At 40.3% G+C, this 72089-nt stretch overlaps 2 protein-coding genes and 1 pseudogene across 2 annotated transcripts; 1 reads left to right on the top strand and 2 right to left on the bottom strand.

The window, feature by feature from the left end:
- Positions 1-19555: 19555 nt before the first annotated feature.
- LOC118993690 (eukaryotic translation initiation factor 6-like) lies at positions 19556-22060 on the top strand (annotated as a pseudogene).
- A 2306-nt stretch (positions 22061-24366) lies between these two features.
- Positions 24367-47670, bottom strand: PTPDC1 (protein tyrosine phosphatase domain containing 1). Its single transcript, XM_037056220.1, is given in 10 exon segments — positions 24367-26318; positions 28380-28490; positions 30525-30710; positions 39487-40715; positions 42693-42830; positions 44233-44351; positions 44587-44667; positions 46705-46876; positions 47350-47580; positions 47583-47670. Coding segments are annotated over 10 exon segments (2472 nt in total). The 3' UTR covers positions 24367-26201.
- Positions 36146-38486, bottom strand: LOC118993721 (diphthine--ammonia ligase-like). Its single transcript, XM_037056221.1, is given in 3 exon segments — positions 36146-36654; positions 36656-36682; positions 36684-38486. Coding segments are annotated over 3 exon segments (858 nt in total). The 5' UTR covers positions 37016-38486; the 3' UTR covers positions 36146-36155.
- Positions 47671-72089: the final 24419 nt, after the last annotated feature.

Genomic DNA, 72089 nt, shown 5'->3' with positions numbered 1-72089 from the left:
TCACTGAAAGTGATCAGGGGATGCATTTCACTGGTGCCTTGGTACAACAGTGGGCATGGGACTTGCAGATTGACTGGAAACTTCACACAGCCTCTCATCCCCAAGCTGCTGGAGTGATTGAATGGCACAATAGTCTCTTAAAGCAGGGCCTGTGAGCTGCAGCTGCCACCCCTATGCTGAGGGGTTGGATGAAACACTTCTGGGCTGTGCTCCAGACTCTAAATGAGAGGAGTCAGAGTAAGGGCCCAGCTCCCGGGGGAAGTGTTACTCCACCAGACTGCAGCTCCAATTTAGCTGCAGGTACAGACTAAGGCTGCCTTGCTGGAACCAGGCACAGGAAAACAGGGCAATGTTCTCTTGCCTGCTCTGGAGGGCCTAGAGCAAGGGCAAACAGCCATTTGAATGTGGCCTTAGGAAATCAAAGCCCACCACATGAGTTGGGTGGCTCTTGTTGCCCCTTGGGGTCAAGGGGTGGAAAGAAACTTGCAAATACTGCCCTGGGTGATTGGGACATGGGCTCCTGTTTTAAAGGTGACATATCCAGGGCCAGAAGACCACAAAATGCTTTCTCGTGGCACCTTTGTAACTTCCCTGTGGCCCATTATGAGTTCTCTCCTGTTGTTGCGAATAGCTGCTGAGCCCCAGTTGAGGCACAAAATGTCTGGTATTCACACCCAGGAAGACACCCTCTGCCAGCCACTGTCTTATCAGCTCACCAGAGCTTGTTTGTATATTGCCAAAGGGTTCTAACTTGCCTTTACTGGTGCCTTTAACTTCTCTGTCTTTTCACCCTTAGAGTGCAAGGTAACACCTTAGTGGACTGGGTTCATACCTATGCCTTAGTGGCTGACCAATCAGCATGCTGAGTTTGCACTGAACTCCCCCTGAGCATGTTGGCTGGCCTCCCATGGTGCATCTCTCCTGCTCTTGTCTCAAACTGGACTTGCCTTCAGAACCAGTGGAACAGTGAACATCCCTTGTGGAATGCTGCCTGGACTGACATCTACGCTGAGGCAAAGCTGCCGCGTGAATGGACCCTGCTGTTAAGCAGCTGCTCTGTATGAAATGGCTAAGGGTGGCTCACAGCTGAGGCTGTGGAGCTGGCTAGACCAGTGCCCTTTTGCATTGAGAATTCCAAAGCACAAGCCCAGGTGGGCCGGACTCTGACAGGTCAGTGTCACACCCATATTCTTGGACATGCTGGGAGGCACAGAAGAGTGTGTGGGCTGCTGTGGCAGTGCTTATATTTTGCTTGCTTGTTGCTGTAACCTGTATGTACTGCTCTTGTGGGTTATGGGTGTGGGGCTCTGGCCTCCTCATTGAGGGAACTTTGTGGAAGACATCCTCGCGTAGATTGTAAGGTGAGGAACCTGAAGGGGTGGGTTGTAGGGTAAGTGGAGGCAGTCTGGCTTTCTCACCCAGGTGTCTGGGTAGCTAAGGGAAACAGCATTCCCATAGCCTTGGAGGGGCCTGATGAGCAGTGTTCTCATAGCCTTGAGACTGGGTCTGATAAACTCTTTCCACAACATGAGATGGACTCTCATGTGCACAATTATGTTACGTTATATAATTTCTGGCATCTTGTTGGCTTTGTTCCCCTCTAGGTTTAAACAGGTAGGGATTCTCCGCCAAGGGCAATTATGGTAAGAGACACACAAAGGGACAGGTGCCATGTTAGGTGCCACACTAGGGAGCAGGGGCCACAATAAGAGACATGCAGATAGACAAGCAGCTTGCAGTGTGTGTGCCTTGCCCACCCATAAATAAAGGCATGCCAGACATCCCAATGGCTCTGAATATTTTTCTGTCTACGTGAATACTATGAACCTGCCTGGCCTTGAAGGGTGGCAATGCAAATCTCAAAAGGACTTAACTAAGAAAAAGAAGAGGATTAAGGATATGAACAGTACAATGACAACCAACTCACAACTATCAATGACCGAATGTAAAAAAAAAAAACAACAACACAAAGAAACTAAGGAAACAGCTAGAACAGGAACAGAATCACAGAAATGGAGATCACATAGAGGGTTATCAGTGGGGAGCTGGAGGGGAGAATGGGTGAAAAGGTACAGGGAATAAGAAGTATAAATGGTTGGTACAAAATAGACAGGGGAAGGTTAAGAATAGTATAGGAAATGGAGAAGCCAAAGAACTTATATGTACAACCTTTGGACATGAACTAATTGGGGGGAGTGCTGTTGGGAGGGGGAGTGCAGAGCAGAGAGGAATAAAGGCGAGAAAAAAATGGGACAAATGTAATAGCATAATCATAAAATATAGTTAAAAAATAATTTTTCCATAATGTTAATTTTCTAATGAAGAATCTCAACACTTAAAAAAGAAGCAAGCAGGTATGTGTGTGCGCATGCATATGTATGTGTGCATGTTTATTTGTGTATTCTCATATGTGCATATGTCTGTGTGTCTGTGTGTGCAGCAAAATACCACAGCAATAATAAAAAGATAAACTATTGGTACACACAACAGCATACATGAATCACAAAGAAATTTTAATAGTAGAAGAAACTAGTCATAAATAATATATACAACATGATTTATATAATTTAGGCAAAACTAACCCATGGTGAAAGAAGTCAAAATTGTCTCTTGTGTTTTTGGGAGGAGTCACTGACTGGGAAGTGCAGAGGGTGTAGGAAATGTTTCAGATCTCGGTCTTGGCGGGCTTCTGTGGAGATATGCATGTGTAATCTGTTGAGATTAAGTGTACCTCACAGTATGTATTCTATGCTCTGAGGGAAAAAACACTGTTGAACCTGAACATGGTGGCTATAGTTTGAACTCTTTGTTTCCTGGAAGATGGAGACCCCAGACCCTTGTCTGTAACTCCATAGACTGCTGTATGGGAATCTCCTCAACAACAAAAAATGCTATACAGATTTAAAAGAGTTACTGTCATTGTTATTCTTAAAGTGAATTTGCTTTACTTTTTTGAAAAAAGTACCTACTTAAACTATCCAGAAGGCCCCATAATGTGAGCAGGTTGAGATTTAAAGATTATCTTGCTTGTGATCCCCATAGCAAATGTTAGCATATCTTTTTAGATTGTCCCTCTCTCTGGACTGAGGAGCTGGGAAGCATGCCATTTCAGTACAGGCTGCCTCCACACAGAATTTCCCAGGTTCCTCCCAGATAAGAACATACACTCCTGGGAGGGAGTGGACCTAGATTTGAACAACAGCCTAGCATTCACTACAAAATGCCATATTCCTTCCTTCAGAATTCAGAATCATGAATGTTCCATGGAAAATAAATTGGCCAGAACCCCAGCACCTGGGATCTGGCCTTTTTTTTTTTCATTTCAAACAAAATTGAAGAGCATCGAAATGTTGTGGGTGCCCGATCCTCTTCCACCTGCTTTCCCTGCTCACTGCCCCTGCTCCATCATTCTGAAGCTCTTTCCCTTCCTTCTCCCACTACACAGGGCTGATGGGAATACTTACCCCTCAGGCTGTGTGTCCTTCTCAATGTCAGCCTTCTCTGGGGACTGCACCTGCACAACCCACCCCACACAAATCCAAGTTCAATAAAGTTTCTAGTGAACTCCCTGTACCCTGAGCATTTTTCCATGGGCTCTTAGAGTCTACAGGGCTCTGTGTCTGCCTTTGGGAGGAGGAGGGAAGGGGAGAGGCAGCTCATTCCACAGACTGGGTAGTCAGAGGGTTCTGTTGTCTCTAGTTGCTGGAACAAGAAGCAGAAGTTTAAGTGTGTTACTTAAAATCAGGCTGAAAAGACTTTAGTCTTTTCACTTAAAGTGAAGACTCCACCTATGGTAGGGGGTGGGGGGAAAAGGCCTTTGAGAGCAATGCTCAAGTATCAGAAGAGTGAAAGTCAGTAATGCCCACAAAAGAAATGTAGAATGAGCACATTATTTTGAGCTGTGGAGGTAAATTCAGGAAGAACTATCTAGAGAAAATTAAAGAGGATGCCTCTGAGAAGTGGGACTGGGAGGAGATGGAGTAAAGAGCAGAGATTTTCTCTATAAACTCTTTCTAGGGTTTACCATTTAACCTGTGTGTTACTTTGATATATATTTTTTAAAATGCACAAGTAAGTGAAAGTTTCAAGTTGAAAAATGAAAAGCATAAATAATTCCAAGCGCCTGGTGGTTTTGAATTCCTGACCCCCCCTCCCATATTCAACTGACACAGATCCTGAGATGGTATCCTTCTTCTGCAATCCATTCATTCTCTATTTGTTTCCATCTGTCCTTCACAGGTACCCAAATGACCTGGAGAAACACTGGTCATGGGTAGTACATCCATCCGTGGAAAGAGATGCTACACAAGTAACTAAACAAAAAGGTTCCATGAGAATATGTCATGTACATAATGGTGCACTTTCAAGGCCAATGCTATTATGATATTTCCAGGTTGACATTTATCTGGCTCTCCATTGCTTATAGGACAAAATGCAAAACCTTTACATCATATGTAATGTTGGGAACCACTCTGGCTGTTTTCAGAAGCTGTAACCCCACACACGCATGGCTAAGGCTGAGTAAAAAGGCCTTAGGGACATAAGCTGATAAAGAGACAAAAACTTATCCCCTCTTTCATATCCCCCTGCTTGGTCCAGGTGGGTGACTGGTTAGCCAATGATGGGTAAGATTCCTCAAGGGAGGAGGGACAACCTAAGACAGGCACAGTCATGAAGGGACCATCAGGGAAGGACTTAGGGGACTATAGAAAAGGGGTGATGGACCCTCACCCCTTGGCTTTGTCATAGCCTGAGTACTCATTTTGTCTGTAAGAAGTCTCCTAATCTCTTGGACGTCTGCACCCCCAACCTGATTCAGGCCTGAAACAATGCTGAAGGGGGAGGCAGCCCTGTGCTGGAAAGGGTGGTTCCCCAGGGCAATAAGGCCTAAGAAAGAGTGCACAAAATACTGTGAAACCTGCTTTGCTAAGAATGCCCTAAGTATAAATGGTAAGGGTCCAAACACATAAGTTTATTTCCCAAAGTTTTATGGCCTTTTGGCATCAATCTATCTGACCCTGACTCAGAATAAGATTTTATAGTTCTTTTAATGTTATCTATTCCTTGATCATTACTGCCTGACAATGATTGATGAGATTTACGTATACACCCTGTATTCCCATGCAAACTAAACTCAATAAAAGCTGATTGAGATAGAGGCTCAAGATCTTTCTCCTCTGAGAGATTGCTCAGCCTTTCCTCCCCAAGAAGATCATGTTTTGGTAGACTTATTCTCATCTGTGGTGGCTGGGGAAAGTCTGATGGACAAAGCTCCCCCAACAATGTAACACTTCCTTCCATATGTCTTAACCTGACTCCTGGTGGCTCCCCTAGAGCCCTGGCATCTCACATAGCCCTGCACTGAAGCCTCTATGTCCACTGACCAGTCCTAAGTGTCTCCAGTTGCAGGCCCCTTTCCTGAGCGTTGGCATTACTGTCCACTCTTCCCAGAATGCCCTCTCCATCCGCAGCTTCCCTGCTCTGCACGCTGTCATTTCCTCTGTAGTCTTCCAGCTGTTGCCTTCTTTGTAGTCTTCTGTATCTGCACTGTGGGACCTCTCACTGTATTCAGGGCCACCCTCTCCTGTGAGGACAAGCTCTTACTCTTCTCTGCATCTCTGGGGTCCTGACACAGCAACAAGGCTAGTAAATTAAAAACTAACCCTTAGCAAGGGCTAGTAAATGCTCCCCTACCCCAGCACAGAACCTTCTTTCTCACATTAAGCCACAAGCATGTCCTCTGTAGCTCCTACCCTTGGTCCCACTGTGCCTTTGAAGCCTGCTTCCCACCTGCCCAACAGTCCTTCTGAGATGGCCAGCCTGTCTTCCTTTTTCAGGCCAACCATCCCCACTTCTTTCATGGAACAGAGTCCCAGAGTGCTGACCAGAAAGAAGTCTGCAGCCTCAGGAGTACAAGGGTCCAAAACTCCTCTCACCTTCCTACACACTGGACAGCAGAACTGCCCATCAATGTGGGTGTAGTGCTGGCACAGCAAGATTAGTTCCAGGCACTGTTTGCAGAAGTTGTGGGAGCAGGAGAGGAGCAGCACAGAGGGTGCAAGCAACTCCAAGCACAGAGGGCAGAACAGTGAAGCGTTCAGTGTCTCCATGGTGGCTGAAGGCTCTCCTGTCCCCATCCCCCACCCAAGGCACAGAACACAGCTGTGAGACACAGGTCACAGTGGACACAGAAAGGCTTTACTCAGAGGACAGCAGAAACAAGGGAGTTCCACTGATGCCCAAGACACTAGGGCATATCAGGAGAGGTGACTGATATGCCAGCTGGACATATCAAGCCTACAGCTGCTTTCTGCACATCTTACAAGCTACAAGTAATTTTTTTCACATTTTAAGGAGTAGTAAAAAAACAAAAACAAGCAAAAACATCAAAAAAAAAAAAAAAAAAAGGAAAGATAGACCATACTTGTCCTGCAAATCCTAAAATATTTACTTTCCAGGTCTTAAAGAGCTTGCTGTCTTAGCATATAAATGTAACTGAAATCCAGCCCACCTCTCATATGCACATTCCACTCATTTCAACTACAGGAGTTGGTGGGGAGTGAATGAGGAGCAGAGGCCTTGGCTCCAGCCTCCAACCCACAGTCCTGTGCAATCGTAGGGCAGTGACTTGCAGCTTCTCTCCTCCTGTTTCTCCATTTACAATCTGTTGAAATGGGTGATTCTGGATACCTGTAGTCTCTGGCATGTCACTTAGCATTCCCTAACCTCCACCTCTTTCATAAAGAGGATGATTGCAGAGACTGGCCTAGCCCTTGGGTTCCTTGGCAGATCAAGTAGTCTCAACAAGAAGCACTGATATGCACCTAGGCCAAGCAGTTGTCACATTATCTCTCATTTAACCTCCACAACCCTAAGAGGCTCAAGTGATTAGTTTTCACCTGAGTCAGGGAAACAGAGGTATGGAGAGGTGAAATGACTTGCCCATGGCCACAGTTCATGAAAACATGTCACATCCCATTTGATTCTTCCTTTGCTTTTAACAGGTTATGTTGCCTCTCAGATGAGGTCCTCTGTTGATGGGAAAATGTGTGGTTTCTTTATGCTCCTAAATGTGCACACAAGACTGTGATAGCAGGGAGAAATGAGTAAAAAACCACCCACTCTCAGTCTCCATTCTATAAACATGAATTGAACAGTCAGCTGAGACACATGATGGGCTGTGATATGTCGGGGCTGAGATGTTCTTGTTATTCATGACAGTGACAGTCACTCTGCGGCTCAGTGCATACCATGGCATTTACTCACCACATCGCTCCTGTGTGATACATATTAATTTATGGATACAGAAAAGGCAAGTGTCTGCTCACAGAAAGCTGTCAATCCAAAGGAGAAGCAAGTCAGAGGGAAAGGTACAGATGTCCAGCCAGTGCACCAGCCATTCCTCTTCTGGCTATCTTCCAGGATGGAGCCACAAATGCCAACTCTCCTTGTCAGACTATCTGACACTGGGGGCAGTCTCGTTGTGTGATCTTGGCCAATGAGAGTTACATTAAAGTGTGCTGAGAGGTTTGGGGAAACTTTCTTGCTCTCCTGACGAGAGACAAATGTGCATTTCACCACACCTCCATTCATCTTTTGCCTTGTATGAAGATTCAGAACTTGGTGTTGTGGCAACCACTTTGCAGCCATGAAGATCACACACATGGAGTCCAGTGTCCATGAACTGCTATACTGATGTCAGCACTTACCCCGCTCAGCTCGCTGTGAGAAACGAAGTCATCAGGTCTGTGTCTACAATTCTAACTGATAAAACAAGTCCAGAAGTATTATAAACCATGAGAGACAAGAAGCTGGAAACATTTAGATATTACAAGATTATTCACAAATGGGAACAGAAAGAATTGTGGAAGGTATGGCAGCTGCTCTTGCTGCTCCGTCTGTGTAGAGCTTGGCAGTAACATTCCAGAGACACTCAGGATTCCTAAGTGTCTCATGCTGAGATGAGTCCTGCCTGTGACAACACCATAACAACAATGTCATCCTCCCAACCAGACAGTAACTATCCCAGTCACCTGGATATTTAGGACAAGCTTGGCTACCTGGCCCAATTCTTTCCAGTGAGACATCAGGGGAACTTTGCTGGAAAGTTACCAGGAAAATTTCTCTCCATAATAAAAGGGGAATCTCCCTCTCCCTTTCTTGCTGCCTTGGGTTCAGTTGTGTGAAGACACAACCTTGGAGCTACGGTAAGAGCTTTATGATCAAGAAGTAAAGTTCTGAATATCAGTGGCAATGCCAACCCAGACCATTCATCAGTGAGTTGCTAAAGAATCTTGGAACTACCTCGCTCCAAACCTCTTGTAAGTAGAGTAGCCATCTTCACTGTTTGTGCCCTGTCAGTTGGACATGCTGTATCTCATTCTTGGCTGGTGTGCAGAACTTCTGAAAGACAGGGCATTTGGGTCATGTTTGGATGTGCAGACACAAAAAGGAGAGGAGGCTATTATGCAAAAGGACCCACTGGGAGTCAATGTGTGGAGCTTGGAATATGATGGAGACAGTGACTAGCTTGGCTTAACTAGGGCTGTTTTTTTAATTATTATTACATGTGCCCATGAATCTGTAAACAAACTGAATGGTGGGCATGGTGGGGGAGGGGGAAGGCAGAGGTGATGAGAGGGGAGCAGGGTCCAAGCTGTCTGCGGAGGTTGCCTATGGCCTCACCTAGCCAGTCCTCTCCTAGGCTTGTAACCAAGAGAATCAACACTGAATTCACAGCAAAACCTGCCAAGCTTGCAAATCATGTCTTTCCTCAAAATCGACTGAAACTAGAACAGCCCAAGTATCCTTGGGTGAACACTGTGATCTGTCCACACATGGAAATGTCCTCAGCCATGGAAATGACCAAATGGCTGATACACATGACAGCCTGGATGAATTGCAAAGTGAGAGAAGCCAGACCTCAAGGGCTGCATAGAGAGTGACAATCTGGAAAATTTTAAACCAGAGGGACAGAAAACAGATGGATGGGTGTAGGGCCATGGTAGGGGCTGCCAAGGGATACTGGGGACCATCTGTGTAGATGGAGGGATTCTGAATACGGACAGTGGTGGTGGTCACAATGTTTGTCAGTACCAAGCACAAAGAGCAGAGAATTTAGCTATGGATTAAGCATATTTCAATATACCTAACTTTAAAAATAAGTGGCCACTGGGGTGACAGCCTTCCTGAGGGAGGTGGCTGAGCCTTGGTGTCTAATGCTGCTGTGGTTCCTGAGAAGGGCCTGAAATGTGGGACCAGGCATTGAGGGGATGATGTGGGAAAAAGCTACTCCAGGTAAGTCTGGTCCCTGGAGCTGGGGGTAGGGAGAGATCCTGGAGGTCCCCGTTTCTTTTTTTTAAGATTTTATTTATTTATCTTTAGAGGGGAAGGGAAGGAGAGAAATATCAATGTATGGTTGCCTCTGGTGTGTCCCCTGCCAGGAACTGGCCTGCAACCCAGGCATGTGCCCTGACTGGGAATCAAACCGCAATCGTGTGGTTCGCAGGCCTGCGCTCAATCCACTGAGCTACACCAGCCAGGGCTCCCCATTTCTGGTCTCCCTGAGAAAGCCTCAGCCAAGAAGCCCCCTCTGTCATGCAGCCAGTGCACTGTGGGCATGCTGGAGCTGAGCTAGTTCCTTCATCACCTTTTCTCTGAGTTTTAAGAGCTCCTGCAAGAGTGATCTCCTTAGCCAACCCACGACTAAGGGACAGGAAAGAGTGATTTCCCCAGGGTCAAGAGAGGACCCCAAATTAGAAGATGGGTCTCTGAGTTCCTGTAGCCCTGTTCATCAGCACATCTATGTGCATGAACAGTACACACAGCATCACTCTTTGTCATGGAATGGGGACTCCCCCTGGCTCTCTGGAGAGGCTAGTTTCCAGGACACAATTCTAAATTTTCAGGAAAAACTGTGTACATGTTCTAGCCTTGCTGAAGGTCTTTGGGCCTCAGGCCCAGTGTAGCAGCTGGGAAGAGGAGCAGAAGACCCAGGCCCAAGAGGCTTATCCACATTTCAGGGCCACAAGTGGTCCCTGAACCTCGGTACAACCATAGGGCTCACAATCACTGAGATCAGATATTTCACCAACAAGGGAAGAGAGGGTGATGAAGCAAATGGGAATTTAGAGTGAACACTGAGTTGATTTGAAGAAAGAAATGTGGTATTTCTTGCCCACCTATGTTTGTGGATTCAAAAAATTAGGGGGAGGTCTCTTTGAAATTCGGCACTAGAATGCCTCTTGACTTTCTCCCTCAACTTTCTTCTCTCCAGTAGTCCAAGGACAAAACATAACTTGGTCTTCCCAGAACAAAAGACTAGAAATCCCTCCAGACATTGCTTTTTTTATTCAGAATTCCCATCCCTATATTTTCTAACATGAAACTGTAGGCCAAGTCCAAGTGAGTGCCCCTCTCCTACTGTGGAGCCTCCTGCATCTTCCCAAAGGAATGTGGCTTCAAGGATCTGCTCCATGGGAGAGACTGTCCTGCCTGAGGCTGCTACGTGTTCCCAAGGCCACCTGTCTCTTTAGTAGTGAGCCAGCCATATGTCTTGTGTCCCAAGACTGGGGACTCTGAAGATACCTGAGTGAGGACTGAGTAAATGACACCAGAGAAAAAGGATTAATTAATTTAGTTTTCTATTCTGTAATTTGGAAGCAGTACTTTCTGAAGTACTATTTCTCATTTGCCTGAGGTTTATTTTACACACAGGGTTTTTTGATGACTCAGAGTCCTGGGTGGTGGCCAGGAAGTGCGCTGTCAGAATTTCTCAGGTGATGACTTCAGGGCATACCGATAGCACCACATGGGGAGGTGACAGGCAGAAACCTTTCTGAGGCTCTTTAATTAAATTGAGATTTCTGTGCCTTCTAATTTGTTTGTGAACAATGGTTGTCAAAATTTTTAGTTGTTGAAAAAATATAAAAATGTGGCTGTAATGGCTACATCTCCTCTGAAATCTTTAACTATAGAAAGCAGGGAGACAAACATCTGGTAATAGAGGTGTGCTCTGAATAGGCAGTGGCCCCCAAATTCATGCATTGGTCAGGATCTAGAAAAATAGTATTTTACTTTTACACGTTTATTGACAGAACTGGGGAGGAAATGTAAAATATCTGTTAAAAAGCAGATTTTTTCCAATCTTAGTCCTTCAGAAATTCTCAAGGAAAGCTTTCTAAATGAGAAATAAATTGCAGAAAGTCCATACTGTTTTCCACAGTGCCTGTACCAATCTTCATTCCCACCAGTGGTGCACTAGGGTTCCCTTTTTCCACATCCTCTCCAAAATTTGTCTGTTAATTTGTTTATGATGTCCGTAATAGTATGAACTTTCCTCAGAAAACTAAAAATGGAACTGCCTTTTGACCTGTCAATCCCACTGCTGGGATTATATCCTAAGAACCCTGAAACACCAATCCATAAGAACTTATGCACCCCAATGTTCATAGCAGCACAATTCACAATAGCGGAGTGCTGGAAGCAACGTAAGTGCCCATCAGTAATGAATGGATCAAAAAACTTTGGTACATTTACTCACTGGAATACTATGCAGCAGAAAGAAAGAAGGAGCCCCTACCCTTTGTGACAGAATGGATGGAACTGAAGAGCATTATGCTAAGTGAAATAACCAGGCAGTAAAAGACAAATGCCACATAATCTCACATTTAAGTGGAACCTACCTAATCAACAAAACAAACAAGCAAGTAAAATATAACCAGAGACACTGAAATTAAGAACAATCTGACACTAACCAGAGGGGAGCTAGGAAGGGATAAGGGAGGGGGAGAAGGGTTTTCAGGAACAACTAAAATGTACACACATACAAAACCAAGTGGGGGTGGAATCAGAGGAGGGATGTGGGGATGGCTGGGGTTAGGGAGAGTGATAGGTGGGAAATACAGAAAACTGTTCTTGAACAACAATAAAATAATAACAACAAAAAAGAAAGAAATTGCGTTTCACTGAAACATATTTTAGATTATAAAAACAAAGCTCCTACTGTAAAGATATTGCAACTCAAAGGTTCCCTGAAGAATCAGAATCAACAAACACCAGATCCCATTTGTAAGCTAGCCATTTATTTTTAACTTAAAAATAACAAATTGATATGTGGGCATATTCGTATTATAAAAATCTAAGTAGTAAGTCAGAGTTCCAGTCCTCCTTGAACATAATGGCCCATTTCAATCCCCTCCACAGAGAAAACGATGACCAGTTTAACAATCCTTCCAAAACACTTTTCTTCATTTGCAAATATATTTTATTTTCTCTTTCTTTATTTGGGGAAAGGAGGGAGGAAGACAGGGAGAAAAACATCAACATGTGCAAGATATACATTGGTCAGTTCCTTCTTGCACGCCCCGAACTGGGGATCTGGCCTGCAACCCAGGCATGTGCCTTGACTGAGAACCAAACCAATGGCCTTTCAGTTCGCAGGCCAGTGCTCAATCCACTGAGCCACATGAGCCAGAGCTGAGAGGTTTTTTATAGTCTGTACGTAAGTCCTTTATCAGATACATGTTTGCAAAGATTCCCTCCTACTTTGTGGCTGTCTTTTCATTTTCTTAACAGTGTCTTTTGAAGAGTGAATGTCTTTACTTTTGATGGTGTCCTATTTATTAGCTTGTTCTTTTATGGATGGTGTCATATCTAACAAATCCCTGGCCAGCCCAATGCTCCACATATTTTCTCCTAGAAATTTTATACTTTCAGATTTTACATTTAGATCTATGATCTACTTTATTTTAATTTTTTATAAAGATTTTATTCATTTATTTTTAGAGGGGAAGGGAAGAAAAGAGGGAGAGAAATATCAACGTATGGTTGCCTCTCCTGCGTCCCCTGCTGGGAACTGGCCTGCAACCCAGGCATGTGCCCTGACTGGGAATCGAACCGTGGTTGTTTGGTTAGCAGGCCCATGCTCAATCCACTGAGCTGCACCAGCCAGGGCCTATGATCCACTTTAGTTTGTAGATGATGCAAGATATGAATCCAAGTTTGTTTGGTTTTTGTAAGTAAACATCCAATTGTTCTAGCACTGTTTGTTGAAATACTATCCTCTCTCCACTGCATTGCCTTCACTCCTTTGCCAAAAATCAGATGCCCAGGTATGGGTCTATTTCTAGACTCCTTACTTTGTTGATCTAATTGTCTATCTTTCCACCAATTTTGATTATTATGGCTTTTATAATAATTATTAAAATCAGGCAGCATTAGCCCCCTAACTCTTTTTTCAAAGTTGTGTTGGTTGTTTTTGGTCCTTTGCCTTTCTATATGAATTTTAGAATTAGTTTATCTATTTATATGAGAAAACCCTAATGGATTTTGATCAGGATTGTATGGAATCTATAGGTCAGTTTGGAGGGAATTGACATCTTAACAATCTTGAGTCCTTTGACTCACTGACACTTATTTAGGCCTGCTTAATATTTTGTAGTTTTCATTGCACAGGTATAATGAGTTGAACCATGTCCCTCCCAAAGATATCTATAACATTTCCCCAGAGTCTGAGAACATGGCTTTATTAGAAAAAAGTCTTTGCAGATATAATTAGAGGTCTTGAGATGAGAAGCTCATCTTGGATTATCCAGATAGCCTCTAAACCCAATTATAAGTATACTTATAAGAGACACACAGAAGACAAACAGGAAGAGAAGAGAAGGTGATGTGAAAAGGCAGTCAGAGACTGGAGTGATGTGGCTACAAGCTAAGACAGACAATAAGGAACTTCTGGGACCACCAGTCCTGGAAGAGACAGGAAGGAGCCTTCCCAAGAGCCTTTGGAGGGAGTGGAGTCTGCTGACACATTTTCAGACATCTGGCCCCCAGAACCAGGAGAAAATAAATGTTCGTTTTTGTAAGCTACCAAGTGTGTGGTAATCTGTCTTGGTGGCCCTGGGAAACTAATACAACAGGTAATTTACATTTTCTGTCAGATTTATTCTTTAGTATTTCATCTTTTTGATGCTGTGATAAATGATATTGTTTTTCAATGTCAATTTCAGGTTGTTCATTGCTAGTATTTAGACACACAACTAATTTTTGTATATTGATATTTTATCTCCCCACTTTGCTAAACTCACTTATTAGTTCTCATAACTTTTTCTGTAGATTACACCAGATTTTCCAAATCAATACATGATCATATCTAAGAATAAAAATGGTTTTCCTTTCTACTCTTGATATTTTTTTTCTTGCATGATTGCAATAGCTAGAACCTCCAGAACAATGTTGAATTGGTGTGGCTGGTGCAACCCTCCCTGATTTTACTCCTGACAGTGCTCATTACATATGTCAGCCGTAGGCTTTTTGAAGATGCCCTTTACCAGGTTGAGAAAGTTCCTTCCTATTATTTGTTTGCTGAGAGTTTTAAAATCAGGAATGGATGTTAAATTTTGTCGAGTGCTTTTAATGTGTCTTTGAAGATGATTGTTTTTTTTTCTTTTCTAAGTGTTATTTGGTAATTTCCTCATCCATGTAATGAGCCCCACTCAACTAGGCACATGAAGGGTCCTTTACAGAGCTCTGCACTGCTGTGCCTGCAGCTCCCTCTTCAGTGGCCCTCTGGAAGCTCTGGCTGTGTGATTTCCCAACTCTTAGCTCCTTCTCCTCAATCAGGAAACTGCCAGTCTGGAAACTGTCTCGAGGCAGTAAGCTGTGGCAATTTTGCAGCTCACAGCCTTTGTTTCCCATCTGTCAAAAATCAGTCTTTCATTGCCTGAGGTTCAGTTTCTTAAATACTGGTGGTGGTAAGTGGTGGTATGTATTTGGTTGTTTCAGGAGGAAGGCAAATATGGTCCCTATTACTCCATCTTGGCTGCAAGGGGAGGTCATATATAAAGTGTTATGTACATTTAAAAAATAGGTTGTACATATTTCTTTTCTTTTCTAAACTTTTTATTATGGAAAATTTCAAAAGTATACAAACTTAGAGAAAGTGGAATAACAAATTTCCATGTAGCCAACTAAGCCAGCTTTAACAAAATTAATTTATGGCCAATTTTGTTTCATCTATTACTCCCTGATCTTATGAAGATTCTTTTCCTCTATTAGGTAATTTTGAAACTAATTGCACACATTGCATAATTTTATTTGTAAATAGTTGTTTGTGTTTCTAAGATACGTGAATTTTTAATTTTTATTTTAAAAGTATTTTTATTGATTATGCTATTACAATTTTCCCAACTTTTCCCCATATATCCTCCCTCCTCCCTGTACCTCAACCCTCCAGCATTCCCCCAGCCCCCCTTAGTTCATGTTCATGAGTTGTACATACAAGTTTTTGAGTCCTCTGTTTCCTATAACATTTTTATCTCTCCCATCTATTTCATGCCTACTAGTTATGCTTCTTCTTCCCTGTACCTTTTCTTCCCTATTCCTCCCTCCCCCCTCCCCACTGAACTCCCTCTGTGTGATGTCCATTTCTCTGATTCTGTTCCTGTTTGGGCTGTTTGCTTAGTTTTTGTTTTTGTTGTTTTTCTTTTCTTTGAGGTTCATTTGTTGATAGTTATGAGTTTATTGTCATTTTTTTCTTTTTCTAAATGTTATTATATTTTTAAATGTAAATTATTTTATTTTTGTTCAATTACAGTTGTCTGTATTTTCTTCCCACCTTCCCCAAACACACCTCCCTCCCTTGTTTCCATCCTCCCCCTTGGTTTTGTCTATGTGTCCTTTACAGTTGTTTCTGAAAACCCTTCTCCCCTCTCTCTCCGTCCCCCACTCCCCTCTGGCTATTGTTAGATTGTTCTTAATTTCAATGTCTCTGGTGATATTTTGTCTGTTTTTTCTTTTGTTAATTATGTTCCAGTTAAAGGTGAGATCATATGGTATTTGTCCCTCACCACCTGGCTTATTTCACTTTAATGCTCTCCAGTTTCATCTGTGCTGTCGCAAAGGGTATAAGTTCCTTCTATCTCTCTGCTACATAGAATTCCGTTGTGTAAATGTACCATATTTTTTTTTGATCCATTCATTTGCTGATGGGCACTTAGGTAGCTTCCAGCACTTGGCTATTGTAAATTGTGCTGTTCTAAATTGAACATTGGGGTGCATAGGTTCTTTTGGATTGGTGTTTCAGGGCTCTTAGGGTATAATCCCATTAGTGAAATAGCCAGGTCAAAATGCAATTCCATTTTTAGTTTTCTGAGAAAATTTCATACTGTGAAGCACTTTATATATATTCATTTTTCATATCTGGGAAGCACTTTATCTTCCCTTCCATTCTAAATGAAAGCTTTGCTGGATGAAGTAATCCTGGATGTAAGTCTTTGCCTTTCATGACTTGGAATACTTCTTTCAGACCCTTCTTGCCTGTAAGGTTTCTTTTGAGAAATCACATGATAATCTAATGGGAACTCCTTTGTAGGTAACTGTCTCCTTATCTCTTGCTGCTTTTAGGATTTTCTCTTTGTCTTTAATCTTGGGTAACTTAATGCTGTTGTGCTTTGGTGTGTTTCTCTTTGGGTCCGACTCTCTGGGCTTCCTAGACTTCCTGGACGTCTATTTCCTTCACCAGATTGGGGAAGTTTTCTTTCATTATTTGTTCAAATAAATTTTTTATTTCTGGTCTTCCTCTTCTCCTTCTGGCACCCCTATAATTTGGATATTGGAATGTTTCAGGTTGTCCCAGAGAATCCTCAGCCTTTCTTCATTTTTTTTTGGATTCTTGTTTCTTCATTTTGATCCAGTTGGATGTTTATTTCTTCCTTTTGTTCCAAATCATTGGTTTCAATCCTGGTTTCCTTCTTGTCACTGTTGGTTCCCTGAATATTTTGCTTTACTTCATTTTGGTTGTCTTTCATTTGTTCTTTCATTTTTCGACCAAGCTCAATCAGTTCTGTGAGCATTTTGATTACCAGGGGTTTAAATTCTCCATCAGATAGGTTGGCAATCTCCCCATCACTTCTCTTTCTGAGGTTTTGCTGTGTTCTTTAATTTGGGCCACATTTCTTTGCCTTGGCACAGCTGATAGGTTGTAAAGGGGCAGGGCCTTAGATATTTGCCCAGGCCAGCACTGCCTGTGTGGGAAGGGCCAGAGAGGGAACAAACAAAGCAGCTTCCCTGCTTGTCTCTAGTGCACTTTCCAACAGACTCTGGTGTCAGACTGGAGGTATTGCTTGCTGCAGCAAGCCACAGTCAGAGTCAGCCACAGTCCAGCCACAGTCAGCTGTGAGTCTCAGTTTTCCCCTTGAGGGTTTCTACCTTCACCTCCATCTTGGCCGGAACTCTAGATATGTGACTATTAAAAAACAAATGACAGAAAATCCTTATTATCCCCAACTGTCTAGTTGTCATCACTGTTTTCTAAACAGTTTGTTCATATCGGAATCCTAACAAGGTCCACCCTTGGTGGATAGGCCTTTTTTTTTTTAACCTACAGAATTTGTGCCTAAGTTTTCTTTCTGACTTACTTATTATGAAGGAACCCGGTCGTTTGTCCCATATGGTTTCCCAAAGACAATATTCTGGTTGCAGCCCCATGTTGTCTTCAGCATGATTCTCTGTCTCTTAATAAGCTTATAGTTAGCTGTGATTCAAGTTCCCTTTTTTTTTGGTAAATATTTCACAAGTTGTACTGTATAGTACTATGAGGCATTCATAATCTGAATTCCTCTTTTGTAGTGTTCTAGTAGCATCCTGTGTACACCCCTACCATAGTACAATCATACATCTTAGATTAGTCTGCTGAGGCTGCCTTAACAGTGGAAGCATCATACACTGGGTGACTTAAACAACAGAAATTTATTTCTCACAGTTCTAGAGGCTGGAAATCTGAGACCAAGGCCTGGCGGTGTTGGTGAAAGTCCTCTTCCTAGCTTGTAGACAGCTGCCTTCTTGTTGCATCCTTACAGAGAGGAGAGAATGAATCTAGTGTCTCTTCCTCTTCATGTAAGAGGACCAGATCTGGGATCCACCACTGTGATCTAATTTAACCTTTATGACCTCCTCACTAGCCCCATCTCCAAATAGTCACATTGGAGTCTGGGCTTCAACATATGAATCTGGGGTGGGGGGACACAAACATTTAGTCTATAACACATCTTAAAATTATATTTTTAAAATGGTATTTTTAAAAAGAGAAGTTTCAGGTTAACAGAAAAGTTTCAAAGATAGTAGAAAAAATTCTTGCATACTCCTGACTCAATTCCTTATTGATAATATTCTACACCACCATGGTACATTTGCTGCAATTAAGAAACCAACACTAGGCCCTGACTGGGTGGCTCAGTGAGTTTGGGCATCATACTGCAAAGCAAAAGGTTGCCTGAGTTGCAGGTTCAGTCACTGGTCAGAGCATGTATAAGAGGCAACCAATTGATGGTTCTCACATCACGTTTCTCTCTGTCTCTTTCTCCTTCCCCTCCCCTCTCTCTAAAATAAATAAATAAGAAACAAACAAACATTGGTACCGTGCTGTTCACTAAACCTAACACGTTGTTTTCATTAATTTTCTTTTTTATTAATTTTAATTAATTTTATTTTTAATTTTTAATTCTTGTTCAAGTACAGTTTTCTGTCTTGTATTCCCAGCCCTGCCCCCCCAACCCAGTGCTCCCCACCTCCCTCCCATCTCCGCCCCCCTACTTAGTTATTGTCCATGTGTCCTTTATACTTGTTCATGTGAGTCCATCCCCTTTTCCCCTATGATTCTCTCCTCTCTCCCCTCTGGACCCTGTCAGCCTGTTCCATATTTGAGTGTCATTGGTCATATTTTGCTTGCTTGTTTGTTTTGTTGTTTAGATTCCTGTTAGCGGTGATATCATATGGTATTTGTCTTCCACTGCCTGGCTTATTTCACTCAGCATAATGCTTCCCAGTTCCCTCCATGATGTTGCAAAGGGTAGGAGCTCCTTCTTCCTTTCTGCAGCATAGAATTCCACTGTGTAAATGTACCATAGTTTTTGATCCAGTCATTGACCAATGGGCATCTAGGCTGCTTCCAACTCTTGGCTATCGTAAATTGTGCTGCTATGAACATCGGGGTGCATAGGTTCTTTTGGATCAGTGCTTCAGGGTTCTTAGGATATACTCCTAACAGTGAAATTGCTGGGTCAAAAGGCACGTTCATTTTTAGTTTTCTTAGAAAATTCCATACTGTTTTCCAGTTTTCATTAATTTTCTAATGTCCTTTTTGTCGTCACAGGATCCGATCCACAAATTAAAATTAAAAAAAAAAATTCTATCCTGAGTTATCCTGGTTTTTGAGTATGTCACTTTCATGGGTTTTTTATTGCTTCCTTAGGTATTATGTGTGTGACTTGACACAATCTGTTGGCAATATTTTATTTATTATTTTGAAGTGCAGAACCATCACTGCCATTATGTCACTATTCACTGCATCCCTCATTTTATTTATTTTTTAAAGATTTCATTTATTTATTTTTAGAGAGATGGGAAAGAAGGGAGAAAGAGCAGGAGAGAAACACTGATAGGGAAGATACATGAGAGAAACATCAATTGGCTGCCTCCTGCACACACCCCAATAGGAGACAGGGCTGCAACCCAGGAATGTACCCTGACCAGGAACTGAACCTTTCACTGTGTGACAATGACCAACCGAGCCATGCTGGTCAGGGAACACTCCCTCATTTGAAATGTAATTGCCCCAGGTACCTTCCCTATGTATGCTGAACACTACACCAGATGGTGTTATAATTTTTGTTGCACCCATGAAGTAGGAATTAATAAACTTAATGATAGTCCATTATGTTGACTCATTCCAATGTTGTCTTTTCCTTCCTGAAATTTTAAGCCCCTTCTTTCCATAGCAGTTGCTTTCTTCAGAGGATACCCTTTGGCCATCTTTGATCAGGCAGTCACTTGGGGTGTAGATTCAGGCTGGGTGGGTGTGTCATTAGGCCTGCTCCCACCCCAACAGTGCTGATTCACACTGCCTCCTTGATAATGGGTGGGGGCAGTGTAGCTCCACCCCCCAATTCCTCCCACCCCCGCCCCAAGCTTCTAACACCTCCTATAGCCCTTTTCTTTTGAGTGGTATAAGCTCATTGTCCTAGAGGAGAGGAGGGTAAGACGGCAGCAAGTCAGCTACTAAATGGGCCTCAACACCATGCTCTGCTTCCTCGGTGCTGGCGGGAATGCTGATCAACCCTTCTTCATGCCACTTAGTTCCATTGGTGCTGGGTGGGAAGTGGTGCTATAGGAGTGTGATCAGCCACCTCCACTGCTCAACTCATTGAGGATCCCCTCTGCGCCCCCATTATAGTGGGGGAATTGTGTCCTAATCTCCTTTTCTTATAAGGACACCAGTCATATTGGATTAGGGTTGACTCTAATGACCTAATTTTAACTTAATTTTCTTTTTAAAGGCTCTATTTCCAAATTTAGTCACATTCTGAGGTATCAGGGGTTAAGGACTTCAACAGAGAAATTTTAGGAGGGCGTAATCCAGCCCACAGTACCTCCCCACCTCCCTGGGCTATGAGGTAATTAGGTAGTTGAATGTAATTACATTTAACAAGGAGTTAATTAGCACATATTCTATTCCAAGGAATCAGGGCCAAGTTTTGAGGGACATTCTGGATTAATGGAATGATTAAGTGATGAGAATGAACCATCCAGCATTGTATAGGAAGAATGGAAATGGGGACCGAAGGACATAGCTATGTGGCAGACATTGCAGAATTCAATTAGAGTGCTGACAGAGGGAGAAGACAGCACAAAAAAGGGATGTGGTAGGTGTGGAAACGCACTAGATGTGGCTATGGATGGAGGTATGACTGGATAAATGATCCTGTGTGTTCCCAGCATCGGCAGAGGGCCAAGCACAGAGTAGGTACGATCCTGTTGCTAAAAGAATGAGTCCCATATTGGTCTCTCCTACTTGTATTGGGACTCTACTGTCAGCATACAGGATATTCTTAGAAAATTATTGATCATCTATTCTAATTAACTTTGCTATAATTATTCAGGAAATATCACCTAGTGGTCCCAGAAATACTGCATTTAATATTTGGTTGAATCAAACAGAAACCTACTTGGGATGGAGAAGGGCCTCTTGTGTCTTGTGGAGTCTGAGGTTACCTGGAGAGTCCATGTGGAGGGCGATCACAAAGGCCTCGTGGTGGTCTGAGTGTTGTTCGAGAACGACTTTGAGATCGGCTGCTTTGCCAAACTTACCAATACTTACTGCTTGGTGGCCATTGGAGGGTCAGAGAACTTTTATCCTATGTTTGAGGACAAGCCTGCTGAGACCATCCCAGTGGTGCATGTGTCCATTGCTAGCTGCTGCATCTTTGGGTGCATGTGTGTGGGGAACAGACATGATCTGCTGGTACCCAGCAACACTACTGACCAGAAGCTGCAACATATTTGAAACTCTCTCCCAGACTCAGTGCAGGTCTGGCTCTCAGCCCTGGGCAATGTCACTACCTGCAATGACTATGTGGCCTTTGTCCACAAAGACCTGGACAGGGAGACAGAAGAAATTTTGGCTGATGTACTCCAGGTGGAAGTCTTTAGACAGACAGTGGCTGAGCAGGTGTTAGTAGGAAGATACTGTGCCTTCAGCAATCAGAGAGGGCTGGTACATCCCAAGACTTCGATTGAAGACCAACCAGGATGAGCTGTCCTCTCTTCTTCAGGCCCACCTCGTGACGGGCACTGTGAACCAAGGCAGTGAAGTAATTGCTGCTGGGATGGTGGTGAATGACGGGTGTGCCTTCTGTGGCCAGGAGACAACCAGAACAGAGCTTTCAGTGGTCAAGAGGGTCTTCAAGCTGAATGAATCCCAGCCTAACATGACTGCTACCATCATGTGGAATTCCCTCATTGACAGCCTAACCTGAATCACCTTCCTTGCTGTTTTGCAGGCTCCTGGATCTGAACTTTGGCTCTCTCTCACCAACCCACCCAATCCTGGATGCTGGCAGAAGGGTGCCAGAGAGCTCATTGGTATCGAGTAGCTGGATGCCCAACCCTATTTCTTCTGTGTCCATCTCCTGAATCTATAGTTACTGTAAAAATCTGCCATGTGCTGGCTGTCAGGCCCTATGGCTCTTGGCAGAGAGCTGTGCTATCCTGTCCCACCCAATTAAAGGCACATTCTTCTGCCTATTAAAAAATATTGGGTTGAATTATATGAAATGGCTAATATTTGGTCATTTAGACCTAAAGAAATGGCCATTCCATGTGGTTCAACCTAATTCAATGTTTGAGTCATTTATTTACATTTTTTTACTTTTAAAAGGAGAAAGAAAATGATCAAGCAATCCATTAAATCAAAACCAAAGAGTATTTGAATACTGTGATCAAATGGTCACATAAGTAGGAATCTTTTCCAAAAACACACCTACTTCTCCAAATAGACAATCTTAAGAGATTATAATATCTTTTTATTATAATCAAGAAAGCTGGGCAGCAAGGGCCTAATAAACTTCTGCTGTGATATTAGTTGCAGTGGATACATGAAACGTATTTTCTGTGCAAAAGGAAGTATGATATGAAAGTCTTATTGTGACATTATTTTCAGTGACTACAGGTTTTATTGGCTGGCTTGGAACGAAGGTTTACCACAGCTCCAGTAATGAATATCCTCATTGTGACTGCTTATAAATCAGTTTTATTGCCAGTGTTGGGCTAATCAAGATCAGCTCCTGCCTAAGAGCATGAGTAAAAAAATAATACACTACAGCATAACAGGATTTATGGCACTTTTCTCGTGCCATTTTATTTGTGCACAATGTTCAACCATCTAAAATTGAGAACTCCTTGACATAAGGTCCTAATCCTGGGCCACATTTAATAAAAAGCATCAAAGGGAATGTTGTTCTTGATTTACTTGCATTGAAAACACATCAATGCAGAAGGAAAGAAGGAGCTCCTACCCTTTTCAACAGCATGGACAGAACTGGAAAGCATTATGCTAAGTGAAATAAGGCAGTGAAAGACAAATACCATATGATCTCACCTTTAACAGGAACCTAAACAACAAAACAAACAAACAAACAAAATATAACCAGACACTGAAATAGAGAACAGGCTGAGAGTGACCAGAGGGGAGAGGGGAGGCAATTTCAGGGGAAAAGGGTAAGGGTCTACAGGGACAAATATAAAGGACACATGGACAAAAACTAGGGCCGGTAGAAATGGGAGGGAGGTGGGGAAGGCTTGGGGGATGGGCTGGGATGGGAGTAAAAGAAAGAAAACTGTAGTTGAACAATTAAAATAATAATAATAATAATAATAAAGTATCAATGCTTGTTAACTTGGGACAACAATGAAGATCTTATAAGTAAGCTGTCACTTTCAATCAAGGCCCAAAATAATTTGGAGGACTTCAAAAATCAAGAACTTGAGGCATACATTTTGTCTATAACACACTGTTCATGAAAAAATTTTTTCAGGCATCTAAAAAATAGCCTGAAACAGCACCCAAGTGTATGAGTAAGCATTCTCCATTTAAGAGAAAATAGAAAAACTTTATTATGACATATGGCTATTTAATGGAACCAAAGTTATGAAAGCACATACTCTTTCTCAGATAATAGTGGGAAGCTGGTTGAAGATATGACTAAATCGATCAGCACAGTACTTCTGAGTTATGCAAATACTCACAGCAATCTCTGAACCAACAGTACCTTATCTCAAAGAACATCAGCAAATGTTAACAAGACAGAAAAAAAAACCAGGGTAAGAAATCATGCACTTCCTCTGTGTGATATGCTAGAAATCTTATGAGTAACACAGCCAGTTCAGCCTTTTCCAGAGGAACCAAAAACATGGTCTATTTTCATAGCACTTATAGACAAAATGATGTTCTGTAACACTATCGTGGAGTCTAGTGTAAGAGAGCCTCAAGGTTCCTGATGGGGCGCTCCATGCTGGGCAGCTCTACCTGGTTAGGAGCTCCATACGTAGGTGATTTCAGGTGAGAGGAGAGCATGGTCCAGAATCAGTCAAACTAAGATTCCACCCTCAGTCAATTATGAATAATACTTCTCTCTCAGACTGGTAAGACAAGCCTCTCTGAGGTGGTGTATGTGTGTGCTCTTAGCCCTTCCTACTTATGTTGAGCTGAGTTTTGCAAGCCTATAATTTATTCCTATAGGTAGATTTCTATTCTTGGAGCAGGAAAGACCTACTCATCCATTCAAATATAGGAAGTTTGGAATCCTGTCAGCCTTGAGTTTTCCCTCACCCATTCCTCTTAGAATTCTTCAATGCTAGTTCCCCAATTTACCTGGTCATTCTGAACCAATGATGTTGGGACTGACCAGAGCTCGGCCACTTGACTATTCAGCCTACAACTCAGCCTGCCCATCAGGATAATCTAACCACAAACTGCATCTTTATCATCGGGATGTGCATGACCCTCTAGCTAAAGAAGCACAAGATGAGGGCTTAGGTTGTCCTTTTCACTTTTATTCAAATAAATACAATAACTGTAGACAGCTTGATTAATTCTCCAACACACTCTCCTTTCAGGTTGGTGCACTTAAAATTTTAGGTGTGCACTGCCATGGTACATTGTGGCTGGTAGGATCTGTCCTTTACTTTGAAATGATTCCTTCAGAATCAGGCCAATAGCTCTCATCAAATGAGTCATGGTGCTACTTGCCCACATAAGACCAAATGAGAAGAGAACAGACATCTTTTTGGGTAAAACACATTTTTATAAGGTACCTTTGAATAAAATGTAATTGTTTTCCCCCCTACTTACCCATATCAGGCACTTGAAAATGAGAAATATCAGCAATGGGCAACCCAGTTCATTAAAAACATTGGATTTGATATCCTAAGAAAATTCAAACAATGTGAAAGAAAATGGCATTTAGTGTTTTCCACCAAAGTTAGTAAGACTAATAATAAAATATTTTTAATGTGCTAGAGCTTGATTCACAAATGCAGAGATTAGAGAAACTTCATTTGCTATAAATTAGTTTTCCCTGATATTCTGTCTTTATGATTAACTAGTAACTTCTTCAGTTTGAAATTGGTTTCATTAATATCATCTTTATAGGGAAAAACTTCAGTCCTCTCTGGCTTGGTCTATGGTACCCCATGTGTTTATCTGAATAATAGTTACGGCTTCGATAGCTGACTGACAGTTTGGTTCTACAAGGAACTAGTTTAGGAAGTTAATTTTTCTTATCTAAAGCCAGTAGGGCGAATGTAACCTAAGTGGGTTAAATTCATTTAAAAAAATCTTACTTGTCCTACTCAAAGGCAGTCAAAGGCAACTGGGTCAATGGAATGGCAGACTGGGAGGCATGGGCCACATCTCACACTATCACACTACCAGCATGAACAGACATGGCTCTGGGGAGCAGAAACAGCACCTGGAGAGAGAGAGCAGGGCTGCAGTGCCCCAGCCCTGTGACGGGCCTTCCCAAGGAGTCCTGCTCCAGGGAGAGTCCCACAGGGACCACAGCGCCCACAGCTGACCCCAATTCTTCTGTAAAGATGTGATTTGGCTCAGCAGCCACCCAGGGGAGTTAGAATAAGGCCTAATGTGTGAGAGCCACTCTTGCCTCCTGTGGCATTAGAAGTTGGCAAAGTCATCTAAAAGCCTGAGCAAATCTACTTTCTAGAAGTAAAAAATCCTGACCATCTCACAGTCATTCCTTTAATGTAAAACTAAACCACCCTGAAAAATAATATACTTTGAAACCCTCTGCCACATTTATAAAAAACATTCAAACAATTTTAAAAAATCCTTTAAAAATGTTGTATCAACAGCCTTCTTATTAATAAATATAAAACACTTGGTTTAAGACACTTGGTGACTTCCTTACATCATGCATCAGGGATGAATAAACAGTGAGGTTTTATCACTGACATCTATTTGGTAAAAACTCTAGAAAGAGTTCTGTCAATAAGAAAATTGTTTTGGAAAGAAGAGTTACAACTTTTCCCCAAAATGCCAAAAAGAATAAGGATGTAAACACTACATATTTAAAATATTAACACAACAATATTAATTCAGTTAAGTAAATAAAAGAAAGTGGCACCAACTTTATGGCAATTTTTTAAACACAAAAATGTAGCTCATTGACATTTTAAAAGAAATAATTACTCCAAAGAGAAATGGTTATTCTTAGCACAAACCAAGAGCATCTGAAATAAAGTGCTAGGAGTCAACACAGCACCACACTTTAACTTGTTCACCTATGAACAGAAACGCCATCTGGATCTTCTGGTACGAAACATGCTCCGTGAGGGGAAGGTCAGCTTCATTACACACAAGGTTTAGGGCTGTCATTTGTCCTTTTTCTTTTTTCTTCCAGTGTGTGCTTAAATATTTTCTTTAGGGTATTGTAAACTATTGGTCCATTTTCAGAATCAAAATTAACCTGGTGACAAAGAATATTTATTTTCAGGACACTGTAACAAGAATTTTAACCAATCTATTTTGGGAGAAAAGATATATGGTGAAAAAATAGAACTAATATTTATATACAAAATTATATATAAATTTAAAAGTACACACATTTCACACATTAATTTTAATTGAAAGACTATATTATAATTGCCAATTATATAAATGCCAACCATGTCAATGAAAAAACAAAGAGTTAAATTGAGCACCTGGATATGTAGTATACTCATACCCTGCCAGGAAACAAGTCAATAGTGAGTATGAAGTGAGTTTCAAATCCAGAGACGGATCACTGATGATACGAGGAAAAGATCTCCATGAAAACAATGCGCACTAACTGTCAGGGCTGCACTGGGGCAAGCTGCACAGGAGCCTGCCTCTCCACCTGCTATCCATGCAACCTCCAGGCACACCTGACCTCTCTGTAAAAAGAACAGCACAATTCCCATCTCCTTAGGGTTCTGTGAGTACTAACTATGAGAGCCCAACATGTGTGTGACACATATAAAAACCTACATAGCAGTTTCCTATCCCCTTTGTGGGAAGGCACCGTGTACACATATGTGGGCTGCCTGCTCAAGTTCATCACACCGCAAGATTAGGAGTGATGCAGGACAGAGAACCAGAGCACGCCTTCACTCCAACCCCAAAGAAATGTGTGACTCCTCAGGACAGGGTCAGATCTTGGCCAGTGACTCCCTCCTCCTGCAAGTGGAGGGAGGGCTATCCCTTTGTGAAGGGCTGGGAAGGGTATGGGATTTCACTCTGTTCACAAGCCAACAAGCTCATTTGCCAGCTTGAGGTCACTGGCAGGAGACACTAGACTGCTAGGTCAGAGACAACCCACCTTCTAACTTGAACAACATAATCACAGGTGGAGGCTGCACAAGCAGGGTGCTTGCATCATGGCTGATGATCTCAAGGTAGGGGCAGCCAGCAAGCCTGCTAAGCTCTGGCCTGAAGGGAGACATTCTCTTTACTACATAGGAAACAGATGCCACACAGGATTCCTTGAAGAGCCCAGGATTTTTGCAGACCAATATTAAGGATTTTGTTTTCAGTTAATTCAGACATTTTTATCTTAACCATTATATTTTCTATCTTATTTGCAGAAGCTTCTTACTAATATTAACATGTTTTGTCTATTTACTTTGTTAAACACCAAACCACAACCCTCCCCACAAAGCAAGTAGCCTCTTGGTCTATGAAGGTTTGTGAAAATATAATAAAATAAAGACTTAAAGGACCACATGATTGGGGTTTGCACTGCTGACTCTGGAAACTTAGTGCCATAAAGCTCCAGATGAGGAACAAGAAAGCCTGTCAGAATAATATCACTTTGGAAAGAATGGAGGGGGAGGAGACTGATGAATGAGTACAGATAACTGCTATCACCATTAATGTTTACTACAGACATCATCATTGAAAAGCTTGGTTTTTTGTTAAATGACATTTTCATAAGTGAGAGAGGTACCAACAAATTAGCTGAGTGGGTGAGAGGAACCGCTTCACCTGGCAGGGACCTGGTTCTTTTCTTCAGCCAGGAAAACTTGCTGTAAGCCAAAAGGATGTGCAGAGAGAGAAAATGTTTTTTTTCAGTCTTTGTTAGGGATTTGCTAACCAGGACATGCTACCAAATTGTCAATGCTGGATGCCAAATTCTCACTAGATGATTTCTTGTGTAGACCCAAGGTAGAAATGGCTCAAGAACAAAATTCTCTGACTTCTACTAGCACATCATTTAAAAATACTTTCTCAATACCCAATTGTTTCTCTCTTCATAAATGTTCTTTGTTCAAATGTTTTCCTTCCAATAGAATCCCATAGGTCAGCTTTTTTCTAATACCACTGTTAGAAAACTGGTATTTTTTTTGGCCAAAGCCTGCAACTACTTTCAAGAAATGTCAAACACATTTCCATTAAGAGGAAACATAGCTAAATATTTTATTTTAGAGGCAGCTGGTGATCTCTGGATTCTATTTTGCATAGATCATGCTGCTTGTGGTCTGAAGGGGCAAGGGACAGTGCCACTCACCTTAGTGAAAGCTTTAATGGCGCGAGCGAGGACAGCTTCTTCCACATCCACAGGAATCGTCTGCAGCCTCACTATGCAGTGCAACACGCAAAGAATAGTCTGGTGCTGGCCCTGTTTTTGCAGAAATCAAAACAAAACAAGTTTTTTTTAAAACATGCCTCAAGAAATAAACTGAAAGCAAACGCAAAGCCAGGAACTGGTTTATGACTAAATACTAAAAACTTCTAATACCACACTATCTACCAAGGCTCTACCAGTGTTTACTGTTATGTGTTTGAATGCTTTCAGGAGAGAAAATCAAAGTTGACTAGTTATTAAATGAAGCACAATTTCAAATGAAATGTCTTCCTTGATGTGAACTGAAGGGATGATCCATTCTTGTTTCTGGACACAATTGTTTCAATTGGGCTGATGTATGCTGATGAATCACAGCAACCATGGATTTGCTTGCCCTGCCCACTGCAGATGCTATGGAGGGAGAAGAGGCTGCTCACACTGGAGAAACAAAGAAGGAACCCCACCACTGGACCACAGTGCCCCTTAAGTGTCACTGACTTCACCCTGGACACCTACTCAAAGGGCATAATCTGAAACACAGAAATACCTGATCATATCAGTGATGTTCACAAAAGTAAACACCTGGAAATAACACCAATGCACTACACACGGGGTTGGAGTGAGTGATGATGGAACCACAGGATGCGACAAAAGGTGCAGAACTTTGTGCCAGAGCTTTTGGAGTTTGAATTCCGCTCCAACACAGGCTATGTACCTTGGGTGGGTTACTTCACCTCCCCTTTTCAGTAGAACAGGTCCTCTATCTTTCCAGGCTATGGGGATGGAAGAAAGTGGAAATGGAAATTACACCCTAGCAAGGGCCTAGCCCACCATCGTCCAAGAAGGGCAACTGCCTCTCTGATCGCCTCTCTAGATTCATCTCTATAATTTAATTGCTGAGAAACAGCCTCAGAGAACAACTCCCAATACAGGAAAAATCTTATCTTTAAAGATGTGCACCACACTGCTGTATGTCTGCTTGTCTGTGTGTGCATCAGCAGCAGACGTGCAAAGGAGGAGGCACTGCAACACAGAATGTAATTCAAGGCTCCTTAGGAGACAACACTGCTTCCTAAAGCAAAGTGTATTTTTAAATGAAAATTTAATACCTCAATATGGATAAAATATTAAATTGTATAAAAGGAGCTATTAGAGTCCGCCCCTCCTTTCCTAGAACCGTTGTCTCCTAGTGTGTTCCTTAATGCGACCACCGTAACTGTCAGTTTCTTGTTTTCCCTTCTATAGTCTTCTATATTTTATACATGTGCTGCAAAATTATGTATGTGACACACTGCTCTTTCAAAGAATATACAAATGAGTGCATATTCCAACCTACCACACAGCTCTTCAAATTATATGCTGCTCATGGTAAATAAGTAGAAATATATACTTGAAAGTGAAAGTGGTTAATTATGACATATCCCCACATGTTAGAGTATTTACCTGTCCATCAAAGTTAATATTTATGAAAAACTTAACACTAAACATGGTAACCACCTATGTTATAATTTTGATCAAAAATGAAGAATAAAGTTGTATGTGAAATGATTTCACCAAGAACTATATGAAATGTTAAGACTGAAAGACTTGAAAATGTTTCAAAGTGGGATTATGGGCATTTGTTTCCCTTTTTATTTTTTATTTTCTAAATGTTTATTCTAGGTATTTCTTCTCTGGGTTATGGGCATTTCCCTTTTTATGTACTATTTATTTTTTTAAAATACATTTATTTATTTTTAGAGAGAGGGGAGAGGGAGGGAGAAAGAGAGAGAGAAACATCAATGTGTGGTTGCCTTTCAGAGGCCCCCAACAGGGCACCGAGGCCTGCAACCCAGGCATGTGCCCTGACTAGGAATTGAACCAGTGACCTTTTGGTTTGCACGCTGGCACTGAATCCACTGAGCCACATCAGTCAGGGCTCCTTTTTTATTTTCTAAATGTTTATACTGAGAATTTCTTCTTTTATCATGAAAAACTTAAATTAGACCCAGATATGGGATTCCATATGAATTCCCTTTTTGAAATTTTTTTTTTAGTTTGTGAAACATATACAGCTAATATCATAAACTGGTGTAACAGCTAATTTACCTTCTCTAATAAAAACAGAGCTTCTGCAGTATCTGCATGCCTGTTAACCAACATGTTCACGTCCTCTTGGGTTATCACAGGCTCCTTCAGCTGTTCCACCCACGACCACATCAAACTGCACAGGATGAAAGGATCCTTTTCACCACATATTCTTTCCCAAGCTCCATTTCGGGAATTCAGTTCTTTCTAAAAAGAAAGGAAGAAAGAGAAAGGGAGGAGAAAGATGAAGGGAGGAGGGAGGAAGAGGGAGAGGGAGCAAGGCACCATTTGGTATCTGAAAATCCTCAGGCTGTCCAGGAGAAAAGTCTCAGGTTCTGGGTATGGTCCTTCCCAGGACCCCGACTTCCAGGAGGTACATTGGGTTGAGATACTGAACTTTTCTAAGCCTGTTTCCTTCTACTAAATGTACCTATACCCAATAGGGGCTGATAACTGGGGTCTGCTAAAGCTCCTAGTGCACAAAAGGGCTGTTAACCCAGTTCTCCACTTCACTCAGAAACCACGGAACAGTTCAGGAAGGGAGCCTGCTTTTTCAGGGTCCTGGTGAGCAAAACAGAAATATTTGCTGCAATGAAGTAGAATAGCAGATTGAAAATCATAAGTAAGAGAACATTTGCAAATTAACCTGAAATAAGGGAAAGCTTCTGACTGAAACTTCAAAGTGCACCCCCCAAAAGTGCCTAAAATTGGCAAGTGAAGTATATGTGCTACTTTCAAATTCCTCTTTAGAATTCTATGTAGAATTTAACAAATAACAAAACCTGTACCTGGAAATTTGATAAGATTGAAAACAACTAGGAAGTCTTGCCACTACTCCAAGTGCCTGGAGATAATTTAGACAGGTGATTTTAAAACTTTACCTCACAGATTAGGAGAAAAGTGAGGTAAGAATTTTAATTTATGACAGGATATTTAATTTTAGATTTACATTTTAGTAAATAAAATGTTTGCAATAATAGTAAACACAGTAATTGCTACCATTCATTCCTTCGCCCATTCCAATATTTGCAGAAGTTACCATATGACAGAAATTACGATACATGACTTACCTCTGATTCTACAGCAACCCATCAACGAGGCCCTTCTACAGACTAATGTACTGGGTGGCTCAGGAAAGATGAAACAACTTGCCCAGGAGCCCAAATAGAGAAACAGGCATTCCCACCCAGGTCTACTCCACCCCAGTCTGTGATATTCCTGCCATGACACTCTGGTGCTAGGGTTCTCTTTATCATCTCATAAATAAGCCAATACTTTGAAAGACAAGTTGGACAGAAATGACAAACTCAAAGACCCTCTTAGTAAATGACTGTTACCTGCATGTTTTCCAAAATCTTCAGTGGACTTAGGAAAAGACATAAAAATGATTAAGAACACTAAACACACGAGCTGTGTTCCGGCTCTGCTGCATTTGGACCACACGACTTCCAGCATGTTACTTGACACCTGTGACCCTTAGTTTCCCCATCTGTGATACTTCATTCATGAGGACTGTACAGATTAACAAAGGACCTGTAAATACTATCATCTGCCTCAAAGGATTATAGTGAAAATCACATGAGATAAAAGACAAGAAAGGGCCTAGTACAGGCACAGGTGGCATTATGCTGTGTAAATCATGTTCATTTTACTTTTTTAAAAATAATTTTTTAGTTTTTCAATTCTAGTTGCACAGTATTATATTAGTTTCAGGTGTACAATCCAGTGGTTGGACATTTGTATAGCTTACAAAATGATCACCCTCATAAGTCTAGTACCCACTTGACACTGTACACAATCATTACAATATTGATTATATTACCTGTGCTGTATTTTACATCCCCATGACTGTTCTGTAATTACCACATTTTACTTAATCCCTTCACCTTTTCACCCAGTCCCCCAATTCTCCTTCTCTCTGGCAACCATCAAAATGTTTCTGTCAGTACCAGGGGGACCCCCATGAAAAACACCCAGAATTATTTTCTGGAGGGCAGACACCTTGAAGTACAGGCTTGTCTCACTAGGTGAGTGTTCTTGGAACCCATCTGTATCACTGTGCCAGAGGCTGCATTCAGCTTCACTGAATTTTTTTTTTTGTAGTCTCTTTGCTAGCCCATTTCATGATGGGTGATTTACAAGCACACCTTCCCACACCACACTGAGTCAGGAATTCTTGACCACATATGGCACAACCCCTGTGCTCCACCATCCGTATTCACATGATCTTGCCCTGAGTGACTATTTGTTTCCCCTATGAATCAGTTCTCAAAGAAAAACATTTTGCTGATGTGGAAGAGGTGAACAAAAAAGCAGAAGGAGCACTTAAAGGTATCAAAACTGAAGGGTTCCACAACTGTTCTGAGTGGTGGGAAAAAAGTCTCAATAGATGTATTACATCAAATGGACAGTACATTGAAGGTGACTAAAGTTTAACCACACAAGAATAAATACACAATTTTATAAATAAATTCCATTTGGGGGGGATTCCCCCTTGTATGAGTCTGTTTCTGTTCTGCTTATTTATTTTTTAAAGATTTATTTACTTATAGAAAGTGTGGGGAAGGAAGGGAGGGAAGAGACACACTGATTGGTTGCCTCCTGCACACCCTGAGTGGGAACTGGGCCTGGAACCCAGGCATGTGCCCTGACTGAGGATTGAACCATCGACCTTTTACTCACTGGGGTGATGTCCAACCAACTGAGCAACACCAGTCGGGACCATTTATTTTGTTTTTTGATTCCACATGTAAGTGAACTTATCTGACATCTGTCTTTGTCTGAGTTATTTCACTCAGCACAACCACCTCCACATCCATCCATGTTTTTGTAGATAGTAAGATTTCATTCTTTTTTACGCCTGAGTCATAATCTATTGTATAGCTGCACCACTTCTTTATGCATTCATTAATGGTGGACACTTAGTTTGTTTCCATATCTTGGCTATTGTAAATAATGCTGCAATGAATATAAGAATGCATGCCTTCTCAATTTAGTGTTTTGGGTTTCTTTGAATAAATACTTGTAAGTAGAGCTGCTGAGTCCTTCCTTGTCTCTTCTTATAGCCTTTATTTTAAAGTCTATTTTCTGGTATAAGTATTGCTTCCCCAACTTTTATTTTTTTTAAATTTCCATTTTCATTAAATATCTTTCTCCGTTACTTTCAGTCTGTGTCTGGCTTTCAATCTGAAGGGAGTCTCCCATGGACAGCATATGGGTCTTGTTTTGTTATCCATTCAGCCTCCTGATGTCTTTTCACTGAAGCATTTAAATCATTTACATTTAAAGTAATTGATAGACATGTATTTATTGCCATTTTATTATTTATATTTATTATCTTTTTCTTCTTCTTAAAAAAGACCCTTTAACATCTTATAATACTGGTTGGTGGTGATGAACTCCTTCAAGCTTCTTCTTCTCTGGGAAACTTTTTATCTGACCTTCAATTCTGAATGATACCTTTGCTGAGTACAGTAATCTCGGTTGTAGGTCCTTGCTTTTCATCACTTTGAATATTTCCTACCAATCCCTTTTTGCCTCCAAAGTTTCTGTTGAGAAATTAGCTGACAGTCTAATAAGAACGCCCTTGTAGGTAACTATATGACTTTTTCTTGCTGCTTCTAAGATTCTCTTTGTCTTTAACCTTTAGCATTTTATTTATTTTTGTTTTACAGTAGTTTTATTCATAATTGCAAAAACTTGGAAGCAATCAAGATGTATTTCAGTAGGTGAATGGATAAACTGTGGTATTGGTTTGGCCAAAATCCATATGTGTTTTTTTCATAAAATAAAAGACATTTTCATTTTCACCAAAACTTTATTGATTTGGATACTTTGAGTATTTCAGCTATCTCCCATGTATTGTAACATTGACTATTTTCAATTATTGTCTTGATTTGCTCACTAATCACTATCAACTTCAATTGGTCTACCTGACTGTGGAACATCATCCAGTGAGAAATCTCCAGCATGAAACTTTGCAAGCCACTTTTGACACATTCAATCAGTCACAACACTTTCTCCATATACTGCACAAATCTTTGTGCTTCAGTTGCATTTTTAACTTTCTTGAAATATCAAAGCATAACATGTCAAAAATGTGTATTTTCTTTTATCTTCAATATTAAAATGGCTACACAAAAATTCTCCAATTTTGATAGTTTTTTTAAAAAAATTACATGTTGATATGACAGCTGCTACAGTACAGTCTAACAAAATTGTTTTGAATGAAGTTAAAGACAACTCGGTGCTACTAGAGTCATCTTATAGAAAAAAAACTTTTTTGGGCAACCTGCTATATTCAGACAACGGCATATTTTTCAGCACTTAAAAACTCATGAAAGGACATGGAGGAACCTCACATACGCCTTGCTAAATGAAAGAAGCCAATCTAAAATGCCAACATACTGCATTATCCCAACTATATGACATCCTCAAAAAGGCAAAGCTATGGAGACAATAAAAAAATAATCAATGGCTGCCAGAAGTTGGGAGCACAAAAGATTTTTAGGGCAGTGAAGACCTTCTACATAATATAAAATGATGGGTACTTTTCATTATGCATCTGCCCAATGTACAATAAACAAGTGAATCATAGGTAACTATGAATCTTGGGTGACATGTCAACACACCAAAGTTCACAGTTTACACCACTATGGGGGATGCTAATTATGAGGAAACTATGTATGAGGGCAGTGGTATATGGGAACTCTATGCTGTGCTCAGTTTTGCTATGAACCCAAAACTGCTATAAAAAATTAAGTCTATTTTTAAAATGTCTAATTTTAGTACTGTAAAGTTGTTTTTTAAAAACCAGTTATAAAATAACCAGTAAGAGTTAATGATAGTCTTTCTGATTATCCAATAATGAATGTTGAAACAATGAATTATATTCAAAATGATCCAGCACTTTGGCAGCACCCAATAGAATAAATCTGACTGGCTAGATAAAGTGGTTGCTTTTTCATCCTCATTTTCAAATGCTTTTGTGCCTCAATATTATTGGCAGAGGTGAGAGCAGGAAAGAGAAATAGACAAAAATAAACCAGTGTGATGAAAGAAATGTCACAGGAACATGAAGCAGAAGTAAAGAAAAAAGGCACATATGATAGAGAGGACGTGAATGGGATATGTTAACAAGTCAGAATGAATGCAGAATAACTTGACAACATAACAAAGAATTCATATTTCCCCAATTAATAAATGGTTCTATTAACTTTCTCTGATGATACACACACACACACACACACACACACACACACACACACATTTTACCCTCATGTGAGGGTATATTTCCTGACTTTTACAGAGTGTGTAAGAGAAAGAAAGTTAAAGGAAGAGAAATATTGATTGGGTTGCCTCTCATACTCACCCTAACCAGGAACCAAACCTGCAGCCTGGGCAAGCGCACTGACCAGGAATCAAACCTGCCAGTTTTTGGTTTATGAGACAATGCTCTAAGCCACACAGGCCAGAGAAGATGATACATATTTTTAAGAATCAAAAATGTAATGAAAAAAGCTGGACATAATAATTGAGAAAATGCTAGGTAATTTTTTTCACATAAATATGGCAGCTTAGTAAACAATGTTCACAAATGCTTTTTAAGAATTAAAAACAAACAAATAAAATAAATCTTAGCTAAAAAACAATTTAAAAAATTATGTAGATAATTGAATGATCAGTCCTCAGACAGTCACTGTATACCTTGTCTTCCAAATACAATTCTAAAAAGCATAGGCAAGCCACAGGTACAAATATATCAGCTGAATGTATGACTACTTCTGATGAATCTACAATTATTTTCTTTTTAAATAGAGAACAGTCCAAAGTGAATGTTTCATACTCTTTACCATCTCCGCAAACATGAACTCTGTATTTCTCAGAAAGCTCTAAGAGATAAGGCTCCATTTGATCCAGGGTTTTTCCAACATGCTTATCTAGCTTCAAACTCAAAAGCTTTGATGATGACTGCCTGAATGTTATCATCTCTTGGAGCAAATCTTGGTTTCCTTGCCAAAGGTAAGCTGAAAGCTGAAGATTAAGCCTTCTACACACATTTTCAACTCCAACACACTGATAATAAGAAAGTATAGAACCTATGATATTCCTTCCACTTTTTCCTTTTTTTTTAACAAGTTTCAAAAGGTCAGAGATCTTTAACCTTATCACCTTCACATCTGTCCTGTATCTACACACCTTCCTCTTATGGTAAAGCAACAGAGGGGAAGAGCCATTGTTTCTGCATACAAATCAATGACACGATGACCTACTGTCTGATACATGTAGCCCTCCGGTTCATTTGACTGCACTTGGTTTTCAGTTGGTCTTAGATTTGCTAAACCAACAATCTCATGCCTGGCAGGAATGCACTGCATCATGTTGTAACAGCTGTCCTTCCCACCACTGATCAGAGCTGCAACTCTCATGCTGGGCACAGTACGCATGTGCAGCAGACCTACCATTAGAATTTTAATAATGATGCGCCTTGGTGTGGACTTCTTTAGGTTCATTATGGTTGGGACTCTCTGTACTTCCTGGACATGTATTTCCTTTACCAAGTCAGGGAAGGTATGAGATGAGGCATGACAAGATCAAGGCATGCTGCTTGTTTGAGCTTTTAGGAAAGTCTGTAGCATGAACCAAAACAGACCATTAGTATGGAAAAGACACTGGTAGTGGTTGGGTGAACCTGGAAGTTGGGTGGAACAGGGTCTCAGGAGATAACCAGGGAAGGGCAAACTGTGTTAGCCAGGTTGATGGAGACTTAGATATGGTGCCCACCTGCAGGCTCTGTAGAGAGAAGTCTCAACAAAGAAAATATGGCCTCTGCTAGTACTTCTGTCTGGGAGAAAACTGCCCCACCTTTGCTGGACAATTTAGTTCCTCTCTGTATGTCCCTAATGCATTTTGAGCTGCTGTGAGTCTGAGTAAGTCTGTGCATGGGTTCTTTCAGAGGAACACCTGGGACTCCAGAAGCCTCCATCTCACTTAGCCACCATCCCCACTAGTTTTCATAGCCAGGAATTATGGGGACTTTTCTGGACTGAAAGCTTCGGCTGGGGGAACCTGCTGTGGAGCTGGGACCCCTCACTTCTCAAGGGGCCCTGTGCAGTGGAGCTATCCCTCCTTATTTTTAACCAGTACACTGTAGGTATGGGACCAGCCTGTTCTGAGTTCTGCCCCTACTACTGGTCCCTAGATGGCTTTTCTTTATATCCTTAGTTGTAGGACTTTTGTTCAGTGAGGTTTTAGGCAGTTTTGAATGATGGTTATTCTTTAGTTTAGTTGTAATTTTGATGTAATTATGGGAGGAGCTGATTACCTTCTGCCTTCTTAATCTGAAGCCTCATTTTACTCTTTCCAGAATTCAACTAATTTGTTTTTACTACTGAAAGGCTCATAATAAAATCTAGAAAAGAAAAAAAGGGCAAACCCCTCCAATCAAAAAGTTGTACGTTATGTTCACCTCTAGAAATGCTTTCATATGTTATATGTTGAGACAATCTGGCTTATGTACTACTCTGAGCAGTGTGGGCACAAGTGGGGCTGACCCACAAGAGGGCATGAGCTGTCACACATGAAGCCAAAAAATCGACTGCAAGCCATCATGACACACAGTGACACAGCAGAAAGATCTGCCACCTGACTAGAAGGCTTATTAATTTATGAGAAGAAAATAAAGAACATGCTCCATGTTGAAAGAAATAATACATTTAACTATTTGTTAAGCAAAACACAATTCCAATGGAAAAAGTGTGTGAAGTGCTCTCCTCCCCAGTTGTAAGTGGGTGTGAGGCTCCATGCCTGTTTTACCACCTCTGCACCTGGAAGGTCCCAGCCCTCTTTGAAAGTACACGGACCACGCTTAATTAGTGGCAGAATACAGAAGAGCAGCTAAACAAGTAACTTGTGGGAGATTATGGACTAACAAGTAAAGATTTCACTGCCCCACATTTGGGCAGTTCACCTGTTTTTGATGACTAATTTTTTAACAGGTTTTTAAAAGATATTATTTATCTTTAGAGGGGAAGGGAAGGAGAGGAGGGAAATATCAACGTACGGTTGCTTCTTGTGCGTCCCCTGCTGGGAACTGGCCTGCAACCCAGGCATGTGCCCTGAACTGGGAATCGAACTGTGATTGTGTGGTTTGCAGGCCTGCACTCAATCCACTGAGCTACACCAGCCAGGGCATTGATAACTAATTTTATAAGCCTGCCTTTTGTCTAGTTCAGCTGCTCGTTTAAGGCAGAGTGTGGCTGATTTAAGACTGTATAACACTCTTTTGTGTTGGAAGTTCAACACAAAAAAGGATTAAAATTTTAAATTTCACATTCTAATTTAAATAAAAGCCAAGAAATGGACCCCAAAGACCTAATCCCAGCACACAGATACTCTGTAGTCACTTCCATTTGATTTCCAGAAATGGCAGCTGCCTCACTGGGGCAGGACTGGGGAATCTGCAAGAGAGAATGCTGCTGAGCAGACAGCATTAGTCATGCGTCTTCCCGACCTCACTCAATACTTGTACAGATGATCTCTGGAAAAGAATTTGCTCTGATTTCATGTATGTGTCAGTGGTTCTCAAAATGTGGCTCCCTGCTAGGCCTTGGGTTGACCCTGAGATCCTTCAGGTCAGGCTTAAGTTGATACGGCCTATCCATCTGTCTGTCAGTGTATCCCACAAACCCAGCAAGAACAAAGGATGCTAATGATATCAATCACACCCATGCTTTTCTTACTCAAGTACCCTGCAAAGTGCTAAGGGCTTTCTTTCAGAGGAGACCGAAGCAAGCCTGCACAACAGCCTGTGTCTATCATTTCTATGACATTGGGCTCCTGTTATAGCTGAGAAACCTTAAGTTCAAAAGCATACCAACATGTCTTCAAATTGCTGCAACAAATAAAGTTGGGAAAATGCATGATGTTTTTGCACTGATATAAGTATTTCCCAAGCATATGTAAATAAATGAAATTCAAATACCTGCCACATTTCTACCTTCCTTTTCACTTCCTCCTTTTCTGCAGACTCACTTAAGTTTGCCAGGGCTTTGGCTGCCAGGATTCTCCTTTTTTCAACACTTGATTCAGATTGCAGAGCAGTGTGTGGAGCAACTTCAGGCACATCTTTGCTCTTTTGGGTTTTAGGTCCAATCGATGACTGTGAGGATTGTGTTTTGGGGCCAGAGCCACAGTCCACAGGGCTGCTGCAGCTACCGTGAACTTCGCACAGACACGGGGTGCCTTGCTGGGGAGAACAGTGGGGTTCCTTCGGGATATTTGCAACACTGGATGTAACTGGTTCCCCAGGGTTGTATGAACCAGAAACACCTGGAGAGAAGGTTTTACTCCGTTGTACTTCCTTTGGAATATTCTTCTTTTGGAAAATTGGTGGCCTGTCATCTTTGAATTCTTCCGAGTCTCTAAATTTAGCCTGATTCCAGAAAGAAAATGTATTGCAGATCAGCATTTCCTTACTGAAATCCAGCTGTGGAGTCTGTGAAGCATCATGGTGGCTAATGGGTGTCTGTTGCCTGGGGCTGTGGCAAAACGAGACTTGAGCAGGCACTGTCCATGGAGTCCCTGACTGCTCCAGAAGTGACCCGGCCCTCTGTAAATCTGAGTCACTGTAGCTGAGCTGCCTTTTCAGGTGAGTCAGGGGCTGAAAGCATTCCACATTCCGTCTTTTCCAAAGAGGGTCAAATTCTTGTTCACTGGAAAGAATCACATCTTGATTCTTCAAATCTGCCACCACTGCAGTGGGGGTGAAAGAGTCCAAAGCACCACTGTCGTGCCTCAGTAACTCTGTATCCAGCTGCATCGTGACCATCTCAGAAACAGTTTTTTCAATTTCAGCAGAGAGGCCAGGTACCTCTGCCACTTTTGTCACTATGGGCCTGTTCTCAGCTAAGTCCAGTAACAATTTGCATATGAAGTGGATAATTTTTGGCACATGTTTCAGAAGTCGTGCCTCGTATCCATGAAGTAGATGCCGCTGGCGAATCAGATACTGTGTTAAGGTGACAGCATGTGCTTTGGGGTCACAGCAAGAGAATATGTTGCGAAGAGGAATCAGAAACTGAGTAAATTCCCTCACACACAGTAGCTGTCCTCGAGTTTGAATGGAATTGGGTCGCTTTGCCCGAACAAATATAATGGCTTGATCAGCAGTCATTCTTGTGGAGAAAACTAAGTAGCAAGCTATTAAAACACCTAAGTGGAGAAGAAGAAAGAACTGGATAAGAAAAGCTCATATATGTATATATGTATTTATATATCCATCTTTGATATATAAATTTGGTATTTGTTAGAAAACCATATAGAGAAACATTTTAAGGACAATATATTTCATAAATTTTTGCAAAGGTGTTTATATATTTATCTGTCTATATGGAACCACTCACATTGACTGAGAATACTCAGTGCCCCTTATACGAAGGGGTGAACAGAGAAATTGTCCCAGGGAAGCTAAGTGTGGATGAAGGCAGGATGACTGAATGAGATGGAGTAAGGGGGGATGACTGAGTGGTTGTGGAATGAATGAATATACTCAGGAATAACTGACTACGTGTGGCACGGGGGGAGGATGACTAAGTAATCGCAGAGCAAGTGAGGGATGACCGAGCAAATGTGGAGTGCGAGGGGGTGACTGACTAAGTGTGGAGAAAGGGGGAGTGACTAAGTGCAACGTGAGGGGGGATGGCTAAGTGTGAAGTGAGGGAGAATGACTAGTGTGGAGAGTGTGAGGAATGACTGAGTAAATATAGAGTAGGTGAGAAATAACTGAGTTAAGTATGGAGTGATAGGGGATGACTGTGAAGTGAAGGGGTTGACTCAGTAAGTGTGGAGTGAGGGGGACAAGTGAATAGGTATGGAATAAAGGGGGATCACTGCATCAGTGCAGACTGAGGGGTAACAACTGAATAGTAAGTACGCAGTAAGTGGGGATGACTAAGTGTGAAGGGGAATGGCTGAGTAATTGTGGAGTAAAAGAGGGATGACCTGGCATGTTTATCTTCCTTATGTCCAACTCTAAGACAGGAGAAGTGAAATCCTGCTTCTATTTCCCATTTAACAATTTCTGAAAATTTTTATGTGGTGGAACCATACACTGCACTTAGAACTTCCCACTTCTGCCTTTGCTATCAATTGTTGATACTTTCCTGCCTGGTATTCTACCAACTTGGACATTTTTAGATTTGGGAATTATCCATATTCACAAACTTTTTTCCCTGACAAGTCTTCCTGCAGATTTGTTTTTACACTAATATATATTTTTCTCCATACCATGATACAATTATATATTGCTGTAAGCACTTAATATTAAGGAAAACAGCCTCAACAGTATAAACATTAGGCATTCTTATTAATTTCAAGTTAAAATGAATATTGAAAAAGTGATAATTAACCAATTAGTAAAATAGTTAATTATTATCAAAGTAAAAGGCAATCAAAAGACACTGATATGATTTACCAAAGCTGTGAATCTCACTGCATATATCAGAACCTCTGAATACTGCATGTTCTTTCAGTATGTGGTAGGTAGGGTCTGACATATCATTTTCACTAGGACAGGGAAAGTCTTTAGTGTAAGCAGGAGATCTGCAGACCTACTATTACACGGAATCTAGGAAGAGCAACATTTTGGTTTGACCATGAGAGCTGACGATATTGAGCAGAACTGTATCCACACCCTGACAAAGCTCCTGAGCATATGGGAAACTCTATGGCAGGCATTCAGGTACACTATGGACAGAGTCAAGCTCAGGTGTCTGGTTGAACCAAATGGCAATTAAGACTCCATTGCAACAGTCTTTATTTCTGCCTTCATATCAGCGTGGCACAGAGATTTTCCTGCCTTTTTAAGTAAAATCATTGATTTTTATATAGAATTCTAGACACGGATAGACCCTCCTTCACAAACACGAATTCTGACAGCCATGAATGGAAATCCTGGCTCTGCCACTTACTGGAGGTAGCAAATTAGTTTTATGTCTTCAAAACTCACATTCTTACTGAAGACTTAATAAGAGAGCAAGTATAAATAGAACAGTAGTTGAAACAACGCTTGTTATTTTCTTTATTATTTGGTTATGGGAAATTCCATTTTTAAAGACACTGGGTATTAAAAATTTTATTCTTTATATGTTTAAATATGCTCCAGACAATAAACTATCTCCTAGAATTTACCTGTTCGACCAAGCCCTGCGTGACAATGGATGGCCACTTTTCCTTCTTGTAAGGCAAATGTCATCACCTTCACCATATCTAATATAGTGGTAAGTGATGCTACACCATAATCCTTCCATCCGAAATTGTAGAAGTAAACTGGGCAATGGAAAAGAGAACAGGAAAAAAGTCAACATACAAGAAAAATAATTGCAAGAATATTTGAGAAAAGTGAGTGAATTCATAAAGAGTAGAAAGCTGTAAGGCATGCAGATCTCAGTAGAAGTATAGGCCCAGAATAATAGGCTTTTTACATTTCCATAAAATTTATTGTTAACATTTCTTACAAAGCACATTTCATATTATTTAAGGCATTTCCTACTGAAACTCAGTCAGAAAGAATTATGGAAAAGCAGGACTGCAAATTAATAAAGTCAATAATCTATGCCAAAATGTCTTAGCTACGGAGAGAAGGCATATGATCCTGAACCTTAGAAATGAGTCTAAAATGACTGATAAATGGCAGAAGATGGTACATACACATTTTCAATCTAGTGGAGAAAAAAGAACTAGATGCAGCTTCTTGAAAAAAACATTCCAAAACTGCACAGGTTGATTCTTTCCAACTTGGTGTAATTTCACCCCAAAGCTCCCATGACTAAGAAGCTTCTGGAATTGCCACATAAGGAATTCTGGCATCCCACCCAGAGGCAGAACTGATGTGTCACAGCAAAAGCTGCAGAGAGTCCTGGGTCCCAATCCTTTAACATGGTTAAGCTGTGTGACCCTGAGCAAATCAGAACTTGCTAAGTGTGTATGGTCTCACATGAAGCAGAAACAACTACTTTACTGAACTGTTTTAAGGATAAAAATGAGACTATAGATCTGATATACTGTTAATATTAATCAATGCAGGCACTAATGAAATGGTACCCTTATTTCTACATGTTCTGTTCCCAAGGTCCCTGTCATAGAGAAAGAGAGCCTGCACTTTCCACAGCAATACCACACACAAACACACACACACACACACACACACACACGGCAGTATTCTTTAAAGTCAAAAGTTAGCTCATCTTCATGNTGCAGAGAGTCCTGGGTCCCAATCCTTTAACATGGTTAAGCTGTGTGACCCTGAGCAAATCAGAACTTGCTAAGTGTGTATGGTCTCACGTGAAGCAGAAACAACTACTTTACTGAACTGTTTTAAGGATAAAAATGAGACTATAGATCTGATATACTGTTAATATTAATCAATGCAGGCACTAATCAAATGGTACCCTTATTTCTACATGTTCTGTTCCCAAGGTCCCTGTCATAGAGAAAGAGAGCCTGCACTTTCCACAGCAATACCACACACACACACACACACACACACACACACACACACACACGGCAGTATTCTTTAAAGTCAAAAGTTAGCTCATCTTCATGTTTTAGGAAATAAATGCTTCATGCAGTAAGTATTTATTTCCATCACCTTTTAAACCTAAGAGCTGAGCAGACAAAAGGCTGAGTGCTGTCCTTGATAACTCATGGGGAGGAGTGTGTAAGGACTTACTGCCAGCTTCCATGAAAGCTTCCGGAAGGTACGTGAAACCACTTTCTTGTTCCAGAGGGTTCCCACAGCTGGCATGCTCACCAGGCCGCTGTAGATTAATGATTGTTTTTAAGCCATGACTCAAAGGAAAAAGAAAAAAATTAGTCATATTGGCAGCTAGCTAGCACCGTTAAAAAAGTAATCACTTTTGGCATTAATAAACAATTATTAATTACTCTCAAATTTCCTATTTGAAATAAGCTATTTATACCTATCATTAAATTGAAAATACGTTTCCATTGACGCCAAAAAGCAATGGAGGAGAAAACTTACAATTTGGCTTATGAAACTGCGTGTGAACAATGTGGCATTTACCTCTGAAACTGCTCAATGATGCGGTACTTCTCAAGGAGCTCAGTGGATGGGCGAGCCATTGCCAGGATGTTATCAGTGACCCTACAGATGGGAAGAAGGACTGGTAAAATGTACAAAACCTAGAACATTCTAGCTCCAAGGACCAAGAGAGCAGTACACTAGTTCTCCTATAATTTCAATAACTCTGTAAAATAAGAATTCCTACACAAATCTGGCTTCAATTTTGCATTATGATTAGGATTCTAAAAAACCCTAGCTGCTTAAATCCCTGGAAAAAGTACAGACTGCAACAAAGCATTTTTAAGGACACTCAAGAGATTGTACTGCACATGATAGAGAAAAGTTCAACTGGCAGCAAAGGTGACAGTCTAGGGAGGTTATCCAAAGGTTATAAGTCATCTGAGGACCGACTGGAAGGCATTTCTAGTTCTTGCGCTATCTGCAGTTTAATATGTGTTAATGGGAATAAAAATACCTGCCTCGTAGGATTGGTGCTCAAATTTAACATGATGTGGATCCAAAGTCTTTAGCAAAAATCCACACATGTGGTTATAAATAAATGCTGAATTATTTCAATTTAGCAAAAAATAAAAGCTTTGGACTCAGTTAGGCTTAGTTTCAAATGCTGGCCTTTCTACTTTCTAGCTGTTAGCACATTAGTTTCTCTGGACCTCAATTCCTATATCAATAAAACGATGCTACCAATGCCTACTTTACAAGAGTTTTATGAAGATGAGATAATAATTTGAAAGTGCCTAGCACAGTCCCTGGCCTGTAGCCAAAAGCATGTTTCCTGAGTGTACAAATACACAGAGACCCAACAAATGGCTGCCTCTCATTAGGGCTCTGGCTTCATCCCGTTCTGGTAGAATTTCTCATCAGTATTCTGGTCAAAGGCATATCAGGCAGTCTATTGAAAGCTGTGGGTCACAACTTGAGAGAAGTAACATTAAATGAAGAGGGCAAGATCCAAAAAGATAATAACCTTCTCCCCAGGGTAATGCCTGAAATTCAACAGGGACCCCAAAAGCTTCAGAACCCCCAAATTTAATAGCATTTAGTATAAGAAGAGATGTAACATGAAATCAAAACAGGTAAAAAAGACTCAGATGGTTTAGCCAACAATAAATCAAAAATATGTATGTGGCCTTATGCTTCATTATTAGAAACTTACTGGTCAGACCACACTTCAGGAAAAGTGTTTGCCTTTTCATAACATTCTCAAAGAAAGACAGTGAAAGACTAGAATATGATCTGTGGAGAACAGTGACAGTGGTTCTCCCACCACGTCACTACCCATGTAACCCGAAAATCCAACATGAAAAAGCATGGGTTGCAAGTTGGAGTTGCTGGTCGACAAATATCTAAAATGTAAATGAATTCTTGTTATATACAATGACTCACCACTAGAATTATTTAAACAGTGATTTCCTCTAAGTGTGTTTCAAATGGGATTTGGTCTGATTATCAAAACTCTTCAGATAGCACCACACCGAAAAGACACACTTGACAGCTTACTAGTAATAATAAAAAGCAGTATGATCCAACTGCACCTACACAGCATAAAAAATGCAAGCTTCTGCTATTGTCCACTGAACCAACAACTTATTCCACTCCTAGTGAGACAGACTAGAAGAGTATGTGTGTGAAAATGGGTCTTTTCATGCAGAGTACAGGACCAAAATTAAAACAAGGCTATAGCTTACCTTTATGAAACTGAAAACTACATATGTACCTCATACTTTTTCAAATTTATAGCTCAACATTTTTAACATTTCTAGCAATTTCTGAAATTTAAGAGCTATTTATCTTGTTATCATTTCCTTAAGATATTTACATACATTATTTCACGTAATTAAAAAAGACCCTATGGAATTGTTTTTATTATTTCCATTTCACAGAGGAGAAAACCAAGGTTCAGAAAACCTACTCACAGGCCTGTGTGAGTAGGCCACAGCTGGTCAGGCATCAACGCCAAGGATTGGAGGCAAGGTTCCAACTTCAAATCCCCACACTCCCTCTTCCACAGCATCCAGCCACCAGGCATCACAGACATCTTCAGTCCCTTTTCCTACACAGCTGCAGGTGAGAACTACCACAGACGATAGAATCACTCACCAAGACGAGTAGATACCCCTAATGGCCTGTTCCTGCTCACTCCAGCGGGCTGGATTTTCGTACTTGCATGATCTGCCCCCACATGCCATGGAGCAGGCCACATGTCCGGGAATGACATGTCGTAAACGCTCTCCCACTTTTGTATACTTCGGTGTTGGATGTCCTGAATTGCCTAGAATGTGCAAGGAAGGGATTTAAAATTCCACCCTCCAAACAAAATAGTGATCTGGGAAACACTTCCCATTTTATCTCAGGTTTGTAGCTGAGGAGCTGGAGCTAACTCCCCTTTACTTTGTCAAGATGAAAACCATTAAAACCAAGTGTACTATCTCTTAATATAGCAAACACTTTTAGACACAATTTCCACATGCCACAGTGGTCACACAGAGGAAGCAACTCTAAAGCAGATCTTTCATATGGGAACGAGGTTTGTTCGAAAACTACATTTTTAATATAAAAACACAAAACATTCAATCACTTTATCTCCTATTGCATATTCACTAAAACTCTTAGCATAACAGATGGTAAAACATATAGTATAGAACTGTCAAAATTCAAAACGGTATGAACACAGCACAGCCTCTTCAAATGCCTTAAAGTTAAACTCAAAGGTGTGGAAATCTTTAAGAAGAAAAGGAGTTTTACTTTTTCTCTTGGGGCAAGCTGGGTTTCTCTTGGCACAGCTGACAGAGGACACAGCTAGCATCACCTGGAGAGAAGAAGAGGAGAGCATCTTGGCGACAGAGCCAGGCTGCCCCTGTGGCAGTCGTAGTCCGGTGCCTGAGGCTGAGCGTCGGTGGCCCTGTAAGAAGGAGCTAAGAGTAGGCAGGGCTGAGAGCCGCTGGGGTGGGTCCTGCATGGTGCGGTTGGCCAGGGAACTGGAGGCCAGGAGATGACAGCGCCAGCCTGCTCCTTCATGAAGTTACACTGAGATATGAGCATCACTCTGCATGATCTAACAGCCATTCAGCATAGGCTGACTTGTTTCCATAGCGATGAACAAAGAAACTACTGATTCCCACTCAGAGTTGTATAGGCAAAGTCCCACAGGAATGAACTGTGGTTTGGACAGATTGTTCAACTATGTGGAGGATTAGAATGTATTTTAAATAAATTACTCCCAAATTGTGACAATTCTATTTTGTTTTTCAAACACATTTAAAAGATCTGACTGCTCAAAAATTATATCTAAAACACTATAATGGATTTAGAAAATGCCTTTATGATGTAAACACTGTCTTTTACCATATACTAAAAGGTTTAAAATCTTTTATTTCATATCTATTCTCTAAACATGTTGAAAAAAGTTCTTTTCACTATTCAAGGCAGAAAGAAAGTTAATTGTAATGAAATGGGACATACTGGACATCTGATAACATTATTAAAAGACCATTCCATTTTTCAAAACCAAAAAAATTTCTGTTTTCTTCATAGAACCATTAAATACTTCGATAAAACAAATAAAGACATCTTTAGGGCTGATAAATTAATCAGAAAACAGTTTTGTATTTTTTATCTTCAGAATGTGAAAACCCAATTCTTGGTAATACCTTTATTAGATAGTTAATAATAGCCAGGCTTCTCAAAAACTCAAAATACAATTATACTCATTTTGTCGGTGACTGGGGAAAAAGAAACTTGGATAATGCCTTGGCAGAAGCATACAACCGCCCCCCCCAAAAAAAAAAACAAAACAAAAAGCCTCACTAAGGATCACATTTTTTTTTTAGGAACCGACTGGGTGCGGGGGAGGTTGCAAGTCAAGGATAAAGAGAACGAACAGAAACTCTAACAACCACCAATTGTCTGCCTCCTTCCTGGTTAATGTCAGGCTGTACTGCCACCTCCTCCCACCCCAGCCTTCCTCTTTCTGTCTGCCAGTCTCCAAACTTCTATTTCAGCTGTGTGCAGACAGAAACACTCTATTGCCACAGATAGGGCTCTTTTTTATTTTGTCCTGTTTTATTTTAACAATTAATAATGCCTTAAGCAAGCACTTTTTAAAATGCACCTCCCACCCCCAGCAATCTCCCCAGCAGGATGCACTCTTGTCAAATAAGATAAACAATTTGGTGCTCAAATGCCCACTCACGATGTAGCACTATGCTATGGTTATTTTGTATACAGCAACAGAGAGTAATTTTTTCAGGCTTCCAGAGCTTTACAGGAGAGAAAAGAGTAGGTGCAGCGTAGAAGGCAAGCTGGAACCTGATGGCTGATGGCTCTAAGTGCTCAAACTAAGGGTCTGCGCCTGCTACCTGGGGAACAGGGAGTTAGATTCAAGTTGCCGAACAAGTACTCATGCAGTGGTTAATGCTGCCCTGCAGAGACAGCTGGAAGTCCAAGACTAGAGACCTACTGGGACAGTGACTGTAAATGGAGCAAAGCCTAGGTATGAGACAGTACAGGGGCTGATAAGTGGCAGCTGGAAGACAGGGGCAGAGACAGTGCCGGGACTTCCTGCCTAAGTGAACAACAGAGACACTGAAGCTGGTCAACAAGGGAGCTAGCGAGGAGCAGGTGTGTGACAACCAGGCAGGTCAGCTCCACTTGAAATACAAGGCCTGTGAGGTGGCAACCAGGAGGTCTCAGCGGTGAATGGGAGATCCTGATGTCTGCAACTCTAAGGACATCTACAGAGTGTAAGTGACCAGGGGTATTTGGGGAAGTGGAACTGAAGCAGCCCTCTTTCTCAGAATGCCCCTGACATCACCTGGGCTCCTGTGGGTGATGGATGTGCCTGAAGCTAGATTGGTGCTGAAGCGGAACACTGCCCACCTACGGGTAGGTGAAGGCAGAGGCCTGTGTTTCTCATAGACACAAAAGAACCGTCAGCTCACCATCTCATGCTTCAACCTATCCCTTGGCAAAATGCCCAATACATAGCCAAATCCATTTTTGAAAACTAGTTTTAATTTATGCCAAATGGCTTACAATAGGGAAGCGCATCATCAGTCCCACCCATAACACTCTAGACTCGTATCCCTCCAGTATTTGTTCATGTGGATTTTCTGCATACTTATAATCATATTGCAAATACACTTTTTGCTTTAGTCTCATTAATGGAAGTACAATAATTATGACACATCAAGCTAATCATTCCTTAGCTGTTAGATATTAATGTTATTATAAATTATTTTATTTAAAAAGAGGACAAACATTTTCTGGACTAGAACCTTTTTTGATTCTATGTTTCTCATTTAGTAAATTTCTGGGAATGATATGACTGGTGAGCAAATTAATTTTGAAAGCTTGTATTTTTATTTACAGATTTCAACAACCAAGTATGAGGATGCTGAAAGAGGCAATATTTTTAGCAACATGTGTCTTTCTGAGGTCAGAGAGAAACACGGCACTAAAATGTGGATCAAGAGATACTGTCTCCGACGGGGTTTTATGCCAACCTTCTTGACCCCAGATATTTCTCATTATTATTTTGTGCATCAATTCAGTTATGTATGCCCACATTTTTATTTTACAAATCTATAAGGAAGCATATTTGTACTACAGCCTAAAAATCAATTAAAAATTTAAATTGGGATCAATAGTAGATTGTTAATGATACACTGTTTAGACTCTTAGAACTTTAGTGACACTAACTTTAGTTGAGTTCTGATAACCCACTACCATCGGACCAGCCTGACTCTTAGAACTAAATGAGATACTGATCACTGCAAATGTGAAATTATCTACACTTGTAATAAGCACAATAATCAGCAAAATTAAAGAGGAACCTCAAGAACTGGTAATTTCCTATTGTACTCAAGATTTCAGAAAGGGCTAAGAATTCCTACTTAAACACTCGTGCAACAATGAGTCTGAGAATGTGGTAGGACCAGGTCCATCTATACTCTCAGCCCTAAATCAGTAAAGGAGTCACACGCAGGAACTGGACTGGAACACCTACTCTCCAGCCTCTTGTTTTCCACTTTTTGTGACAGGAGGCTCAGTTCTCACACAGCCACCAAGTATTCAATTGCTGGGCAGCTCAACAGGTTTTCTAATGTTGAGTCAAAATCAATTTCTCTGTGAACACTGGTTCTACCCTCTTAAAAAACAAACAAACAAACAAACAAACAAAAAAAAACAAAGCATCTCTTTGGCAAGATTTCCAAATACTGGAAAACAGAACTTTTCCAAGACCTCCCTTATTTAGGATAGCTCTTAATTTTCCAAACATACTAATACACATCATTGTTTCCAGATCCTCCACTATGATTTCCCTTCTTCTGAGAGCCCCTCTGCCCCCTCCACATTTAAACTAAAAAAGCTGACCACGTCTTCCATTTCCTTTTGTCACAGGTCTCATCCTTAACTTGCATTTAACTCTGGTCTAAGCCCCCACTGCCCAGTGGAACTTGCTCTTGATAAGGTCTCGAATGGCCTCTGTTTCAAAGTGGACTGTCTTCTCTGCGCAGCAGTGTGCAACACAGTTGAGCAACTTGGCTTTAACTTTATAACTTTTTGGAGAGGATTTTGTTATTTTTTATTTTGAACCAATCTCAAACTTACAAAAAGTTTTAACATTAAAAATATTTTCTCTTGAGCCATTTGAGAGTAAGCTGCAGTCAGGCTGCCTGCCCCATTACTCCAAATAACTTAGCATTTATTTTCCATAAACAAAGACATTCCCTACAGTTCCCAAGTCAGGAAATTACAATTAATCCATTACTACTTGCTCTTTATTCCACAGATTTCACTCAAGCTTCACTGATTATCTCAATATTCTTTATAGTAAAATCATTCCATACAATGTTCATACAACGCCATATTTAAGTTGTTCTGTCTCCTTCATCTGTTTCACTCTAGAACAAGTTCCTCAGTCTTTCCTTGACTTCTGAGTACAGGCCAGTTATTTTCTAGAATGCCTCTCAATTTGGGTGTGTCTGTTTCCTCATGATAATATCCAAGGAGCCTTGCTGTTTGCTGGTGAAGACCAGTATTTAGAAGTCAAATCTAGGTGCTAGTTGTGCTCAGTGCTGTTGGAGTATTGTCACCAACAGACCCTCTCAGTGGACAGAACTAAGGAATATGTGCACTACACACACACGAACACATCCCACATTTACACGCATACTTATTTATGTATGAACGTATATTTAAAGTAAAGAGTTCACCCTGATATTACCAATTCTAATCCAACAGCGGACTTCCTCCTACTCTCCCCTCCTTTCTGTAACTATAACTGTCTTCTCTGATGGTGAGAACCCTGCTACCAGTAGCCTTAACATATTTACGTACCTGACCAGGCTCACTCATTGCTTCTGCCCTCTCTTCTATGTGGATGCCTCCCTCTCCCTGTTTGGACTCTAATACCCCAAGCCAGGCTGCTACTGTCACCCACCTGTAGGGATGCCTCCTCACCCCGTGTTCTTATATAATACTCCACATATTACTCTATGCGGAGCCATCCTGCCACGCAGGAGACCTCTAACCATACCCAAGCTCTGACACCTTTGGTGTCCCAACACACTGAATCAAGACGGCCTCTCTCTCAGACATTATTCTGCTCAGATATCACGTGTGTTGGGCTGCCCCTGTATGGAGCCCCCTCGCTCCGCTTGGCCTACAGTGCTGCAGCCTGTCCCACCCTCTGGTGTAGATGCTACTTTTCATGGCCTTGCCCAGAGGCCTCTGGACTGAATTAATCAGGAAGGGAATGGAAAAGAAGAGAAAGAGAAAGCTCCTTACATTTTTTCTTTGTTAATTGTGGTAAAATATATATAACATAAACTCTACCATTTAACCATTTTTAAGTATGCAGCTCTGTGGCATTAAGTACATTCACATTGTTTTGTAACTATCATCACCATCCGCCATCCATCTCCAGAATATCTTCCCTGACTGAATGGGAAACCTGTACCCATCAAACACTAACTCCTCACTTCTCACCCAGCTCCTGGCAACCACCCTTCTACCTTCTGTCTCTATGAATAGGACTATTCTAGGTGCCTCATGTAAATGGAATCATATAATTACTTTTGTCTTTTCAATACTGGCTTATTTCACCTATGTTATAGCATGTGTCATAATTTCTTTCCTTTTTTGTAAGACCAAATGATATCCCATTGTATGTATATACCATATTTTGTTTATCCATCCACCTGCTGATGAAGATTCAGTTGGTTCTAACTCTTGGTATTATAAATGCTGCTATGCCTGTGGGTGTACAAATACCCCTGCTCAAATCATGTTTTCTTTTTTTAAAAAAGATTTTATTTATTTATCTTTAGAGGGGAAGGGAAGGAGAGAAGGAGAGAAATATCAATGTATGGTTGCCTCTCATGCGTCCCCCACTGGGAACTGGCCTGCAACCCAGGCATGTGCCCTGACTGGGAATCGAACCGCGATCGTGTGGTTCGCAGGCCCACGCTCAATCCACTGAGCTACACCAGCCAGGGCTTAAATCATGTTTTCAATTCTTTTGGTACATACCCAGAAGTGGAATTGCTGGATCATGTGGTAATTCTATTTTTAATTTTTGAGAGACTGCCATTGGGTTTTCTCTAGTGGCTGTACCATTTACATGCCAGCAATATATTAGGGTTTCAATTTCCCCATATCATCACCAACACTTGTTATTTCTGTTTTTTAAATTTTTTATTTTATTTTTTAAACGTATTTATTTATTTTTAGAAAAAGGGGAAGGGAAGGAGAAAGAGAGGGAGAGAAACATCAATGTGTGTGTGCCTCTTGCACACCCCCAATTAGGGAACTGGCCCACAACCCAGGCATGCATTGTGACTGGTAATCGAACCTACTATCTTTTGGTTCACAAGCCAGCACTCAATCCACTGAGCCCCACAAACCAGGGCTCTGTTTCGTTTTCTTTTTTAAATAGCCATCCAAATACATATGCAGTTATATTTCCCTATAGTTTTGATTTGCATTTCCAAAGTGGTTAATAATGTGAAGCACCTTTTCATGTGCTTATAAACATCTCTGTATCTTTTCTACAGAAATGTCTATTCAAGGAGGTAGAAGTGGGTAAACGGGGACAAATGATGATGGAAAGAGACTTCCAGGCAACATGGAAGTGTAGGTAGACACAATGTACCTCTTTGCACAACCAAAGAAGGACAACAATAAATTCAAAAACAAAAAACAACCAGAACTGACAGAAAATTGAACTGTATGGAAGTCCAACAACCAAGGAGTTAAAGAAGAAACATTCATCCAGACTGGTAGGAGGGGCAGAGACGCGCAGCCGGGGGGGAGAGGACTCTTGGCAAGGCAGCAGCTGGATTACCTGGGCAGGCAAGGTGGCGGATTGTGGACTAGATGGTCCCACGTTCACATGCAGATAAACTGGGAGGAACAACTGGGGAGCAAGACAGACTGCACAACCCAGAGTTTCAGCCTGGGGAAATAAAGCCTCCAAGCCTCTGACTGAAAACACCTGTGGGGGTTGAAGCAGCAGCAGGAGAAACTCCCACCCTCACAAGGAGAGTTTATTGGAGAGACCAACAGGGTCCTAGAACATACACAAGCCCACCCCACTGGGAATCAGCACTAGAAAGGCCCAATTTGATCGTGAGTAGTGGGAGGAAGTGAATGAAAGCCAGCAGAGAGAAGAGCAAGTGGCATTGTTCCCTCTCAGACCCCTCCCCCCCACACAGTGCCACAATGCAGTGACATGGGTTGTCCCACCCTGGTGTACACCTAAGGCTCCACCCCTTACTGTGTAATAGGCACACCCAGACAAAAAAATGGCCCAAATTAAAGAACAGATCAAAGCTCCAAAAAAATACAACTAAGTGACGAAGAGATAGCCAACCTATCAAATGCACAGTTCAAAACCCTGGTAATCAGGATGTTCACAGAACTGGTTGGACATGGTTGCAAAGTAGATGAAGAAATGAAGGCTATGCTAAGTGAAATAAAGGAAAATGTACAAGGAACCAACAGTGATGGGAAGGAAACTAGGAATCAAATCAACAATTTGGAGCAGAAGGAAGAAATAAACATTCAACCAGAACAAAATGAAGAAACAAGAATTCAAAAAAAAGTGAGGAGAGACTTAGGAACCTCCAGGACAGCTTTAAATGTTCCAACATCTGAATATAGGGGTGCCAGAAGGAAAAGAAGAAGAGCAAGAAATTGAAAACTTATTTGAACAAATAATAAAGGAGAACTTCCCCAATCTGGCAAAGGCAATAGACTTCCAGGAAGTCCAGGAAGCTCAGAGTCCCAAAGAAGTTGGACCCAAGGAGAAGCACACCAAGGCACATCATAATTACATTACCCAAGATAAGGAGAGAATCTTAAAAGCAGCAAGAGAAAAGGAGACAGTTATCTACAAAGGAGTGCCCATAAGACTGTCAGCTGATTTCACAAAAGAAACCTTGCAGGCAAGAAAGGGCTGGAAAGAAGCATTTGAAGTCATGAAAAGCAAAGACCTATATCCAAGATTACTCTATCCAGCAAAGCTATCATTTAGAATGGAAGGGAAGATAAAGTGCTTCCTAGATAAAGACAAGTTCAAGAAGTTTATCATCACTAAGTCCTTACTATATGAAAAATTAAAGGGGCTTATCTAAGAAAAAGATTAAAAATATGAACAGTAAAATGAGAACAAACTCAGTTATTAACAACTGGACCTAAAACAAAAACAAAATCAAAAACAAAAACAAACTAAGCGAACTAGAACAGAAACAGAATCACAGAAATGCACATCACATGCAGGGTTATCAGAGGGGGAGTGTGTGGGGGAAGAGGGAGAAAAGGTACAGAGAAGAAGTAGCATAAATGGTAGGTAGAAGACAGACAAGGGGAGGTTAAGATAGTGTAGAAGCCAAATAACTTACAAGTATGACACATGGGCATGAACTAAAGAGGGGGAATGTGGGTGGGAGGCAGTGTGCAGGGCAGAGGGGAATAAAGGGTGGAAAATGGGACAACTGTAATAGCATAATCAATAAAATATATTTTAAAATGTTGATGGGAAGAGACTTAACTTTGGGTACTAATACAATACAATATACAGATGATAGATTTTAGAATTGCATACCTGAAACCCATATAATTTTATTAACCAATGTCACACAATAAATTTAATAAAAAAGAAATATCTATTTAAGTTATTCCATTGATTTTTGAATTGGACTACTTGTTTTTAGTTGTTGAGTTTTAGGAGTTCTATATGTATTCTGGGTATTAGTCCCATATTAGGTATAGGATTTGCAAATAATTTCTCCTGTTCTGTAGGCTGACTTTTCATTCTTTTGATAGTGTCTTTTGATGTACAAAAAAATTCAATTTTGATGAAGTTCAATTTATTTTTTCTTTTGTTGCTTGTGCTTTTGGTGTTATAACTAAGAAATCAATGTTATGACCAATGTTATGAAGCTTTTCCTGTATGTTTTCTTCTAAGAGTATTACGTGTTTAGCCCATATGTTTATTTAGGTTTTGATCCTGGGTTAATTTTGTTTATGGCAAAAGGTAAAGGTCTGACATCATTCTTTTGCATTTGTATACCTACTATTCCTCCCATAAACTGAGGGAAAGACTGCCTTTTCCCCACTGAATAGTCTCACACCCTGGTTGAAAGTCATTTAACCAAATATGTAATGGTTTTTCTATGGCATCTCTATGCTATTCCATTGGTTTATACACCTATCTTCATGCCAGTAGCACTCTGTTTTGATCACTGCAGCTCTGTATTAAGTTTTGAAATCAGGATGCAAGTTCTCTAACTTTGTTCTTCTTTTTCAAGATTATTTTGAATTTGGGGGGTAGATTTTTCTACTTCTGCAAAAACTGTTATTGGGATTCTGATAGGAATTGCACTGAATCTGTAGATCCTGTTGAGTTGTACTGATATCTTAATAACATTGACAAAGGATATCTTTCTATTTATTTATAAATGCTTTCATTTCTTTCAGCAATGTTTTACAGTTTTCAATAAGGCAAGCTGAGAATACTGGGGCCTTGAGTGCCTTCACCCTACCTTGTTTGTAGGTCAGAGGTTCCATACTGAGAAAGGCAAGCCCAAAAGACCAACAACTACTGCCCCCACTCAGCTGGCAAAGCAGGGATATCACTTAAAGAAGAGAGCCAACGTCCTCACCCCAGGTTCCAGAGTCAGCCTAGGAGATTTTACCCAGAGGCAAAGGCAGACACCAAAAACAGAGAACTCTGAAGTTCTGTTTTCAAAGAAACTGTCTTTATTTGAAACATAGTGTGAGGAAGTTCAAGCCTAACAATGTTCACAAAAAAGAATAGAAGTTTTGGTGTCAAGCAATTAAGAGGAAGCTGGTAGAATCATGACAGCAACAAGCAAATCTATGAATCAGCTGATTTACTAGAAAGAATCAAGGAAAGAGATAATTTAGAGGAGACCTCATAAGGTAAGAACAAACCTCAAAGACTGGCCTGAAACATCACCACTGCCTGGACTTAATTGGATCATACTGTAGAGCAACATATGCCTCAAGGCTTTGTCAAAAATAATAGGGTGACGACAGACAAGTAGTGAATCCTAACAGCTGCTGTTGGGATTCACTACTTGTCTGCTGTCACTCTCAATCCAAACAATTGAGAGAGAGAGCACGTAACAGAAAAATTAGTGAAAGAGAGCACAGCCAAAATACTGTCCTGTTGGGGTAACTGTGTTTGTATGCCTAAGGCTGTTCTCTCCTTCCTAGAAGTCACATCAAAGGCTTTGCAATATGGACAAAACAGGCCTCACTAAAATGGTCTAGTCAAGTCTCTAAACAAACAGACAAGCAAAATAAAACAAGCCTAGTAAGGAAGAGAGGATCTAAAGGTATCCATAAAAACTACCTGTGAGAGGGCCCAAACATCACATTTGCAGTCAAAGACTTTTATTTTAAGTGGTCACTATAAATACTAGGTTGGCCAAACAGTCCATATTTTCTTCTGTAAAATAAAGGACACATTTTTCATTTTCACCAATATCTTTATTGATTTGGATATGTTGAGTATGTCAGTGATCTCCCACGTGATATTACTTTAATTGTTCTGAATGAATGTCTTGATTTGATTGATATTGACTTCAACTGGTCTACTCAATCGTGGAACATAGTCCAGTGAGAAATGTGCCACACAAACCTTCACAAACCACTCTGACACATTTGATCAACCACAGCACCTTCTCCATACACTGCACAAATCTTTCGCGATTCAGCGGTGCCTTTATCTCTTGAAATAATAAAGGATAATATGCTAAAAAGTTGCATATTTTCTTCCATCTTCAATATTAAAATAGCTACACAAAATTCACCAATTTTGATGTTTTTTTAAATGCACACTGATATGGCAGCTGTCACAATACAATCTAACAAAACTCTTTTAAATAAAATTAAAGACAACTAAGCATTACTATATCCATCTTATGGAAAAAACCAAAACTGGGTTTTGGGCAAACCCAGTATATTCAAAGAACTAAAGGAAAGCATGCTTAAAGAAGTCTCATCAAATACATAGCCAATAATTATTTAAAAAATAAACAAATGGAAATTCAAAAATTGAAAAGTACAATAATTTAGAAATTCACTACAGGGTTCACTAGCAGACTTGATGAGGCAAAAGGAAGAAAGAGATTACTGAAAGATATATTTATAGAGATCATGCACTCTGAAGAAAAAAGTTAATAAAGAAAAATGAACAGAGATTCAAAAATATGTTGTACGCTACTAAGTATACCAACAAACATGTAATAGATGTACCAAGAGGCAAAAGAGGCAGAAAAATATTAGAAGAAATAATGCCTCAAAAACTTCTTATTTGATTAATAACATTAATCTACATATTCAAGAACTTCAAAAAACTCTAAGGAGGAAAAACAGAAAGGGATCCACACAAAGATAGGTCACAGTAAAAATGCCAGAAGCCAAACACAAAGAGAAAAATGATTCCCCGTATGAAAGAGAACCTCAGTAAGACATACACTTATTTTTCATCAGAAACAAATAGAGACCAAAATGCTAAGGGATGATATATTCGAAGCACTGAAAACCAAACACTGTCAAGCAAAAAATCTTATATCCAGCAATACTATTTTTTAAAACTGAAGGGGGAATAAAGACATTCCTACATAAGCAAAAAAAAAACAAACAAACAGGGACTTTCTTGCTAGCACACCCAGCTTACAATAAATATTAAAGGAAGTTCTTCAGGTTGAAAGCAAGTGACCCAAGACGTAAATGTAAATCCACAGAAAAAGAGAAAGGATACTGGTAAATTACAAGACAATATAATTACATAAGAATATAAGACAGTAAAAATATTTTTCTTCCTTATTTTTTCTTTTTTTAAATTTTTAAAAATTTAATTATTGTGCAAATACAGTTTTCTATCTTTTACTCCCATCTAAGCCCACCCCTCCAGTGCTCCCCCTCCCTCCAAATTCCACCCGCCTTAGGTTTTCTCCACGTGTCCTTTATACTAGTTCCTGTGTATCCTTCCTCTTTTCCCCTGAAATTCCCTCCCCACTACCCTCAGGTCCCTATTAAGTGATTTGAAAATGACTGTATAAAACAATATGTACATAATTATATTGCTGGGACTATATATTTAGAAGTATAATACATGTGACAGTAACAGCACAAATGAATAGGTGGAAGTAGAGTTGTATTAAAGGACATCACAGAAGATGAAAATTTATATCCACAAGAACAAATGAAGGAAAACAAAAAGAGGAAAAAACAAGGTTAATACAACAAACTAGTATGCACAGTATATAAAGAACTCTTGGGAGGAGATTAATATGGTGACAGAGTAGCACGGAGGGAACCCAGCTTCTGTGCACCTGGTAAAAACTCCAGGCAGATCTACTAAAGAATAGCATAATCAACCAACAATTCCCCAACATTTGTGAAAATAAGAGACCAGAGAGTGTGACAGAGGAACCAGACAGCTGCAGGTTGGCGAGGACTCCAGAAGGCAAGTGAGGACAAAAGCGGCTGCGCCCACGGCCTCCTCGGTGGAGGACTGCGCCCATGGTGGGTGAACTCCGGCGGTGTGTGAGTACGGACAAGAAGCTGTGGGCAATCTGGGCCTGCACCATCAGTGGGAAGTGCCGGGGCACAGGACTCTCATGAACAAGTATAAGGGACACATGGAGAATAGTAAGTTGGGGAGCAGAAATGGGAGGGAGGTGGGGAGAACAGTGGGGGGGCAGGGCTGGGAATGTAAGACAGAAAACTGTACTTGAACAAGAATTTTTAAAAAAAGAACTCTTACAACTCAACAATAAAAAGAACTATAACCCAATTAAAAGATGGGCAAAGGATTTGAATAGACATTTCTTCTGAGAAGATATACAGATGGCCAATAAGGATAAAAAGATGTTCAATATCATTAGTCAGTAGGGAAATGCAAATTAAAAACCAGTTTGACAGCTCTTCAAAATGTCAAACATAGAGTCGCCATGCTACCCCATGCAATTTCACTCCTAGGTATATTCTCAAGGGTAATTAAAAATACATCCACATAAAAACATGTATACAAAGATTCATAAAAACATTATTTATAGCAGCCAAAAGCAGAAAGAATCCAATTGTCTATCAATTCAAATGGAGATATAAAAGTGGTATATCCATACAATGGAATATTACTCAGCAATGAAAAGGATGTAGCATTGATACATGCCATAGTTTGGATGAACCTTGAAAACATAACATACTAAATGAAAGAAGGCAGACACAAAACATCACATGTATTATTCTATTTATATGACGTGTGCTGAACAAGTGTGCAAATCTCTACAGACAAAAGTAGATTAACAGTTGCTAGGGATTAGGAAGGAATAATGGGGGATTGGTACAAAATTTCTTTATGATCTGATGACAATGTTCTGGATTTAGATAACAGTGATAATTTCACAGCCTTGTATACATACTAAAAACCACTAAATATTTTAAATGTTAATTTTATGGTATATAAATTTTACCTCAATAATAAAAAAGCATAGGCAACAGATCTGAATGGGCATTTCTCCAAAAATGCTATAAATATGGCCAATAAGCACATGAAAAGATCTTTAACATCATTAGTCACTAGGGAGATGCAAACTGAAACCACAAGGAGACACCATTTCATCCCTACAAGAGTCAGATAACTGTTGGTGAGGATGTGAAAAGGTGACACCTTCACAAACTGCTAGTGGGAATGTAAAATGGTAAACTACTTTGGAAAACAATCTGACAGTTCATCAATGAATAAGCAAAGAAGTAGCATACAAATTCTACTCTTAAGTATGTACCCCCAAATGGAAACATATACCTATAACAAAAACATGAACACAAATGTTCAAAGCAGTATTACAATAGCCAAAAAGTGGAAACAACACTAATGTCCACCAACTGATGAATGCTTAAAAAAATGTGTGAAGCAGGCTAGTTGGCTCTTCTGTCTTCCCCCACACTGTCCTCAGTATGGGCCCAGTGGGGAGCTGAGCCTCCAAGTCCGTGTGCTATATGTGAGGAGAAAAGAAGTGGGATAGTTGTCACTATGCTTCCCACCTCTCCTTCCCTCACCCCATGTCCACAGGACAGAGCAGGAGCAGGAGCAGGAGCAGGAGCTTCAGTCACACCCTGCAGCAACAAAGTGGACAGGGGAATTCGACCTTTCAATTCTCCTCTCCCAGATGGCTGTGGGGCTAGCGGGGAGCTGATCACCTTTTTTATCCAGGAAGCTGGTCTTACACCCTCACTCAAAAGTAACACAAGAGTGCAGGGCAATGCCCCACCTGCTCCACAAAGGTGTCAGAGAGCTACTGCGAAGCTGAAATTCCACTTCATTCGAGTGCAAGGCGGCAGTACAAGTAAGTGCTCCACTCTTGTTGAGGTGGTGTCAACAAGGCTGAAGGGGAAGCAGAGCAGACAAACTCAACTGGTTCTCGAGCTTCTCTTTAACATGGAGAATACTCACTAAAATAAGAAGAAATAGAATCCAAAATAGCTACAATACAAGATCGCTTGTCATATCAAGAACCAAGAAGATCACAACTAGAACGAGAAGAGACTATCAATAGGCATCACACGGAGACATGGATATGCTGACAATATACAATTGGGATTTTAAAGAAGCTATCCTAAAAATAATTCAACATAATTACCATTCTCTTAAAACAAATGAATAGAAATGCTCAGCAAAGAAGTAGATGTCATAAGAAAAATCAAACAGTAGTAACAAAACTAAAAAATACATAAAGACAATTTTAAAACTCTCTGGTTGGGCTCAATAGTATAGTGAAGATGACGGAGAATATCATTATTGACCTGGAGGACAGTTGAACAGAAATTATACAATATGAACATCAGAGAATAAAAGAGACTAATAAAAATGAACAGATTCTCAGAGTCTTGTAGGACATTAACTAAAAAGCTAACAATATTTGTATCATTTTGAGTCCCAGAGGGAAAGCAGGAAGAGAATGGGACTGAAAACATATTCAAAGAACTAATGGCTAAAAATCTTCCAGTATTGGGGAAACACTTAAATTTACTTGTTCAGGAAGCTAAATGAACCTTGAATAGGATACACCAAAGAAATCCATGCCAACATGCATTATAATAAAACTTCTGAAAACTGAAGACAAAAAATATTGACAGCAACCAAAGAGAAATGACACAATTCCAGGAAAAGCCCAATCTGAACGACAGCCACTTCTCACCTAAAAGAATGAAGGCTAGTAGTGACATTAACATCTTTCAAGTTTTCTGAGAGAAAATAACTATCATATGCAAATTTCGTATCTGGTGAAAATATTATTCAAGAATAAAAGAGGAATGACAACAACAGGACAGAGGAGTACACAGCTCTAAACACCCAGCCTACCAACAGAAACATAAAAAACAATCAGAAGCGGTCACAACCTACTTTGTTAGAACTCTGGAAAATACTGAAAGATGTACAGCCACCAAGCAAATGCTGCATCAAGAACAGGCAACTTTAAAATGCTGAATCAAGAAAAAGGCAAGATTGTCACTTGTACACTGCACCACCACTCCCCAGCTCGGCAGGCACTCTTGAAAACGGCAGTCTGAATTTCCAGTGTGGGACTCTTCCAGAGGGAACAAAGTAGACCTTATTTTCAAATAATGGTATGTGTTTGTTCAAACCTCTCTGGGGGATACCTGAAGGACTAATACAAGGTACTCAGGGCAGAAAAGTAATAGACATTATTTGAAAATACTGTGTGATGGACAAAATAATCAGCAGCCTCCTGGGGCAAGACTACCACTAAGATACTGGAAAATGCTACCCGACATTTAAAGACTAAACACGAATTTACACAATATCTTCCAGAAAATACAAGAGAATGGAACATTTCCAACCCCTTTTCTGAGGCTAGGATCACTCCTTCACCAAAGTCAGATAGACAGTACAAAAAAAATTAAACTATAATCCAATGTCTCTTGAGAACTTAAGCACAAAACTGTCATTGAAAGTATTAGCAAACCAAATCCACCAATGCATAAAAAGATTTATACACCATTATCAGGTGGGCCTTACTGCAGGCCTGTAAAAATGGATGAACATTAAAAAATCAATCAATCAATATATTAATCCACTATATCAACAGACCAAAAAAGAAAAATCATGACTTTATCAATTGCACAGAAAAACATCTGCTAAATTGCAACACCTATTCATGATAAAAATATCTCGGCAAGTTAACAAGAAAGGACAATTAATTCAACTTGTTGTAGAGCACCTACTGAAAATTGAACCCCATGCTGAAAGGTGAAGGACTGAATATTTTCTCCCTAAGATCAGGAAAGAGTCAAGGGTATCTGCTCTCATGACTCTCAATTCTGCTCAGTAGGAGTTCTAGGCCACTACAACAAAGCAAAGAAAAGAAATAATAACATATGTATTGTAAACAGAAGAAACCAAAATTATACTTATTTGCAGACATGACTACCTATACGGGAAATCTGAACGAGTCTCCAAAAACCTCCTAGGCCTAATAAGTCATCAGCAATCCACAGGGAGACACCACAGATGCCTACTAGAGTGGCTAAAGAAAATAGTGATAACAACTAATGCTGGTGAGGCTGCAGAGAAATTGGATAACCCAGACATCGCTGGTGGGGATGTAAAATGGTACAGGCATTCTGGAAAACAGTTTGGCAGTTTCATATAAAACTATACACACAACAAGCATTTGGCCTAGGAAGTATACTCTTGGCTATTTATCCCACAGTGATGACACAACTCATGCTCACACAAAAACCTGTATGTGCATGTTATTCATAATAACCCCGAAACAAACAACCCAGAGGTCATTCAATGAATGAATGGATGGATAAACTCCTCTGTGGTATATCCATACCAGAGAATGCTACTCAGCAATAAAAATAAAAACACTATAGATACACACAACAATGTACATGAAATTCAAAGGAATTAGGCCTGGTGAAAAAGGCCAAACTTAAAAGGTTACATGTTGTACAACTTCATTTATATAACATTCTTAAAATAATAAAATGATGGAAATGAGGAACTGCTTAATGGTGGGTCACCAGGGGCCAGAGTCATGGATATAAGGGGGTTTGACTATACAAGGAAATAAGAGGGGTTCTTGTAGTGATGGAACTGACTGGTATCTTGACTGTAACAATGTTGCTATCCTGGGTGTGATTTTGTACATAGTTTTAGTATAGTGTAAGATGGTACTATTGGTGGAAACTGAGTAAAGGGTAAATGGAATCTTTCTGTATTCTTACAATTGCATGTGACTATACCATTACCTCAATACTTTAATTAAAAATATATATATAATCCAAGAAAAAAGCAGCTATAAGGAAAGTCTAAGTGAAGGTTATTTAGCAGAGGTCAGAGACAAGGTAGGGAAACCAAATAATATAGTATATGCCACATGACCTGGCATGGCATGAGTCCTGTGTGGGGAAAAAGACCTGAGTGGAGTGATGGCCATAAAGAGCTCAATGACCAGCTATGAAAAGAATGATTGAGTAAATAAGTACACACTTTGGGGATACAAAGAGCCAGGTATCTCATTCTTGGAGACAAGAATTATAAACATAAAAATGAGAAAAGCTAGAATAATTGTAGAGTGTTTGATTAGAGTAGGAAGTACCAATACAAACTCATGGTTTTCAATAATACAAATAAAAACAGAAATATGCATGTAAAAGTAGTTAGAGCCCTGGCTGATGTGGCTCAGCAGATTGAGCATGGGTCTGTGAACTGGAGGTTTGCTGGTTTGATTCCCAGTCAGGGCACATGCCTGGGTTATGGGACAGGTCCCTAGCAGGGGGCTCACGAGAGGTAACCATATATTGATGTTTCTCTTGCTCTCTTTCTCCCTTCCTTCCTCTCTCTCTGAAAATAAATAAATAAAATCTTTTTTTAAAAAGTGGGTAGATACATATATGTGTATACATGAACATGTATTTTCTAGCTTTGTCTTCTAGGGAGCTTGGGAATGATGACGTTCCAGTAGTAGTGAGCACATCTAATAGTGAGGCCATCTAAACACCACTTCCCACTAAAACGACCTGGGGGGAAGTGGCTGATTTTAGACCTGAGGGAAAGTACAAGATGAGACGGAAAGACCTTGGTGTGCCAAAACGCAAGGAATGAAAGAATGGTGGTAAAAAAAGATATAACTAGCAGCTTGAGGAGGCTTTTACTGGCCAAATATGGAACAATTTGAGCATCAAAACAAAGAATTATATTCCATTGAACAAAACAGGAAATCTACAGTGAAATAAAGAAACTGAACAATCTGAGGTGACATAAGATGGCTACAGTGACCTTAGCATTACAAAACTGGATAACAGAAAATAAACCTGCATAGGAAGTTACAGCCAAGACGGAGGTGTACCTAGATATATTTCACTTCCTTGTAGAACCAAAAGAAGGGTAACTACCAATTTAAAAACAAACAAACAAAAAAACCCAGAACTGCCAGAAAAACTGAACTGTATAGAAGTCTGGCAGCCAAGGAATTAAAAAAGATGAAACACTCATCCAGACTGGTAGGAGGGGTGGCGGTAGGCAGACTGGGCAGTCCGACATTCATGTGCAGAAAAACCAGGAGGAACAATTGGGGAGCAAGACAGACTATACAACCCAGAGTTTCAGCACAGAAAAAGAAAGCCTGAAAACCTCTGGCTATAAAAACTTGTGGGGATAGCAGAGGCAAGAGAAACTCCTGGTCTCACAGAAGAGTCTGTTACAGGGGCCCACAGGGTCCTAGACCACATGGAAGCCCACCCACTCAGGATTCAGCACCAGAAGGGCAAGATTCACTTGTGGGTAGTGGGGGAAGTGACTGGAAGCTGTCCAAGGGCCAAGCAAGCAGCATTGTTCCCTCTCAGACTGCTCCCCCACATACAGTGCTACAGTGCAGAGAAGTGGGTTGCCCTGCCCTGTGGATAACTAAGGGTTTATCCCTTACAATGTAGCAGATGCACTGAGACAAAGAAATATGGCCCAAAAGAAAGAACACATCAAAACTCCAGAAAAAGAAGTAAGCAATGAGGAGATAGCCAACCTATCATATGCAGAGTTCACAACACTAATCCGGATGCTCAAAAGAAATGGTTGAGTACAGACATAAAATCAAGAAATGAAAGCCATACAAATTGAAAGGAAAAAAAAAAAGACAGGGAAACAGGGAAGGGAAGAAAACTGGGACTAAAATCAATGATTTGGAGGAGAAGGGAAGAAATAAATATTCAGCAGGAACAGAATGAAGAAACAAGAATTCAAAAAAACGAGGAGAGGCTTAGGAACCTCTGGGACAACTTTAAACATTCCAACATCCAAATCATAGGGGTGCCACAAGAAGAAGAGGAAGGGCAAGAAATTGAAAACTTATTTGAAAAAATAATGAAGGAAAACTTCCTTAATCTGGAAAAGGAAATATAGACATGCAAGTCCAGGAAGCTCAGAGACCCAAAGAATTGAGCCCAAGGAGAAACACACCAAGACATGAAATTATATAATCCAAGATTAAAGATAAGGAGACAATCTTAAATGCAACAAGAGAAAAGGAAACAGTTACCTACAAAGGAGTGCCCATAAGAATATCAGGTGATTTCTCAAAAGAAACCTTGTAGGCAAGAAAGGGCTGGAAAGAAGTATTTGAAGTCATGATAGGCAAGGACCTCCATCCAAGATTACTCTGTCCAGCAAAGCTATCATTTGGAATAGCAGGGCAGATAAAGTGCCTCCCTGATAAGTAAAAGGAGTTCATCATTATCATATCATTATTATAAGAAATGTTAAAGGGACTTATCTAAGAAAAAGATGATGACCAAAATTATGAACAGTAAAATGACAACAAACAAGCTCACAATTATCAACAACTGAACTTAAAAAAAACAAAGATAACAACAAAAACAAACTAAGCAAACAACTAGAACAGGAACAGAATCACAGAAATGGAGATCACACAGAGGGGTAACAACAGGGGACAGGGAGGAAGAGAAGGGGGGAAAGGTACAGAGAATAAGTAGCATAAATGGTAGGTACAAAATAGGGGGAGGTTAAGAATAGTATATAGGAAATGGAAAATCCAAAGAACTTATATGTACCACCCACAGACATGAACTAAGGGAGGGGGAATGCTAGAGGGAATGGGGTACCTTTTGGATGGGGATAAAGCAGACAAAAAAGGATAACTTTAACAGCATAATCAATAAAATATACTTAAAATTTTTTAAAAGAAACTGAACAATACATGGGGAGAGAAAGGTCTTCTGTGCATTAGAACACTAGTTAAGAAATACAGAACAAATGATGAAATTAGAAAACTTCCATTTAGCCTTCCAACAACAGTAATAATTAATTCAGGTAAGAAACATCGATGGATGATAAAACTACTGAGTAAAAGTTGTATGAGAAACAAGATATTTACATAGTCTCAAGGAATCACAGCATAAATGTTAATTATGAAAGGGTAAAGAATAACTTATAATGGGTTAATCTTGGCAGACACCACTTTACTGACATGACCAAACTTAACATTTCCAGTGATGAAGCAAAATGACATCTTGTGTCTTGTAACGGGACACAGTGAGAAAAGCACACAATCACTTCTATGATGTTTCTGCTTAAAATGCATAACTCAATCCTATCATCACAAAATAGCAGACAAACATGAATTGAGGAACATGTTGAAAAATAATGGCCTGTAATCTTCATAAAGGACAAGAAAGAACAAACTGTGGTCTTGAAAAAAATCTAAAAAAACCACGACAAGTATCCCTTTGCTGTTGAAGGGTACTATAGGGATGGCTCATGAAACTTGAATGGGGTCGGGGTCTCTGGGTGAACAATACATAAAAATCTTTTGTGTGCTTTTATTTTAAGTCTGAAAGCATTTCAAAATAAAATAACTAACATCACATCAACAAAGACAAGTAGACATCATGGGAATCCTGAAAGAAGAGGAAAGCACCATCCATGAAATATTGTTGCCAAAAAAAAAAATCCCACTGACTACATTCTACGTCCTTGAACAAATTGTTTATAGAATATGCCATGTGGATATAATCAGCAAAATACAGACTGTGGCAAACTCTATAGGGCAAAACCCTGGTTTCATCAACAAATAAACTGTAAGAAAAAAGGAATAAGGGGAATAGGGAGAAACCCCAAGTCTAAAAAGGTATAAGATATACATCAACCAACTGTAATATACTGACCTTTGTTGGACCCCAATTCACACATATACACATCTATGAAAATATGAGAAATTTAAGCAGTGTCTAGATATTTGATAATATAAACAGTTATTAATATTTTTAGTTATGGTAATGATGACATGTTTAATGAATGAAATGAAATAAATGAAAGCACAGAAAGGGATGGAGAAAGAGAGTAAGCTGAAATTGTTAATGCTAGGTGATGTTATGTACCATGGGAGTGTGGTACCTCCACAATTATCTTTATTGTGTTCTATATACATTGGTAAATGTTTGGAACTTCCCAAAATAAGGGTTTTTGCCCCCCCAAATAGCAGAACCAATATTTAAATCTATACCTGTCTTGTTCCAAAGTTAGTTTTTAAAGTATATTTTAATGATTATGCTATTACAGTTGTCCCATTTTTTCTTCCCTTTATTCCCCTTTGCTCTGCACCTGCCCCCCCCCCCCAGCATTCCCCAACCTTACTCCATGTTCATGGGTAGTACATATAAGTTCTTTGGCTTCTTCATTTCCTATATTATTCTTAACCTCCCTGTCTATTTTGTACCTACCATTTACACTTCTTATTCCTTGTACCTTTTCCCCAAATTGTCTCCTCCCCCTTCCCTCTAATAACCCCACCCACATATGATCTCCATTTCTGTGATTCTGTTCTATTTATTTGCTTAGTTTATTTTTGTTTGTTTTTTTAGGTTTGGTTTCTGATAGTTGTAAGTTTGTTGTCATTTTACTGTGTTCATAGTTTTGATTATTTTCTTTTTCTTACATAAGTCCCTTTAACTTTTCATACAGTAAGGCCTTGGTGATGATGAACTCCTTGAACTTTACCATATCTGGGAAGCACTTTATCTGCCCTTCCACTCTAAATGGTAATTTTTTTGGATAGAGTAATGTTGGAGGTAGATACTTGCCTTTCATGACTCTGAATACCTCTTTCCAGCCCCTTCTTACCTACAAGATTTCTTTTGAGAAATCAGCTGACAAGTCTTATGGGAATTCCTTTGTAGGTAACTGTCTCCTTTTCTCTTGCTGCTTTTAAGATTCTCCTTATCTTTCACCTTGGGTAATGTCATTATCATGTGCCTTGGTGTGTGCTTCCTGGGGTCCCACTTTTGGGGGACTCTCTGAGCTTCCTGGGCTTCCTGGAAGTGTATTGCCTTTGGCAGACTGGGGAAGTTCTACTTTACTATTTGTTCAAGTGAGTTTTCAATTTCTTGCTCTTCCTCTTCCTCTTCTGGCACCCCTATGATTAGGATGTTGGAATGTTTAGAGCTGTCCTGGAGGTACCTAAGCCTCTCCTAATTTTTTTATTTGAATTCTAGTTTCTTCATTCTGTTCTGGTTGAATGTTTATTTCTTCCTCCTGCTCCAAATCATTGATCTGAGTCCCAGTTTCCTTCCTTTCAATCTTGGCCCCCTGTACATTTTCCTTTATTTCACTTTGCAAAGCCTTCACTTCATCCTCTTATTTTGTGACCACATTCAACCATTTCTCTGAGCATCCAGATTACCAGTGTTTTGAACTGTGCATCTGATAGTTTGGCTATATTCTCACTGCTTAATTCTTTTTCTGGAGTTTTGATCTGTTTTCATTTGGGTCAGATTTCTTTGTCTTGGTGCACCTGTTACGTTGTAAGGAACAGATCCTTAGGTGTTCTCCAAAGTGGGGCAACTCAAGTCACTGCATTGTGGCACTGTGGGGCAGGTGTCCAAGAGGGAACAGTGCTGCTTGCTCGGCTCTAGCTGGTTTTCAGTCACTTTCCCCATTACCCACATGCAAATTGGGCCCTTCTGGTTCTGATTCCCCAGTGGGTGAGTTTGTGTACATTCTATGACCCTGTGGGTCTCTCCAATGAACTCTCCTATGAGGCTGGAAGGTTCTCCCACTGTTGCTACCCCCACAGGTTTTTACGGTCAGAGGTTTTGAAGCTTTCTTTTCTGGTGGTGGAACCTTGGCTGTGTGGTCTGGCTCGCTCTCCAGTTGTTCCTCCTGGCGTACTAGCTGCTGCTTCCTCCAGTTTCCCTATCTGGTAGTCACTGCCTTGCCTGCCCAGTCCCTCAGCTGCAGCCTTGCTGTGTGTCCTCTCTGGCCCTGCTGCCCATCTGCTCCTCCAGCAGTCTGAATGAATGTTTCTTCTTTAACTCTTTGGTTGTTGGACTTCCATACAGTTCGATTTTCTGGCAGTTGTGGTTATTTTTTGCTTTTAAATTTGTTGTTCTTCTTTTGGTTGTGGGAGGAGGCAAAGTATATCTACCTATACCTCCATCTTGGCCAAAGTCCCAAAACTAGTTCTTGAAAAGTTTTCTATTTCCTTTTAAACATAGTTTAAACACTTTATTGATGTATCTTAACAAAGTCATATTTCCCATGAGTTATTAGTGAACATTTAAAAAATACTTCCCATCCCAAAATTAACCCAATAAAAACCTGACTACCTGTATACATGAGATACACTTGGAAAAATTAGATATAAATAATTATTTTATTTTTCATATTTTTCCAAATTAAAAAGTAGCTATATTTATATAATAAGGACAATTTTAATTAAAAACATGGTTTTGAAAAAGGTAATAATCAACTTAAGTAGAGGATCACAAAAGAGGTATTAGAACCTTCATGGAGGTGTTTGGAGATGTGGAGGTTTTTTTTAAATTATCCCTATAATTTGAGGACATTACTGGATTCAGTTGTGGGATACTGAATGTCTTCATTACTGGGGCTCTTCTGCACAATGTAGAAGTGCCTCACCTCTAAGGCCAAATCCCCCATGAGAAACACCAACTAAGAGGTGACATTCTAACAGATGAAAGGGAAAGGGAAGGGGAAAAGGTTCATCTTTTATACTTGTTAGCTAGAAAGTTACTTAGGGAAAAATATTATTCTACCATGAAAACAGCAACTATTGCTGCACTTGTTTTAGATGACACTTCTTTCTAAACCAGGAAAAGTAACATACAGTAAGTCTGGCACATATACACTGCCTGCAAGTGGTAGTGACCATTAGTATTGTCCCTTAAAGTCAGCACAGACAGATCAAGGAGCCCCTAACAAGGTCAGAAGAGGTAAACACTGGTTTTCTTGGTGAATGAGAGCTCCCCCTGGTGTACTGGTTGGGTTCCAACAAGCACACAATCAACTCTTGAAAACCAATTATTCTCAGCAAATGTTAAACTCTAATACCTCTAGACCCATATTCCTTTACTTTTTCTTCTATCATCTAATCCACGATTAGAAGGGAAAACCAGTAACTTTACTTTTCCTATAAAGTTCCCTATACAGGAAAACTGAAGTGAACTTGGGCAAAACTCAGAGTGGGCAGCAAGAAAATTATGCAAGGGATTTCAAGGGATACTGCTAAAAAATTACTCAACAACTCTTGGTTGACTACAGCACTAAAGTGACAAAAAAATCAAAGCTTGCCTCCAGCTTAGAACTTGTATGAAGGGCAAACGGCAGTGAGAATCCACGTCACAGCACCCTTCCTTCTAGGGTGCCATGTGAAAAATCAGAACTGTGGGAAGGCAACTGAGGAGACAAAAACTGGGAGCAGCTGAGCAACAGCTAGTGTACTTCTGAATGCACTTTACAAGTGACACTACAAGTCAGAAAAGAAAGAAATGAAAGTTTGGTTCACAAGCAGGCATTTGATGAGAGGAACAAATGGATAATTTCAGTAAAAAATAATGAAGGAGACAAACTTTGTTTTCAACACTTCCTTCTTAACAGG

The sequence above is a fragment of the Sturnira hondurensis genome, unplaced genomic scaffold, assembly GCF_014824575.4.
Source record: "Sturnira hondurensis isolate 20B ecotype Veracruz unplaced genomic scaffold, ASM1482457v3 Scaffold0008860, whole genome shotgun sequence".
In the NCBI taxonomy this organism is placed as follows: domain Eukaryota; kingdom Metazoa; phylum Chordata; class Mammalia; order Chiroptera; family Phyllostomidae; genus Sturnira; species Sturnira hondurensis.
This window is presented reverse-complemented; position numbering and strand designations above follow the sequence as displayed.